Here is a 72,089-nt window from a genome sequence, read left to right on the forward strand (position 1 = left end):
AAAGGTCAATGGAAATAGGATTTAATATCATGACACCTTAAAGGTCAAAGGTCAGATCTACACCTATAGAAAATAGAAGGAGGATAGTTGACCACAAACCACACCACACCCCAATATAATCGGTCTTAGCAAATTAAGTTTAAACTAATTTTAAGCTAAAATTCACATAAATGTGGAATCAGGATTTAAAAAAAATGATCGCACAGTCACATAGAATTTTTTTTTTAATTTGGTTGATATAGATATCACGCCTCTAATTATGGCTGTCGCGATATAAATTAATTATAATTCGTTCGATAATATAAAAATTGATAATAACAATAATGGTATTGCCAATATTATTTTGTCACGATCATTTTCGCGGCATGCACATGTGAATTAGTTTTTAAAACCATGCTTAGAGCTGTATTCTTTTGTTTTCCCCCTCTCTCTTTGATGAATAGAAAAAATTGAAAGACATTGATTTAAATTTAGACGTACGCAAGCAGTGACTGCATTTGTTTTACGACGTGTGTGGAAGAGAACACAAGACGATAGCAGAGCGATAACATACGCACTTAAGATAATGACAAGGATGTGAGGGAATGGAATAGATAGAGATAGAAAAAGTAACAGTAGAAAAGATGAAATACATTGATGAATAGTAGAGTGTAGCTATAGGTATAAGAAGCTAGTATATGTAATAGGGTATAGAGATAGAGTGAACATGAAAATAGAACATGGCAGGGCCATGTTGAATTGGGAATTGCAAAAATATTTGAAAAGAAAGATGTCTATGCTGCTGCAACCACACGTAAACATCCACCACGTTCATCACTCTTTTGAGAGAGACAGCCTTAGACTCTCTGCAAACCTGTGAATTTGGGTTACAGTTTTCCTATTGTCTGTTACTCTCACACGTGTGTCACTCAACATGTATAGAATCAATCAATTATCATACTAAATCATAAATAAATAAAATATTAAAATACTACAATGAATGAATGAATGAATCATTATGGTAATTATAACATGTATATGTGTAACTATATAATGACAGCAACAGCTTAAATAATTACAAAACGGTTTAGAAAGGGAATACTTTTCTTAATAACTCCAAACAGTATAATGTCAAAAACTATATAATATACATCTGTAATTTAAATGTAGGTCATGATATATTTTCTTAGGACATAAACTGTTTAAAAAAGATTACATTAGATTATAAATATTTAATTTGAAAAATAACTAAGATTTAGTACATATTTACAATGTCTCACAATTTTTATATTCATATTGTCTATTTTCTGAATTAAAGAAATAAATTTGATAGCTAAAAATTTTATTTAAAAATAAATTATTTGAATTTAAATTATAAATAGTTTTTTGTATTATTTTTTAGTAAATTTAAAAATTATTATCATTTTTTTTAAAAAAAAATTCAAAGGCTAAAAGAATTTATCTATTTAGAAAATATGTGGATTCAAATATAACAAGTACAAGTTCAAGTAATTAATCATACGAGTAATACTTAACAAAACACCAAATTAGATTGATTTTATTAGAAGGGATTCTGTTTTTATCTCACAAATGCTTATGTTATAATTTGTTGTCAATATTAGAATCTTATTGATAAATATATTTTTTCTAGTTACTATAATGAGTAAACAAAATGACATAAAATATTATTCATTAAATATGAGTTAAAATTTATAATTTTTAAATTATTTAATACTAATGTTTCCAATATTTTTTTATTTATTTAAAAAATATTTATAAAAAATCACTAAGTTGATAATTCAACCCAACATCATTTCATTTATATTTTTTCATAATAATTTTTTTTATAATGTATTAATCTAAAACAAGTTTTTGATACTTAAAAATCAATAATTTTTTTAAAAAAAATAGTGATAATTTAATAAATATTATTTACATTTATTATAATTTTTTTTTACTAATTTTTTTAAATCAATACAAAATAGGTTATTTTTGTTTATAATAATGATAGGAAAGTGTAGATCATTAATAACTTTTCATGAATATCAAACTAATTTTTTAATTTCCTTAAAACAAAATATATAATATTTAATTTACTAAACCTAGAGGTAAATTTCAACATACTTATTCTTAACTGATAAAAAAAATGTTAAAATTGATATGAATAAGACAAAATTATTCTCATTATGATAACATAAAAATAATATAATATATTCCTATAGATGTCATGGGGTCAGTTGATATGGTTCAGCAATTAAAATTTCACTCTCTGCTGCCCCTGGTACCCCTACCCCTCTAAATAGTACTAATGGTAAATAAGGGTTGAATATAGGACAGTGATGAAAGAGTGAAAAAACCTTGTGGAGTTTTCTTGTTTCTGTTTAAAGTCTTGAAAAAAATAAAGCACCTTTGCTGTCCAGGTCTCTTTACCCTTCCCTTTTCCTCTTCATCTTACACTGTCTGTCAAACTTTGCTTTCTCATGTTACATATCAATTATATAGTCTCAACAAAAAAGATTTATTAATATTCTTTTGTTACATAGCTTTTGTCTTGTCAGAATAATAGATAGTGAAATGAAGTCATGGCTACTACTACTATGATCTCTTCACAAGATAACCAGAATGCCCTTATTTACCCTTCTTCTATGCAAATGGTTTATGCTGACCTTGGATCTCTCTCTCTTGCCTCAAACAAAGAGACTTATGGTTGCAGGAGTTTTATGATGGATGATGATATGGAAGGAAAAGGCTCTTATTGTAGTGAGGAGACAAACCCTAATGAGAATAATGGAAGTGGGAAAGAGGAAGATAATGGACAGTCTAGTAAATGTGCTAGAGGACATTGGAGACCTGCTGAGGATTCTAAGCTTAAAGAACTTGTTGCTCTTTATGGTCCTCAGAACTGGAATCTCATTGCTGAAAAGTTAGAAGGAAGATCAGGTATTCAAATGAAAAAAAATCATGATGTGATGTGACTTTCAAACATAGTCACAATCTTTTGTTTCTTTATATATATCATGAAGAATTATATATTTTAGGTTGCATGCTCATAGATGTATGTGTTAATAGCTTTATTTTGTAAAGATTGCTTAAAAACTTTTGTGATTTTGGTCGTATAGATGTTGTAACACTGATTGCGGTTGTTACAGCATAAATTAATCACAATTTATTCTTTATCATAAAAACAGGGAATAACGGTATCAGATATCTGCATTTTTTGATATGGTTTTGTCTTGGTCGTTTTTGCGGTAACAGACCGTTTTATAAAAGTTGTGATATAGGTTAAAATAAAGTGTGTTTTGTGTTATGAACATATGTTTTTTTGGTTGTGTTTGAAGGCAAGAGTTGTAGGCTAAGATGGTTCAACCAACTGGATCCAAGAATAAACAGAAGAGCATTCAATGAAGAAGAGGAAGAAAGACTAATGCAAGCGCATCGAATTTACGGAAACAAATGGGCCATGATAGCGAGACTATTTCCAGGAAGAACAGATAATGCTGTAAAGAATCACTGGCATGTTATAATGGCAAGAAAGTACAGGGAACAATCCAGTGCATACAGGAGAAGAAGATTAATGAACCAAACTAGTGTTTACAGGAGAATGGATCAAAATCCAAGCTTTGTCTGCAGGGACACCACAACAACAATGGAGACAGAACCATCACCACCTTATTTCCTCAATGGAGCCCCACTTGGGAATAATGTGTCCATTTTTCCTTATGCTGCTTCTTTCCAACATGGTGTTCATGGTGGTGGGGTTGAGTATGGTTTTAATGGTTTGCCTCACATGAGTGGTGAGAGAGAAGCTTTGCAAGGACCCCTACATGTTGGTTTCTATGCTCAACAAGCTCCTTTTGATTTCTTCTCTGGTGTGTGTCCTTTCTCTCTTGCATTATATCCCTCTCTTTTTCATTTTGTAGTTGACAAAGTTTAACAACCTAGACAAAACCACCAACATGGTAGTTCTTATGAATTACTTTATGAAATCGTAATTGTGTCCGCAACATAACAGTTTTAAAGGTATTTGCAACCACATTTGTGGCCGCCGCTTGCTAATTTTTCTTCAATAGAAAGATTTGCAGTGTAACCGCGACCGCAACTACGATTTAAAACTATGTCCATAGCTTAATATATTCAATTAGGTTGCAAGCATCCAAGAATTAAAAGTCTCTTTTGAGTTTGCATTTTACATATGCTACAACAAAGTTACTAAAATATATCTTCTTTTTATTTAACTTTTGGTCCATGGTTTCAAATTGTGATCCCTAAGCAGATTCTTTAACTTTAAGCATTTTTTATGATAGAGAAGTAAGAAAGAGATGAAAAAAATGAGAAAAACAAGATGAGATAGATTGCATTTTTAAAGAGAAATATCAAGAAAGTCAAAGTGCAGTTTCCGCATTAAAGTTAGAGGATCTCTTCCGTTACACTATAATCTTTTATATTGTAGCAAATGCGACGTATACATGAAGTGGTAGAGACCCCAAAAATCGGATATACCGCCCTAAAGTTAGAGGATCCTCTTTTGTGGTTACACCGTAATCTTTTATATTGTAGCAAATGCGACATATACATGATGTGGTAGAGACCTCAAAAATCGGATATACAGCGATTTTAAATCATATTTTGGTATATAAATTGCTTGATGTAAATGTGACCTTTCATTCTATGTCACACTCATGATATAATATAAGCATGTTTATTTGTAGTTTAACATGTTTATTTGGATTGGATTTAAAGGTAATAGAAGCAATGAAATGGTGGAAGAATCAATGAATCAGATAAGATATTGGGAAGGGACAAATGAAGAACATCAACAGCAAATATCAAGTTTCCACCATCATTATCCTCAACAACACCAATATCTGATGTCAATGCAGCAACAACAACAACACCAACAACAAAACAATCACAATTTCAACAGTTTGTCAAATTCCTTAGCATCATCAACACCTCACAACAACAGAGAAAACAGTGGAAAAGTTGTGATTGATGACACACATGAAGCTGTTGAAACTCCTCAATTTTTTGACTTCCTTGGAGTAGGTGCTACATGATCTTGAAATGAGTCCAAAAAAAGTTGCAGAATTTTCCACGGAAGTTGCTGAATATAGGTGTGGTCCAACATAAATGACAAGTCATTCAGAGGCAAATAGAAAGGATAGTTGCTTTAGTTTGGTGACTGTGTAAGTCCATTGCGTCATTTCTGTTGCTAATGATGTCACCCTTTTTGTTACCCACATGGGGACCCTTTTCAAAAATTAATAATCAGAGTTTTTTAATGTTCTTTTCATACTTATTTTTCATGGCTTATTAAACCTTTCTCAAACATTCTGTGATCTTATATGTTTGTTGAGAATATGAAGATACTCATCAAAATAGTTGAAATGGAAAGATATGACTTAACCAATCTCATTTTAGTTTGAAAGAATATTCTTTTAAATTACTAGTACAATATTTGTAATCACAATATTATTGTTGAATTAAACACACTATTGTTTTTTAATTATGAGTTATTTAATACTATTACTAAAATATTAATATATTTTATTAATTTCTTTATGTTATTGATGAATGATAATTTCTTAAAGTTAAATATAGTTTTTCTTGTAAATATAAAAATAATTATACTCTTTAAACCGTATAGTATAATTTAAAACTGAAAGAATAAAATGTTTTGATCATTTTACACTGATTAAAAAAATGTAATCATCTTTTTATATAAAAAATTTATGAAATTATTCTTTATTAAGGAGATGATATTTTTTAAATGAAATAAAAGAGAGTAATAAGTGGTAAGTATTACTCCTAATATATTTTTTTGAAAACAACTTATAATGTGAGAAAAAGGATATATGGGAAGTATTAATATATTTTTTTAATTTGCTATTATTATTTTTAGTTACCCATTAATACTACTCAATATATACTTCGATTATTTTTAGAGTCAAGAGATGTTGCCAAACTTGAAAGCAAAAAAAAGACATTAAAGAATACTCACTTTTTATAAATATATTCATCTTTTCTATAGGCACCAGCAAATTTCAAACTCAAAATCTTTAGATCTAATACTTGTCTTTTTATTACCCTACCAAACCCTTGAGTTAAAGCCAAAAATTTGCTAAACGTTTCAAAGCAAATGAAATATTCTTTCCATGAAATAATATATACTAAATACATAATTGTGCCAATTTTTAATGTTGTTTTTGGGTATGCTACAAAGCATGATATTTTGCTTGTAGGGTTTCTTTCTTAACCATTTGGGGTATGGTGATGAAAAAAGTGACAATGGATAATTTAGGTAAAAAATGAAGGAAAAGAAAGAGGCAAGAAGGGGGGAATGGAACTGTTGAGAAATCACTTTCTCATGGGCCTGCAATGCAATAACTCATGCACAATTTCTGCAACTGACTCCATATGTGCATTCATAATGGGTAACTGTTCAATATCCCTCCATCATCACCAGAATCTTTGTGTGAATTCAGGCCAACCATGTGTACTAGCTATAGTAAGCTTGTTTCTTAGGCATGCTAAACTCTTCTACAATTTTTTCTTAGTATTACTCTTTCTATTTTTCTTAGTATAGAAAAATAAATTGGTCTGGATAATACATCTTTACTCCTTCATTTGCTATCACTTCATAAAATTAAGGGCAAATTGAATCAAAAGCAATTAAATGTCAGCCAATTATCTGAATTTGGTTACATTAGGATCATGGTTTAGAACAAAATAAGCTGAAAATCAATATTTTTTTATTATTATAAATGATGAAAGTTGCATTTCAACCAAAGTATGCTAATCATAACAAATACTTTCAATATTTTTTTATTATTATAAATGATGAAAGTTGCATTTCAACCAAAGTATGCTAATCATAACAAATACTTTTAAAATGATACGTGACATAAATTTTTGCTGCTCCAAAATATATGTTTCTAATGCAAACTGTTCACTCTTTTTCCGTCATCTTTCCTTCTCCCTCAACATCTCTATGTTCTCTCTCTTCATTCTACGATCAAAGTTTCCTTCATCTGTTGTTCAATTGAAACAATTTTGTTCTCTCTCTTCATTCCACCATCTAAGCTTCCTTTATCCTTTGTTCAACCTAAAACTGTTTGAGCTGATTTTTGAGTTCTACATGGCGAGATCGTTTAAGTTGGTGAAGGACATCAATGCTGTAACACCCTTCTAAATCACACGGAAATTATAACATAAATCAGAGTAATATATCATGCATATAACTTCAAGGGTGTCACACATAAATTCAAATACCACAAACACATGTCATTCTCAATAACACTAGATATAATTCATGCTTTCTAAAACCCTCAACATATGCACTTTCGCACCAGAATCACCTTTATTAAGACAAACACATTATTGTCTCATAAAAAAATCACTTTATTTAAAAAAGTGAGCATAAAAGCCAATCACCACATAATCTTATTAAAATAACATAATCGGGGAGAATACAAAGTATCTCTCAAAAACATGAATCAAAGCGTTCCCTAGTGTTACATGACCAGAGCACGACTCAAAAATCCAAAATGCTAAAATAATTAAAGGTAGCTTCTCAAGCTCCAAGCAAACTAGAAGCAACTCTAATCTTCAGTACCTAAGCGATGCCGTTATAAAACATCATTCTAACAGAAGGGTAAAAATTCACAAAGTGATATTTACCTTAAGTTCTTGTTCTTAACACTCACTAAAATATTACAAAGTTGTGAGGTTGAAGATGAAGTTCTTCTTTGATTTTCAGTTTGACAGTGTTTCGGTATTTTCACGTGAGAGAGTTGTTGCTGCTTCTGAATCAGAACTTCTATATATAGGCATTGAGAGGAAATGACCGTTGGGAGCATTTAATGCTTTGCGTGAATAGTACAACGATGCATTTAATGTTTCACACTTTTGTCAACTACCTCGACCCATGCTTTTGCTGCTTTTACTGACTTTGCCTTTTGTAGCTTCTAATGTTCCTTTTGTCAGTCAGAGATTTGACGTTATAGCCTTTTGTACTCGTACTTTCTTCTGGACTCAGAATGTGTAGAATAGACGTTTGAATTTCAGAGTTTTCAGCTTTGGTGCAGATGCAACTTCTGTCTTCAGACTTGAAGTGCTTTGAGCGCAATACCATTAGAGCTTCTGAGCTTTGCTTCTGACTGCCATCTTCTGATGCTTTCCAGTTCATGTTCTGATTCTGCAGGACCATCTTCTGATGTCTTGCCAGGCCATGTTCTGATGAAGCCATCCAGAACTTCTGGGTCAGTGCTTCTGAACGCTGATTTGTGCATACTCTTTTATACTTTTCCGGAAATGGAAAACGTGAATAATTAGAGTACCACATTCTCTTATACAAAATTCATACATAATGTTATCATCAAAACTAATAATATTGATCAGAACATTTCTTGTTCTAACAAATCGGACACAATTCAATTACTTCGCCGATTATCTAATTCATTCGGTTAAATTCACTACTTACTATCATACCATAGTTCCTAAGTTAATTACTAAATTCCAAAGTATGATTACGGTAAAATTCTCAAGATACCGTCATTTACCGACCAACCAAATAATTAATCTATGTTCAAGTCTATTCCACTTAAATAGGCTTATTGAACATTTATTCAACTATTAATTTAATCGACTGATTAATATCACAATTTCGACAAAATAACACCACCACGTTAATGTACTAATTGAAATTAGCTACCACGTCAATTTTCATCAAATTCCGGGCAACTAATTATACCGCTTAATTCGGCTATTTCGATCAAACGAGACTGTTTATTAGTTCTATACTTACTATTGTTATTATTCCACTTACCCTTTTGTCCCAATTATATATATTAATTTCATAAAAGTCACTTCCATTATATATATATATATATATATATATATATATATATATATATAGATATATTCATTAATTAAGTATGGAAGCAAGAACAGAGCATGATAAATAAAAAGATACAAATAACATCACACAGTGTACACGCCGACCGTCAATTCGCAACTCACCACATGTCGTCCGTCAATTTGGAGCGACACCCTGTCCTTTATTCTCTAAATTTCCGTCATGATGTATTGGCACTCGTCATGGTTCTAAGCTACCTACCGTCAATTTTACGTTTCTTATATATCCTAATACTCACGTTTAACATAACAGCAACAAACGGCAACAACAACAACAAATACAAAATTTCAAGTTTTTGGAACAATTTAACACAACAACCACAAAAACCTAAATCCCTAATTTCCAGCAACAATTACCACAAGCAAATGCAATAAATCTACACACCCAATTTCCCCACATACAATTGTTCATGAGTCCCATTATAGGAAGAGAACCACACCCTTACCTTATTCAATGTGAAGTCTCCGATTGCACTTCCGATTTGACACCATGGATGGAAATCTTCAACCTTATTCCTCTTCTCCAAGACTTGCCTCTTTCTCTTCAAATGATAACACTCCTCTTCTCATCTCTAAAACCCTAATTATCATTTTCCAATGGAGCTTAGTCTTCACACTATTTGGCCTTGGCTTTAGAGAGACAAAGTTTTAGAGAATTCTATTTCCTTCAAAATGAGACTTGGTTGGGAAATTTCTAATGAACCATGTGAAAGTTATGATCAGTCAAAGTTCAATTGACTTTTGCTTAGAAACCCTAATTTTGAAACTTGGACCTTTGAAGATTTCTAAGCTTTCCTTGATGAATCATGATCAACTCTTGATCAAATGATGAATATAACTTCAAAATGTTGATGTTGACCAAAAATCAAAAGTTTTGACTGTGATTTGACCATAGTTGACTTTTAGGTTAAACTAGTCGACTGTTGATCATTTAAGCTTTTGTCTGAGTAATCTAGTGAATCAGGGCTTGAAACTTGGTATGGGGATCCTTTGAGACATATGAGAAGCCATGCAGTCCATTTGAGGCAACAAAACCTGATTTTACCTAGAGAAAGACAAAACCCTAGTTGGGTGCTTGTTGCTTAGGAGAGAGGTAAGTGCACTCCATTCTTGCATAGTCTTGAGCATTTGAGACTCAGGTGAGTCAAAATATTTTGAAATATGATGGGCAAATTTTAGGGTATGACACCCACGACACGCTACTCTCGAAGCATCCTCCCTGACTTGGTTCAATCTCACTCTTGCTGGCTAACGGTTAGCTAAATTAAATGAGTGTTGGCATTGTTTCACACACTTAACGTACACAATGGTGCAAAAAAGTTAACAAAACCTAGGTCGAATGAACTAACTACTATAATGACAAATTTAATTCCATATACTGCTTTCAAGATTACCGACTGACCCCACAAACCAACACGAGATTTTTCAGCATGCTTTGTCCTCACTCACACGCTTTCTATTTCTATGTTATTTCTAATATTAACTATATATAATTAAATAATAATTTTAATTAAATTTTAATCGACCAATAAGATACTAAACCTCCATTCTAAACTATGTTTAATATTATTGGCCTCTATCCAAAATTTACCAATTAAATTAATTAATTTAAATTCACTTCCAAAACTCTATTAAAATTAAAAATTAAAAATTGGGGTGTTACAACTGTCCCCCACCTAAAGAACTTTCTCCCTTGAAAATTATCTGAAGAAATCATCTCTAGATAATTCTCTCTCATCTGACTCTCTAACTCCCACGACACACTACTCGCAACAGATCCTCCCCCACTTGATTCAATCTCACTCCTGTTGGCTAACGGTTAGGGAAATGAGTGTCGATAGAGTTTCACACACCTGTCGTATGCAAGGGTAAAAACAAGTTAACAAAAGCTAGGCCGAATGAACTGACCTGCTCTGATACCAACTATAACTTCCTAGACTACTTTCAGGATTATCGACTAAATCCACAAACTAACACCAATCTTTTCAGCATGCTTTGTCCCTACTCACACGCTTTCTATTTCGCTGCTATTTCTAATATTAAATAAATATAATTTAATAATAATTCTAATCAAACTTTAATCCAACATTAAGCTACTAAACCTCCCTTTTACACTACATTTAATATTATAGATCTCTACCCACAATTCACAAACTAAATTAATTAATTTAAAAACACTCCCAAAACTCTATGAAAATTAAATATTAAAAGTTAGAGTGTTACACGATTTATTCCATCGTGGCTCACATCCATGACCAATCTATGCTCAAATTTTAGGAGATATGTTAAATATACTTGGCATGAGTTAGAGGTAGAGATTCCTAATCGGCTTAAGCTCACACTGAGCCTAACCGGTCAAAACACTATAGATATGAGTCCATATCTGAGCATATTTGTCGGTGTCTTCTCATGGTGGTTAAAGGTTGAGATGAGCGATCCATCAAATCAATATTGCAGACCTTGATTCCATGAAATCTGAATTTCTTCACTAGAGATGCTTTCAGATTACAAATCTAAAAATCATATTTGACCTCGTGGAAATTTTAGAAATCGGAAGTCAATTCTCACAGACAGCGCTACTGTTCCGTGGGGTAGCAAAAAATGGAGAAAATATCATAAATTGTGGTGAAGCAAAGTTCCTAAGAAATTTGGTGATGCGACACCCTGGATCTAAGGTTGCCATCTTGATGCCTCTAGAATTTGAGAGGTTGATCTTGAACTGGAGTTAGTAATCTTTGTTACGGTGGACCAAAGATGGGGTGCCTGCATGATTAACACTCCAATGTCCAAGTCAGTTTAGTGTTCAAGATAATTATAATGAAAGTGGAAATAAGAAATTGTGTACCTAAAAAATATGAAACTATATTTATTAATATTATGAGAATAAAATTATTTTAGGAAATTATAAATATTGTTCTATTTTTTTAACATTTTTATCACATTAAAGAATGTTTATATTTTTTGTTATGAAAAGAAAGTTATTTATTGAGTTTTGTTTGATTAATTTTTTTGAAAATACTCTTGTCTCTTTATAATGTCAATGGCCACCTCTACAAGACAATAGTTTTGCAATAAAAACAATAAATTAATTGACGACGTTAATTACCCCCTCCAATTTTTTTTTATAAATAAGTATAGAATTCATATGTGAAATCAACAAAATAAAAAACAAAAAAAAATGGGTTTTACTGATAAGCAAGAGGCTTTAGTTAATAGTTCATGGGAGTCATTCAAACAAAATCTTTCGGGCAATAGTATTTTGTTCTACACTATGTAAGTTTAATATTTTTTTTTTTGTGTTTTTAACTTGTGTTTACTCTTTTTATCAATTGTCAAAATATGGTGCTATTTAACAAGAAAGTATGTTTGGTTATTTTGATAAAAGTATACTCGAGAAAGCACCTGCAGCTAAGGGCTTGTTCTCTTTTCTTAAAGACACAACTGGAGTAGAGGATAGTCCTAAACTTCAAGCCCATGCTGAACAAGTATTTGGATTGGTAAGTGTAATATAACATTAATTTTTATTAATACCAAATTCAAGTACTATTTATTCTAATAATTTCATTAAAATGGAATTATTTACCTTAAAATATTAATTATTTTGATTTATAGGTGCGTGACTCAGCTGCTCAACTCCGAGCAAAAGGAGAAGTAGTCTTAGGAAATGCTACATTAGGTGTTATTCATGTTCAAAAGGGAGTTACTGATCCTCATTTTGTGGTATGCTTATATAATAAAATATTTTAATTGATTCATTTTTATATAACAAACTATTTCTAATTCAATAATATGACAATAAATAAACACTTTTTATTCCATACATATTTTATTTAATGATATAAATATTTGAAAGAAATAGTTACAGAAAATCATATTAGAATTAATTTTTAGATATAAAACTTTCACAATAAAATAAAATTGATGGATGTAACAATAAAATTCTTGAAAGAGCTAAAGATTATTTATCACCACTCCATTTAATTTTTTACATTTATAAGATAATCTTTGGTATTCTTTAATTAATAGTAATTTTTTCTTCATAAATTTTATTTTATTTTTAAAAAAATCAAATGCTTAAACCAAAATTTATACATTGATGTCTTGTAGGTGGTTAAAGAAGCTTTGTTAGAAACAATAAAGAAAGCATCTGGAAATAATTGGAGTGAAGAATTGAGCACGGCTTGGGAAGTAGCTTATGATGGATTAGCAACTGCAATTAAGAAGGCAATGAATTAAATACGGAAAATATAATAATTATAAATAAATTTAATGAATAAAATATGTATTACTAAAATATGTTTAACAAATTCCTATAATAATAAATGTTGTTTAAAATATTGTTTATTGTGATTAATTTTTGGATAAAATAATTTCTAACAAAATACAAGTTTTTTTAAAAGGGATAAACTTAGTCAAAGAGAATTTATTTTTTAATTTTCAAAAATAAGATAAATGAACAAAACAAACAAGTAGACTAGAAAAGTAATAGAAATAAGATGATTATAGTTACTTGTTTAGAATGAATGAAAATATATCAAAAATAAAATTAGAATATATGTGAAATGAGATCAACACCCCTAACTAACAAATAAATAGGATATAGAGAATACGAACAAACTTTGGAGGCTCAGAAATTTGGTGAAGAAGAGGAATAAATTAGAGTAGCCATAACCATTTCTTCCCCCAAATCAGGTTTTAAAGCAATCTGACGTTCACAGTCATGACACCAAATTTTGCTTGCAATTGGAAAATTTTATAGGATTCACGTGCTTCTTTAGGTTTATCATTTCCATTTTTATTATTTAGATATGAGTAACCTAGGTGGTCATCATTTTGTATGTTCCTTGCTCAATATAAGATAAATCCTACTTGTAGGATAATGTAAAATTTCATGAAATAGTAATCTTTTAAATATGAATGAATGCCTTGTGCTTTTTCATATATTTAATTATGGGATTGATCACCTTAGAGTTACATAAAATTTTGTTAGATTGTAGTAGTATTTAAAAAATAGACTTCAATAACTAATATGTTGAAGTAAATAGTAGACATGCATTGCTTACTTAATCACTTAAGACATAAAGGATTATGACATTATGGGTAAACATAACGGATTATGCATGAAGTGTATTAGTATTATTGTAAAGCTTAGACATAAGATTCATAGTTACTTACTATACTTTTCACATTGTTGACAAATACCATAAATTTTAGTTTCGGCCTTACCTGATATGACATCACACGTAATTTAAATGAAATCATGAAATAAATCAGTGTCCAACATATTCTCATACTATGTTTAAATTCTTGTTATTACTCTTTAATTTTCTATAACTCCTAGATGACAGACACTTTTAATTGTTACCTTAACCCATGCATTATTCTATTAATATAATATGATTCATCAAGTCGTTTAATCACAATCATTATGGGGTCAATAATTTTCGTATCACTTATTACTGGTTTGACTAAGGGCCTCTTTAGTAAAAATAGCATTTGGTTGATAAGCTAGCTGATAGCTTATAGCTTATAGTTGATGGCTGATGACTGATAGCTTATAGATTATGGTTGATGGTTAAGAATGATAGCTGATAAGCTAATTGAAGTGTTTGGTAAAATTAGCAGTTCAAGTAACTTATAAATGTAAAATGACATAAAAGATATTTAATACAAAATTATTTTATTTTAAATTAAAATTAATTATAAAGGATAAAAGTGGATTTTTACTAAAATAATAAGGACATAAAAGGAAGAAAAAATGATAAGCTATAAGCTAAAACGCTATTTGAAATAGCGTCTGGAAAATAAGCTATAAACTCGAGATGAAAAGACTGTTATCAAACAGGTCTAAATTGTCATATGAGCTTATAAGCTATAAGCTCAAAATTGTGTCTTACCAAACAGAGCCTATGTATATTTTTACACTTCATTTGAATCAACTAGTTTTTGGTGTTGTTGTTGGGGATTGTGTCATTAAATTTTAAATTTTCATATGATCTAGAGAAATAACTCATTTGATCATTTAATATATTTATATTTTCTACTAAAACGACAAGCACTATGAGTATCCCTGTATTGGAAGTTTGAATTCCCCATAATATAGAGCAGACCTTGACCGATAAAGGATATTCATAATCTAGAGGAGATTGCATCAAGCTCATCAATTGGTTAGAGTATTTTTTTTTGAACTAGAGATAGTTAAACAAGAGTAATTTTTTTGGATCAAGAAGTTGAATAGGAAAAGGTCAACATATCACTGGTGTTGACAATGACCAAGCATTAAACATCAGAAATTACATAATCTTTATTCCTAATGCCTAAAATGTATGTATCATTAGACCAGAGATTACCAACGTGTGGTTTGAATTCAAGCCTATCATGTTCTGAATGTTCCAAGCCATTGGATAATACTCGGGTTTTTGCGATAGATGATCCTTATATGCATTTGAAGAACTTTCTTGAAGTTATGAGCATTTTCAAAATCGTTGAGATAGCTGATGACACCTTCTTACTCATATTAATTCCTTTCTCTATAAGGGATCGTGAAAATAGTTGGATAAATTTCTTGGAGCCAAACTCCATAGCCAAGGGGAGTTATTTGGGTGAGAAGTTCTTAGCCTAGTATTTCCTTTTGGTCAAAAATTCCAAAATGAGGAACAAGATTACTTCATTTCGACAAGGGGAGGGAGAATATGTATTTGATGCTTGGAAAATATTTAAGGAGTTGTTAAGGTAATGTCCCCATCATGGTAATCCAATTTTTTTCAATTGGAAACTGTTCTACACCAGCCACATTCCTAATATTTGCCAAGTGAATAAATATCAAGACATTAATAGAAAAAGGTATGATTTAATCTATAACTCACTCTATCGCTTTTTCATTCAAAAACTGCCTTGGGTGTTGGAGTGATAACCTTGTAGATCCACCCTATGCAACTGTATCTTTAGCACACTTTGTCCTCACTCACATGCTTTCTATTTCTCTACTATTTCTAATATTAACTATTAATTAAATAATAGTTCTAATTATATTTTTATCCACCAATATGCTACTAAACCTCCATATGTTTAATATTATAGGTCTCTATCCACAACTCACCAACTAAATTAATTAATTTAAAAACCCTTCCAAAACTCTATTAAAATTAAATATTAAAAATTAAGGTGTTACAACTCTCCCCCACTTAAAGAATTTTCGCCATCGAAATTTACTTGAAGAAAGCATCTCTAGATAAGACTCTCTCATCTAACTCTCTATGTCCCAGGACATGCCACTCTCGATGTATCCTCCCCAATTTGGTTCAATCTCACTCCTACTGGCTAACGGTTAGCTAAATGAGTGTTGACATTGTTTCACACACCTGACGTACACAAGGGTGCAAACAAGTTAACAAAATCTGGATCGAATGAACTAACTACTCTAATAACAATTATAATGCCTCATACTGCTTTCAGGATTACCGACTGACCCCACAAACCAACCCGAAGTTTTTCAGCATGCTTTATCCTCACTCACATGCTTTCTATTTCTATGTTATTTCTAATATTAACTATATATAATTAAATAATAATTTTAATTAAATTTTAATCGACCACTAAGCTACTAAACCTCCCTTCTAAACTATGTTTAATATAATAGGTCTCTATCCAAAATTCACCAATTAAATTAATTAATTTAAAATCACTTCCAAAACTCTATTAAAATTAAAAATTAAAAATTGGGGTGTTACAACTGTCCCCCACCTAAAGAACTTTCTCCCTTGAAAATTATCTGAAGAAATCATCTCTAGATAAGATCTCTCATCTGAATCTCTAACTCCCGCGACACACTACTCGCAACGGATCCTCCCCCACATGATTCAATCTCACTCCTGTTGGCTAACGGTTAGGGAAATGAGTGTCGATAGAGTTTCACACACCTGTCGTGCACAATGGTACAAACAAGTTAACAAAACCTAGGCCGAATGAACTGACCTGCTCTGATACCAACTATAACTTCCTAGACTGCTTTTAGGATAATCGACTAACTCCATAAACTAACACAGTTCTTTCCAGCATGCTTTGTCCTTACTCACACACTTTATATTTCTCTGTTATTTCTGATATTAAATAAATATAATTAAATAATAATTATAATCAAGCTTTAATCCAACATTAAGCTACTAAACCTCCCTTTTACACTACATTTAATATTATAGATCTCTACCCATAATTCAAAAACTAAATTAATTAATTTAAAAACACTCCCAACACTCTATGAAAATTAAATATTAAAAATTAGAGTGTTACACGATTTATTCCATCGTGGCTCACATCCATGACCAGTCTATGCTCAAATTTGAGGAGATATGTTAAATATACTCGGCATAAGTTGGAGGTAGAGAATCCTAGTCAGCTTAAGCTCACACTGAGCCTAACCGGTCAAAACGCTATAGATATGAGTCCATATCTGAGCATATTTGTCGGTGTCTTCTCATGGTGGTTAAAGGTCGAGATGAGTGATCTATCAGATCAAGATTACAGATCTTGATTCCATGAAATCTCAATTTCTTCACCAGAGATGCTTTCAGATTCCAAATCTAAAAATCATATTTAACCTCGTAGAAATTTTAGGAATCGGAAGTCAATTCTCGCAGACGGCGCTACTGTTCTGTGGGGCAACAAAAATGGAGAAAATATAAAAAATTGTGGTGAAGCAAAGTTCCGAAGAAATTTAGTGATGCGACACCCTGGATCTAAGGCTGCCATTTTGATGCCTCTAGAATTTGAGAGGTTGATCTTGAACTGGAGTTAGTAATCTTTGTTACGGTGGACAAAAGATGGGGTGCCTGCATGATTAATACTCCAATGCCCAAGTCAGTTTAGTGTTCAAGATAATTATAATGAAAATGGAGATAAGAAATTGTGTACCTGAAAAATATGAAACAATATTTATTAATATTATGAGAATAAAATTATTTTAGGAAATTATAAATATGGTTCTATTTTTTAACATTTTTATCACATTAAAGAATGTTTATATTTTTTGTTCGGAAAAAAAAGTTATTTAATAAGCTTTGTTTGATTAATTTTTTTGAAAATACTCTTGTCTCTTTATAATGTCAATGGCCACCTCTACAAGACAATAGTTTTGCAATAAAAACAATAAATTAATTGACTACGTCAATTACTCCCTCCAATTTTTTTTTGTATAAATAAGTATAGAATTCGTATGTGCAATCAACAAAATAAAAAACAAAAAAAAAATATGGGTTTTACTGATAAGCAAGAGGCTTTAGTTAATAGTTCATGGGAGTCATTCAAACAAAATCTTTCTGGCAATAGTATTTTGTTCTACACTATGTAAGTTTAATATCTTTTTTTGTGTGTTTTTAACTTGTGTTTTCTCTTTTTATCGATTATCAAAATATGGTGCTATTTAACAAGAAAGTATGTTTGGTTATTTTGATAAAAGTATACTCGAGAAAGCACCTGCAGCTAAGGGCTTGTTCTCTTTTCTAAAAGACACAGCTGGAGTAGAGGATAGTCCTAAACTTCAAGCCCATGCTGAACAAGTATTTGGTTTGGTAAGTGTAATATAACATTAGTTTTTATAAATACCGAATTCTAGTACTATTTATCTTAATAATTTCATTAAAATGGACATTATTTACCTTAAAATATTAATTATTTTGACTTATAGGTGCGTGACTCAGCTGCTCAACTCCGAGCAAAAGGAGAAGTAGTCTTAGGAAATGCTACATTAGGTGCTATTCATGTTCAAAAGGGAGTTACTGATCCTCATTTTGTGGTAGGCTTATATAATAAAATATTTTAATTGATTCATTTTTATATAACTAACTATTTATAATTCAATAATATGACAATAAATAAACACTTTTTATTCCATACATATTTTATTTAATAATTTAAGTACTTGAAAGAAATATTTACAGAAAATCATATTATAATTAATTTTAAGATATAAAACTATCAAAATAAAATAAAATTGATGGATGTAACAATAAAATTCTTGAAACAGCTAAAGATTATTTATTACCTCTCCATTTAATTTTTTACATTTATAAGATAATCATTGGTATTCTTTATTAATAATAATTTTTTCTTCATAAATTTTATTTTATTTTTAAAAATATCAAATGTTTAAACAAAAATTTATACATTGATGTCCCGTAGGTGGTTAAAGAAGCTTTGCTGCAAACAATAAAGAAAGCATCTGGAAATAATTGGAGTGAAGAATTGAGCACGGCTTGGGAAGTAGCTTATGATGGATTAGCAACTGCAATTAAGAAGGAAATGAATTAAATACGGAAAATATAATAATTATAAATAAATTTATTGAATAAAATATGTATTACTAAAATATGTTAAACAAATTCCTATAATAATAAATGTTGTTTAAAATATTGTTTGTTGTGATTAATTTTTGGATAAAATAATTTCTAACAAAATACAAGTTTTTTAAAAGGGATAAACTTAGTCAAAGAGAATTTATTTTTTAATTTGCAAAAATTAGATAAGTGAATAAAACAATCAAGGGTTAAAGGGCTTTACCCCCTGCCATATATACCAAGCACTAGATAAACAGGCGCTCGTGATACCACTTGTTAGACGATAGGGATGGTCTAGAGGGGGGTGAATAGACCACCTTTTTCCGACTTAAGAAAAATTTAGCTTTTGAAACGTGATTCCCCGAGATCAACTTTATCGTCTTTGAACGACCGAGTTATCGGGGACCGAATATGTGCAATAACCAAATCGGATGAAAATGATAAATTTGAATTACTTGTTTCAACGAAATTATCAATTAACTAGCATACACACTTAAGTAAATCTTACTCGCAATGAACCGTTTCACAAAAATTGACCAAAAATTGAAAGTGTAATTTTATTGAACACTTGGTGAGCGTTTTTCTCCAAACTTGAATTTTTGCTCTACTATGGATTTTTACCAAAAATGAATATAGAAAAGATAAAACTAAGAACGATAAAGAACACGAGATTTGTTAAGGCAGTTCCTCTATCGTCCTCGCAGGAGTACGTCTGCCCCTAATTTCAAATGAAATTAGGAAAGTTTTATTTGATTGCAAAATGTTTAACAAGGAAAGAGTTTACCAATCACCAACTACACACATGCAGTAAAATTGAATACAATTCTTTCCTACCCTTGATTCAAGTAGAACCAAGTCAATGTCAATGATCTTCACCGATCAAGACCCCGATTCTTCCTTTTTCAATCCTCCGGTTATAACAAATTTGATGAGCGAATCTACAATCCCTCAATTCCTTATGCTCAGCTGAATTGAACCCAAAGCAAAGCGATCGTCAAAAACCTTCAAATCAAACCCTTGATGTAGAAGGAAAAACCCTAAGGTTTTATACAAGAAACACCCTCAACAATCTTCACTCGAACAAGACAATTGTCTACCGTCGAACCTTATCAATGTACGTTCCTTACTCCGATCGAAAAAGATGATTATGTGTGATTTTCGATCAATAAGCGAAAGGTTGAAGTTGAGAAGACTCTTAAGTATATCTTTCACGTTTCTTGTTAATTTTGCTTGAGAATGATCAAAGAATATATATACCACCCCCTTTCCATTAGTCACTTAAACTCAGCAGAAAAACCAGTCATTTTAGCGATAGGTCGACCTGTCCATCTGTGTAGGTCGACCTGTTGCAATTCTGCACAAGCTTTTGGATCAAACATGACACATGCGTCGACCTGAAGGGTCGGCATGCGCATACCCGAGGTTTCCCCAAAATTCCATGCGTCGACCTGTAGGGTCGGCGTGCGCATACCCGAGGTTTCCTCAAAATGCCATGCGTCGACCTGAGCTAGCAATGCGTCGACGCATTCTGCTCCTACACAGCATTTTTCTTACGTCCACCAAATAGGTCGACCTATGGCATATGTGCGTCGACCTGTTGACTGAAATTTGCCAAAATCACTTTTCCTTAATGCATCCACTTGATTCCTTTGTTTCCACATCAATTGTGTCAAGTTCACAATGTTTTGACATCATGAAAATACATATTTGCCCTCACAGATAGCTTATAGATTATGGATGATGGTTAAGATTGATAGCTGATAAGCTAATTGAAGTGTTTGGTAAAGTTAGCAGTTCAAGTAACTTATAAATGTAAAATGACATAAAAGATATTTAATACAAAATTATTTTATTTTAAATTAAAATTAATTATAAAGGATAAAAGTGGATTTTTACTAAAATAATAAGGATATAAAAGGAAGAAAAAATGATAAGCTATAAGCTATAAGCTAAAACGCTATTTGAAATAGCGTCTGGAAAATAAGCTATAAACTCAAGATGAAAAGACTGTTATCAAACAGGTCTAAATTGTCATATGAGCTTATAAGCTATAAGCTATAAACTCAAAATTGTGTCTTACCAAACAGAGCCTATGTATATTTTTACACTTCATTTGAATCAACTAGTTTTTGGTGTTGTTGTTGGGGATTGTGTCATTAAATTTTAAATTTTCATATGATCTAGAGAAATAACTCATTTGATCATTTAATATATTTATATTTTCTACTAAAACGACAAGCACTATGAGTATCCCTGTATTGGAAGTTTGAATTCCCCATAATATAGAGCAGACCTTGACCGATAAAGGATATTCATAATCTAGAGGAGATTGCATCAAGCTCATCAATTGGTTAGAGTATTTTTTTTTGAACTAGAGATAGTTAAACAAGAGTAATTTTTTTGGATCAAGAAGTTGAATAGGAAAAGGTCAACATATCACTGGTGTTGACAATGACCAAGCATTAAACATCAAAAATTACATAATCTTTGATCCTAATGCCTAAAATGTATGTATCATTAGACCAGAGATTACCAACGTGTGGTTTGAATTCAAGCCTATCATGTTCTGAATGTTCCAAGCCATTGGATAATACTCGGGTTTTTGCGATAGATGATCCTTATATGCATTTGAAGAACTTTCTTGAAGTTATGAGCATTTTCAAAATCGTTGAGATAGCTGATGACACCTTCTTACTCATATTAATTCCTTTCTCTATAAGGGATCGTGAAAATAGTTGGATAAATTTCTTGGAGCGAAACTCCATAGCCAAGGGGAGTTATTTGGGTGAGAAGTTCTTAGCCTAGTATTTCCTTTTGGTCAAGAATTCCAAAATGAGGAACAAGATTACTTCATTTTGACAAGGGGATGGAGAATATGTATTTGATGCTTGGAAAATATTTAAGGAGTTGTTAAGGTAATGTCCCCATCATGGTAATCCAATTTTTTTCAATTGGAAACTGTTCTACACCAGCCACATTCCTAATATTTGCCAAGTGAATAAATATCAACACATTAATAGAAAAAGGTATGATTTAATCCATAATTCACTCTATCGCTTTTTCATTCAAAAACTACCTTGGGTGTTGAAGTGATAACCTTGTAGGTCCACCCTATGCAACTGTATCTGAGTAGCTCACACCAACGCACCAAAGATTTATACGAATAATTCTAGTTCCATAAGAGAACAGTGGCATTGATCATTACCTCTACCACCACTAATCATTATGTCTCAAGAATCCTCGTAGATGTAGAAGTTACTGTAATACAATTTACTTCATAACTTTTGTTAAACTTGGCTTAAGAAATGATATTTAAGGCCCTTGGAAGGCTAGAGCCTCCTGGCGGTCAATGATTCTTCTACTCATCTGTGTGGGTAAATGTACTTACCGATATCCTTGGAAGATGGAAATGTTAAGACAATGATGAATATTTTCTTCTTTGAGATTACATGCAAAAATGTATATAGAAGTAGTCTTGGTCAACCATTATTGGCTTCTTTAGGCGTTGTGGCCTCCACCTTCCACCTGAAGATAAGTACCACACTAATTCTATATGACTTATTATAGTCAAAGACAACCTTCGTATAACACGTTGAATATATGAGACAATATTGATGAATCTCCTGATATCATAAGTCTTTCCTAAACGAAGAGTCAAGTAAGAAGATGGAGCGTCAGAATTATTTGGCATTGACATTCTCGAAGACGAACCTCTGTAGGGAGAAGAGCTAGGCCCATCGATCGGGATCAAGAAAACTCCCTAAGGTCGGCTCCAAATTGAGAATTTTAAGTCGTCCAGCTGGACAAAAATATGATGAGGTCGGTAAGAATATGAGTGACTTTCCTGAAGAAGTAAATGAAGGATGAGTTAAATGTTTGAGATCTAAAGATGATCTCTTTGTTATCACTCCCCATAAGATGCTTGGAATAGATCCTAGTCTAACATGTCACCAACTGAACATTGACCCTAGAGCCTAGTACATGTCCCAAAGAAGAAGGCGGTAGTCTCTTGAGAAGTCAAGAGCAGTAGTGAAGATAGACCAAAGTTTTTTAGATGCTAATTAAATTTAAGAAGTTAAATATATTGGTCGCTATCTAATGTTATGCTAGTCATGAAACCCTAAGGAAAATGGAGAATGTTCATCGATTATACCAATATTAATAAAACATGTCCGAAAGACTCATATCCATTCCCAAGTTAGTGGACAACTGAGCTAGATACAAGCTTCTATCATTCATAGAAGCATACTCCGACTACAATCAGATACCAATATACGAGCAACATAGAGAGAAAGTTGTATTCATGATAGAATAAGCCAACTACCATTACAATGTGATACTCTTTGATTTATAAATTATAGGAGCAACATATCAAAGGATGATGAATAAAGTTTTCAAATAAGAGATAGGAGAAACACTATAATTGTAGATTATGTTATGATCATTAAGTCTAATGAAAAAGGGTTACACGAACAATTTCCAGACGAAATTTCCAGTAGACTCTTTTGAAAGTTCCGGTACAACCAACATTTCTGGTACCCCCTGCTAAATTTACGGAATACCGTAAATTTCGCCAATCACCACTTCTCATAAGCTTGACCTCGGTTCACAGACTTCTGAAACTTACCTCACCTGATAATGATAACAATACCTCAAGCATCTATGAATAGCCTTGATATTCCCACACGAGCATAAGCTTGGTTTCCTTTGAAACTCACCATTCTCCACACATACCAACCAGGGAATCATGAACTAACGAGGGTGTTCTCACTTCATATTTCATTTCCTTAATGATTCCATTTATTCTTGTTATAAAACTTATGCTAATTACTTCTCATAATAAACAACACAACTCACATAATTTAGATGCTATTGCTGTTTGATTTAATTAAACATGGCATACAACCAATAAAAAATTAAATCCCAAGTCAAGAAGAGTCATTTTCCCCTTGAGACGTGAAGCAGGGCAGAAAGAATGACAAAGTGGTTGTCATGAAGCTGACGGTTGTCAACTAGCCCATCACCTCAAATGACAGTCTTCTTTTCTACCTGAGCAATGAGAGTGGATGTTATGGATTCAAACGTCCATCACCTAACCCATTATGGAAGAAATGACCAGGAATCTAATCAAGTGAGATGACATGCATCCCATCATGGGAGTTGACGCCTGTTATATGGGCATGAAGATTTGACTATTGTGGGAGATAACGCCTATTATCCTGCCCTGAATTTCTTTTTCCTACATAATATCAACAAAACAACCCTATTTCATGTTTATAACACGCCTTAGATTCAGCAAAATATACATGTATCAATCTAAAGACATAAATAACAATCAGTTCACATATAAGCATATTTAAACATACACATTTATTCAAGCATTCACACAAAACACACATTTTCAAGGAATTTAAATCTCTACCCCAAGCATGCAAGAATCCTAGCTATGGCTACCCAGTCTATCCAAGGAGCCCACCTTAAATTGATAAAATCTGAATTGAGATGAATTGAGAATGGTGATAAGATTAAATTAATGTTGTCCCCACCCCTAGCTTTCTCTATTTCAAGAAGTTGGGCTTTCTTCACAAGCAAGGAGGTTATATTAACAAAGATTGAGCTTCCCTCTTCTTCTTATCTCCATGCCTTCTTCTTTTCCCCATTTCCTTTCACAAATTATGATTTCTTCTATCAAGGTGAAAGAAAATGAGAAAAAAATGAGGATTTCTCTTCAATTTTGGGCTTAAATAGCTTCCATGTGAAAATGTCCATTTTCCCCTTGCTAATAAATCACATCCACTAATCATACCATGGCTTTAATCATGCTACTAATCTCACTTCTCAAATGCTAAATTACTCATTAAGAACTAGAAACATGATTTAATAATTGAGGGTGTTACTCATTAAAAAAATTAGTCGTCGAATTTTATGAACTTAGATGAGCAATTGAGGATAGCTTCCTCGCATCTTTAACTTTGGCTCCAAAGTGGCTTTGCTCAGATGTGATTCTTCCCACATAAATTTCACAAGGGGTGTCTCTTTATACCTCAGCATCTTGATCACGTAATCCATGACACAACTAGGTTGAGGTCGAAAAGAATGACTAGTTGTAACTCCAACTGTATTAAGGAGGATAGGTTGATAAGAATTCGGAACAAATTTCTTGAGTTGAGATACGTGGAACACGTTATGAAGCCTAGATAGTAAAGGTGGAAAAACTAACTATTAAGCCACTTCACATACCCGACTTATGATATGGTACATACCAATGTATCCCATACTCAACTTCCTTGTTTTTGAACTGTCCCTTTAGTCCAATCTTTGAGGTAACCTTCAAGAATACATGATCTCCCTCTTCAAACTTCAAAGGCCTCCTACTTTGATCGCCATAACTTTTCTGACGATCTTGAGCCTTCTTAATTTATTTTAGATCATCCTTATCTTCTCAGTGGTCCTTGGATTATCTTTGGTCTAAGATCCTCTTAGTCCCCAAATTTCACCCAGCACAAAGGCGTTCTACATTTCCTTCCATACAATACCTCGTATGGTGCCATCCCGATGTTCAAATGGTAACTATTGTTATAGACAAAATTGATCAAGGGTAAGTGGTCCTTCCAATTCCCTCCACTTTCTAAAATACTTTACTGCAACATATCCTCAATGGTTTCTCCACCTGGCCATCTTATTGAGGATGATTTGAGGTACTGAGTTTTAATTTAGTCCCCATTTCATGCTAAACAGCCCTCCAAAACATAGAAGTAAACCTTGGGTCTCGGTCGGACACAATACTAGTTGGTATACCATGAATCAAACTATCTCCATAATGAACAACCTTGATAGGTGGATGACCTCATATCTAGTCTTGATGGATAAGAAATGGGCTGACTTGGTTAATCTATCCATAATCACCCAAATTAAATCATGCCTGCGAAGCGTACAAGGTAATCCCACAATAAAATACATCGAGAGACTTTCCCACTTCCATTTGGGTATTTCCAATGGTTGCAACATACCATTTGATCTTTGATGTTCAATCTTCACCTATTGGTGTCGCATCTCGAATTTTCATCCGAAGGCGCGAAAGGGTATGTAGAAAGAAGAGTCACCATCAATGCTATTCATTCCACATGAGGGAAATGAAACACTGAGTAAACATGAGAAAGGGAAAGAACATGGTCATCGAAACCGAGAGAAAAAGGTAAGGAAGTTGGTTACACGAGGGGAAAGGATTAGCACCCCCTCACGTCCGTCGTACTCGATGAGATCCGCTTAAGTTTGTTCTAATCTAATGGTGTAAAACTATGAGTCTAAAGCTTAATGCTAAAGGGAATGCATGTAAAAGAAAACAAATGAAAATACGGGGAAAAGAAGGAACTTTTTTACAAAATTGTGCTTGTTTAGGCCCCGCAACCTAATGCCTACGTATCCCTTTCAAGGAATCAGAGCGTCATAGTTCGGCTCAAAAGTTTTTGTTTGTTTTGTGTTTTTTAATGAACAACGCTAATTTCGCATTCTACTGCTGCTCGAGCTTTGGAGACTCACGCAATCGTCATAGAAAGGAATTAACATGTTCTTACTTAACAAGGCAAAGCTAAAAAGAAAAAGAAAAGTGAATTGGTTGGTGTTTTTTGTTGTAGATATTGATTAGTGGATCCCACTGGAAGGACACTCATCAACTCTCTACTTTATTAAAGTTTAAGACTTGAACCACACAAAAGACTATGGATGAAAGAAACCCGAGGTAGGGACTACACCCACTCACCCTTTTTCATCACTTAAGGCTCGTGGAAGTATTGTTCTAGTCAACCTTTATTAGGTGTTTTATATGTTTTATTGCGTATTTTCTATGGGAAGAGTTTTGTGACTTGAATCACACCAAAGACTATGAATGAAGGAAGAATGAAGTAGGGACTACACCCGCCCACTCTTTTTCCATTGATTAAGGCTCGTGTTAGTGTGATTCTAATCGTTATTTATTAGATATTTTGAAAGTTGAAAAAGAAAAAGAAAGAGGATGCAAAATACTAATCAAAAGGGAAACTCAATCCTATTTGTTGTCATGCTTGTGGACCTAAAGTTGGGATAAGAGGGAAATCTACCTAATATTAACATGCATGGATAAACATCCTAATGTCTATATGATTCATCTTGAACAAGAATGAATCACAATCCTAAAGGAACATGACATCAACACAAGAAAGAAGTGAGCCCTTCAAAAATAAGAGATAAACATCTCACGCAACAAAAATAATTACTTAAACAAGTAAAGAAAACAAGTGAAAGAAGTGAAATAATCATTTAATCAATTAATTAAAAATTGATTAAATTAATTAATCAAGTTAAGAAAAATCAATTAGTAACACTAATCAATTTTAATTAACAAGAATCCATTAATTAAAGCAATATTTAATTAATTGACTAAAAGCTCAAAGTGTGTGCAAACAAAATCAAGTAAAAGAATTAAAATTCTAACTATATTTTTGGTATTTTTTATAGAAAAATACATCTAATTCTAAAACATGTTATTTGTGAATTTTTTTATTTACCAAACAAAAAACAATTAAGTTGGACCAAAATATAGCAAAAAGGGAGGATCCAAGAGATATGGGCGCTGGGCCCAAATTGGCTTAGGACCAAGTCAAAATTAATGTCCAGCCAGGGTAGGTGCAGCGCTGGGTTTGGTGTGGATGAGTAAAATGAGTGGGCTTAAGTACATGCAGCATCTGGCCCAAAATTGAATTTAAATCTGCAAAGAAGGGGGTGCTGTAATGGATCAGAGTTGAGGTACATATCAAGGAAACGAGGATTTAACATGCCACCCCTAAAATTATACATGGCACCCCCCCCCATTTTTTTTCCAGAAATACCCCTAATGAAACACAAACAATTTTCGAATGAAATTTTTGATAGACTGTTTTGAAAGTTTCGGTACAACCAAAATTTCTAGTACCCCATGCTAAATTTACGGAATACTGTGGTGTCGTTTTCTTTACCTCTCCGTTTCACTTGGGAGGACGGCACGCTAGACCCTTCACGCGAAATTTGGAAGGAGAATGCACCCGGGGCGGGATGAATTTTGTTTCAGTTCTTCCTACGATATCACACGAACTTTTTAATTATCCTACGAGTAGGAAAGGGGAAAAAGATCTCAAATAAACCCTAGGAGTTTGCTAAGTGTGGGGATTCACCTAGACTAGAAATTCTAGAGTCCGAGGGGTCGGTTATACATAGGGAAAAGTTTAAGCACCCTACATATCCGTAGTACTCTACGGGAACCTTCTCTGTGTCAATGTGTTTGTGTTTGTTGCTTATTATTGGGAAAGTTTTTCCTTTGTGTTAGGAGAAGGAATTTTGAATTGATTTAAAAAGAAGACAGAATTACTGACTATTTTTGGTATTTTATTAGCTCGCTGAGATTCCTTGTGAACCTCATGCCTACATATCCCTAGTGGAAGTCAGAGCTTTTTGTAGTTCAGGGAACTAATTAGGGAAATTAATGATTTTTGGTGCCTTGCTTGAAGCTCAAGGTTGATGCTTGAATTTAATCTCTGTTTACAGTAAAGAGACATGAAATCATCTCTACAAAGAGGTATTTCTACTATTCCACCACAAACATTTTTAAAGTGACAGAAAAGCTAAAATTGTTTCATTAAGAGAGGGAGCCTACTTGGTTGATCAAGTATGACAGCCACGTGCCTCTTGAATGAAAGGTTCTCAACCAAATTAGGGAAAGTTGTACAAGTCTGGGATGTAGCCAGAGCATGCCTTTCATGAGTCCTAAATGGGAGAATGTTTGAAATGATTGTTTGTTTGAAATGATTGTTTGTTTGAAATGATTGTTTGTTTGTGGTGAGATAGGAGAAATACCTACCGATGAAGATGAGCTATGTCTATCTATTGTTTGAAAGATTTGACTTTTAGCTGGCTTGAATGAGGCCCAAGCTTGAGGCTTTTGATTGATTCATTGACCCCGAGAGATAACTCTACTGGGGATGGATTAAACTAAGGAGTTTTGTGTTCTGTACAAAGCCCAGAATTGAGGCTGACTCTAGCTGGAGAGCATTTATTTGATGGATTTTATTTGGTGTTCTGTATAAAGCCCATAATTGTGGCTGACTCTTAACTGGGGAATATGTCTTTTACTGACTGAGATTGATGAGATTATCTTTTTAAAGAATGAATGGAGGCTGACCCTTTCCAGGGGTTTTACTCTGCTGGAGAGTTTGTCTTTTGAAAGTTCAACTTTTTGGAGGCTAACCCTTTCCAGGGATTTTGACTCAGCTGGTGAAATTATCTATTAAAAGACTGATTTTTTGGAAGCTAACCCTTTCTAGGGATTTATGAATGATAGCAGAAAGATTATCTAATTGAGACTTCTTGTTTAAAGCCCAAGATTAAGGCTGACTCTGATTGAGGATAAACAAATATGGATCCTAGACTCTGCTAAGGAAGATTAATGATGATAAGGGTGACAGAGACTGTCCATGTCTCTCATTCCAAAAGGTGTAATCAATGTGAGATTGAGACAATCTTAGCTTGTTTAAAGTCTGGTTTGAAGAATGGAAGAAACTCACCAGGATAGGCTAAAAGGTAACTAAAGACATGTTCCTATGTTTATAAGAAACCTGATGGGTCCTTGTATACAAGCTCAAGAGGAAGCTGGAAATGCTTTTAAGAAGCATGTGGGTCCTTGTACAAAGCCCAAAAGGAGGCTAATCGAGGGTCCTTGTTATAACACAAGAGGAAGCTATGTATTTTTTGAACTTATTTTGGCTTTAAGCAAATGGGTAAGAGGTTTCACCGGGAATAATTCCTCTTGGGTGGATGTATCCTAGTTTGGGTTCTAAGGCTTTTTCAAGATGTTTCACCGGGAATAATTCATCTTGAAGGTTTGAACTAAAAGATCTCTAATTAGGAAAGAGCCTTCACCGGGAAGACAATCTCAATCCTAGGCCATAGTTCTAAACAATACATAAACAGTTTATATTTGACAGTAATTTAAATAAAGACTGTAAATTGAAAGCTTGTAAAGCCTAACCTGGATGGAGTGGAGGCCTTTGAAGAAGTATATACAAAGCCTCACCAACAATTTTATTGATAACAGTTGAATATTTATTATAAACAGTTAAGGGTTTTTGAAAACAGAAGAAGTGAAGATGGACATAGGTCACATAGGTATCTGAAGAGTTTCACCGGGAATAATGCCCTTCAAATACCAGAAGAATGTTTTTGAAAACAGCGAGAAGATTTTGTAATTACAGTTTTTTGAAAACAAACTAAGAAAAGAAAAAGGTGTTGGGACTTACACACTATTAGAGGCTCATTGAAAATGATTTACTGTTTATGAGAAAAACAGTTGAAGGATGATTGAAATGATACAAGGTTTTGTTGTCGGAAAACCTGGATCGCCCGTTTGATCGGGGATTGAAAACAGTTTTGAAAATTGACAGATGTCAACTTAATTAGGGTAAAGACAAAGTCTATACCTAATTAAGACCTAAATGATTAAGGTTTTACCACAAAAATATTTACAAGAGGTTATGTTTGAAAACCAAGTGAGATTTATATTTTTTAAAGTATTAAAACATACTTAAAAATATGTGATTTTAAACCTAATTAAAACATACTAAAATAATATATTTTTTATGATTTTTTGGTATATCCTTAAAATAGATATATTAAATGAGAAGTGTGTGAAAAATGAAGTGAAAATGATTTAATTTGATAGGTGAATTAATTATGTGAAGTAGTGAAGAAAATAAAGAGAAATAGTGATAAAAATAATAGGTTTGTCTCCACCATGGCTTGAACCCACGCCCTTATGGTCACATGTTCAAAATAATACCACTGGGCCAAGCCCCAGTTGGTGACTATAACATGCGCGCATTTGGTTTTGTTTCAAAATGAGTTAGAAATGTTGAAAAAATAAAAGAATCAAAAAGTCTGGTGCGAGGGGGATTCGAACCCCAGACTTGAGGCATGAGGAGACTAAGAGTGCATGTGAGGCCACTAGGGCAAACGATGAATTCATTTATTAAACGGATTCAACTAAATATATTTTAAACTTAAACCCTGATATTCAAAAGAATGGCGCCATCACCATCTTCGTCTTCAACCTCAAGCTCTCCAAATTTGAATTTCTGAACTTGCTCGTTTCTCAACCAAACGTGATGGTGTAAACATGAATTTTGTTCCAAATTCCCTCACGAATCTAGATATGTAACTAATATCTATTTATATTAACTACAACTATCTAATTTCTCAGAAAACACGAAGAACATATGAACCCTAAATTTAAAATTAAATGATGAGCAAGATGAATAAATGAATGATGATAGAGGGTTTTCAATCCTCTGATGATGCTGAACAAACTGGTATCGAGATATATAAGAAAGAGTACTTGAATAAGTGGGTTAGATTTTGAAAAAATACCTCTGAAAGTGGAGGTCGTGAGAATGATGGAGAGCACCTGGGCTTGTATGAATGATCCTAAAAGCTTCCTTGGGACTCAATGATGCTAACTGAATACTTATTGCACCTTGAATGCTTCAGTATTGTTCTACCCGACCCCTTCTATTTGAGCGCCAAGTGAGAATGGAAAGTAGTGATTCTGCACTTACAGATGGGCTGCGACCATCTGAATAGCTTCACTGCATCCTAAGGAACATGTTTGGATGCTTGGACTTGCTTGACACCTCTTGAATTATGCTACAGACCTCCAACTGCTCGAGCTTCAAAATGAAAGTGGCTATGGTGTTCCTCCACTTACAGAAGTGATCCAGGTGCTTGGATCACCTCTAATGAACCTCCTTGAGATGTTAGAATGCTTACTTCTTAAAGAAGAGCTCTGGTTTGAAGAAATCGATTCTTCTTGCCAAAGAACTTTGAAAAACCATAAGCATGAGAGAGAGAAGGAGAAAGCAAGGAATTGAGTTGCTTTGGTGTGATTAATATGAAGGATGACACTCGTATTTATATGCAAAGAGTTCTGTACAGATTGAGGGAGTGAGCTTGCTTAATGAGAGAGTTTTGGTTTCTTGGCCATGAAGAAATTCAAAGAATCTCCAAAATACAATGATGACCAAACCGAGTTAGCTCCCTATCCATTGATTCTATCTGATCTTGGGGAACATTTCTGATATGTAGAGGCTTTCTATTGGGTTAGGAGAAGATTCCAATTGATGAATCATTACTTACCATAAATTCTCAAAAGTAATGATTACATAATCACATGTTCTTTCTTTTGGGAATCTTCTTCAATTCTTATGCCATGGTGAAAATGAATGCATGGTATGTTTGCAGATGTGTTATGGGTCGTGTAGCATCCATTAGTGAGGTCATATGCACAAAATTGCAAAGTTTCAAATTGTACATGACCTATAATTTTACATCATGAGGCCAACTTTGAACAAGCATAACTCCTAGCTCAAAATGAATTTGGAGGAGGTTGACCACAATATTGAAAGCCCTTAATATGTACTTCAATTCATTAGTTTGGGGTTTTTCCAAAATCATTTGGGAAATTTGTGTAAAACAGGCCCAAAGTTTGAAGAAAACTAGGTCAAAATACTTAGAAATTTTTCTAAGTTTTTATGACCTAAAACTTCAAAATTCCCAAATCTCTTAAATGATTGATTTCTTGAAAAAAAGTTGCATTGTAAGATGTTGTTTTATTTTGCATGATCTACAACTTTCATGTTGGAAGTTTTTTGAGTTGTGTAGGTGAAATTTTGAGTTCCCATAATGCCCTCAAAAACCCTAATTCCTGACTTTTTGATCCATGATGAATTTTCTTGAATTTCTTTGGTCAAATGACTATAATAATCATATATTGATGATATTGATCTTTAAAAGTCATGGTTTGACTAAAAATCCCAAAAGTCAAAGGTAATCTTGTACAGTTGACTTTTTCCAAATGAAGTGAAATTTTGGATTTTTGTGATGAATCAAGCTCTCCTCCTTAAATGAGTGATGTGGATGGATTATATTGAGGTGATAGAAGTTCTTGAGCCATGTTTTGAGTTTTGGATCCATGTCCTGATTAAAAGTTAACTATCTTGGTGAATTAAAACCCTAAATCGGGGGTCTTGAGTAAACCTGAGCCCTGATGACTAGTGTCTAATCAATCATAGGTGAATAAAAATGAAGCTTTTGAGTCCTATGATTGTATTAGAGACTAATCCTTCTATTGATTGATCCTTTGCCTGAGCTCTTTTGTCCTTGAACACCCTCGATTAAGTGCCAGATGAGTAAATGACTGCTCTGAGTATTTGTTTTAATCTGATGAAAAGTCTGGAGGTGTGACATCTCAGGGGGGTCAAAATTAGGGTATGAAAAATACCGTAAATTTCAAATTTACGGTATTCCATAAATTTCAGTTATACTGAAATTTCTAGTAGTATCATTTTTAGGGTTTTTCTTTTAAATGGTCTAGATTTTTCCAATACTTTTGAAGGGCTACAATTGTACCGATAAATTATGTGGCCTATGATGCTCCACCATCTCAATAAATAGGGCCATGTGGTATTGAGAAATACATCTACCTAAAATGTCTATCCCAGAATTCCTGATTGGTGTGAAAGTGTATTTAAATAGAAGCAACCCTGCAGTGGAATTCAAAATTCCAGATGACACCACATCTCTTGCAAGGTTGAAAGAAATGATGAACGAATTGTTTTTTGATTCAGATAACAGAAGGGTGACAAAGATTGAGTATCGGGAGGACTGGGTTGATATAAATGGAAGGGTGAAATACAACCTAATCGAGTTGAATAATGATGAAGATGTGAAGGCCATGTGGAAATCATTTCGCCGTAGGATAACGAAAGGTCCGATCGAGTTGGATGCGCAAATATGAAGATCCATTGACGATATAATGAAGATGCTAAAACGTCCTGAATCTCCCGGTAGTGCTTAGTTTTTTATGTTCATTTTATGTTTTTCATCGAACTGAACCATGTAAACGCAACAAAATTATGCAATAAATAATATGTCTGGTTTTAAAAAATATACATATATACATATAAGTAAATAAAAAATCTACATAGGCCCTCCACGGGCTACATCAGTCAACCTAGCTAAACCAGTATAGATCTCACCATCTAGGTTTACCAAACCCGTGAGGTTATCTAAATGAACTACAATATACTGTAGTCGGCTGTCCTGATCCCTTGCAGGTGGTGGTGGTGGCTCAGCATAAACCCTAGCACATGAAGGCCCAGGAATGTGAGATACAGCGGTCGGAGGTATGATCCTAGGGTGTGATACACTAAGATACCACTCCAAGTGTTTATCCTCGCACTGAGAAGCATGTTGAACAACAGCTGATCTCTCCATGATCTCAAGTGCAGAGTTGATGATGTGGCTTTGAAACCATCTGTCGACACCGCCAGCTAGATCCACAGGAACAGGGTGAGGGATAGTCTAAATAAAGCCTTACTATCATAGACACCTCACTCCTACAATAGGAAAAATTAAAATGTTATACATAAAGTAAAATATTAATCATTACATAGTTACAAATATATATATATATACCTCCCCCAGCCATATCCGGTGAGCTATATGGTCAGCATATCCCGTGAGCACTGACACGTCTTTAGGTCCTCTAGAAAACCCTCCATCAGTGTGCATTGATGGCTTAGTAGACGCCCTGGCAGTGGTGTTTGTATCGGTTGGAGACACCTCGCCCACAACCTCAGTAACAACAACCTCCCCAGGCTGAGGCTCCACAACCTGCTCGGGTGTAGGCTCCACTGTCTGCTCAACTACCAGCTCAACAACTTACGCAAGTGTCGGCTCTACCACAAGCTCCTCAACAGCACGCTTGATCAATGTACTGCATGTCTCTAACGACGTGGTGGGCCGAACTGCGTTGCTTGCTCTGCCAACCGTTTTCGATGAGAACCGGTTGGAGGATGGCGTCCAGCTCTAAGCTCTGACGCTTGTACCTCCTCAGTTCTAACACTAGCCTCTTCTGCTCTATCAATTGCCCAGCCGACAACTATATTGTCTCTACATCTGGTCCTCACTAAAACAAATTAAAAAAGGGAAAATATTAGAAAATTTACAAAATACCTGAAATTTTGAAATTTCCGAAATTTTTCAAAAAAATTATAACTACCGTAAATTTCCAAATTCCCGGTATATAATTTTCTAAAATTCCCAAAATTTTAAAATTTCCGGTGGCGATGTACCGGAAATTTTGAAATTTCCTGTATGAATATACCGGAAATTTTGTAAGAAAACCGAAAATCTTACTGTTAGTCATCAAATTTCCGGTATCGCCTGTGAATTTGAAAAATGTGGTATGTCACATAAATTTGGAAATGTTTTAGAAATTTTACATGTTGGACATTTTAATCTTTTCATTGTGTTTGAGGGGTAGCATGTTTAATTGGGGGGTGGCATGTTACCAAGGAAACGGATCGAGTTTCCATTCTTTGGCCCAACATCCCAAAAGCAAATAAACCCTAAAATTACTTAAAGATTTGGGGAAATTCTTAGGTGGACACATACCCAAGAAATTGTTTTACACACAACCAATCACAAAATTTTAATTAATTAAAAAATAAATACTGAATTTTCTCTTTTCTTCAGAATCTCAACTACCCCATAAATCCAATGAAAATTAAATTAAAAAATTACTCTATTCTTATTGGTTGTTCCTAAGAATATGGATTTAGGGTCGTGTCCATGCAAGAATATCTCAAAGTGTTTACTTCCCCACTCTTTTCTATTTCCTTCCTCGACCGATTTTTTACGCACAAAAATAAACTTCTCTGTTCTTCCTCGCAAATTCTATTCACACAATACAAACTCTTTCCAATTTCTTAACAACAAAACCTTTGCTTCTTCAATTTGCTTCCTCACACGACCTCTCATCTTTCTCGTTCAACCGAATCCAGAAAATAACCACAACTTCTTCTGTAAACCAATTCCCAACTTCTCTCATCTCTCACCTCTGTTTCTTTCTATACTTCTCTCAACTTAACTTTCAACACTAATTCTCATACAAAAACCAAATAATATCATATTCTACACTAAAAAATTTAAATCCCAAAAGCATTGGAATATTCAGAATAAAAGATAAAACCTAACAACGCATTCATATCAACAAATTTGGAAAAGAAACATGAATAAATATAAACCGTATTACCGAGAGAAAAGATTTTCGTAGTGAAGAATTTATTGTTGATTTGCTCGGTTCAATTTCGCTCGAAGCTGCCAGTATGACGAAGGTGTTGCATAGATGATGATAATGCTCTAAATTGTTGCTAATAATCTGCATATTACGTGTTCGGAAAATTGTTGCAAGGCGCAGTCTGTCAAGCAGCGATTCAATTTTTGTAGGTATTGAGATGTGCGAAGAGTTGGCTAACATTGTTGCACATTGCAGATGAAGGTCACTACGATTCAGTTTGCAGAATCGTTGTGCTACGTGACTTGATGAAGCTGACTGAGTTTGTGGGATTTGTTGATGATGTTAATTATTGCGATCTGTGCAGGTCGGTCCAAATCGAGGATGTTGAATCGTTGTTATAGATCAGACGCGATGGAGGAGATATGATGAATATTGTGGATCGGTGTTGTTGAGTTGAGATCCGGTAATGCTCGGAGCCAGTCTGAGATTTCCATTCTGATGTCGGCAAGAAAATCAGAGGTGAGTAATAAGTCTGCTTCTATTTCTTCCAATTCTTCTGCAAGAAAATCTTTGATTCTGGAAATCTGAAATATAAGGTGGTATTGCTTCTTGAATTTTTAGGAAACTTGAATGAAGATTGGGGGAAGATTCCTTCAATTCTCGTTCATTCCTTGGTAGAGAGTCTTAGAAAACAATAGTTGGGCTTACATCTTGATGATTCGGGGCAGATTTCTCATCAATCGGACTGACAACCCGTGAGATGTTTGGTTCATTTCTCTTCTTCTCTTTGTATTTCTCTATTTGTTGGGTTGTGTTTGTAAGCTTACTGTGAACCTATTTATATTTGTTGACCATGGTGTTGTATAATATATGCTTTACAAATTATTATTGTTGTCTTCCTTCATCTTTTTGTATTTATATTTTGATTTGTGTTGTTACAGACATATACCTCACAAATCTTGATTAAGGATAGATTTAGAGTTAATATTCACCGTGGGTATCAAAGCTTAATGCCTCCATTTTTTTTAGTTGCACGAGACATCGCTGATGAGAGTATTATGGTTGTTCTCGCAACTTTGTGTTAGGCATAACCTTTATGGTGGCCCATCTCGTAGGTGTTCCATAAATAGATACTGATGTGAAAAACATGTGATGATAATGACGAGTATTGTATGTTGAGTGCAAATGATCGATTGGTTTAATTTTGTGACGTGTAGATTAAATTCATGCTAGACAGTTATCTCTTCTCTAAAGAATGCATTTATTTTCTTGTTCATAGTTTTACCTTTCATACCTTATAAACCCATTTTAACCCATACCTTCTCTAAGCATGCTTTGCAGATTTGTGTGAGTGTTGTTTTAGTTCACTTGGCCTTCCTTTTTACCACTTCCACCAATGTTGTTTAGTTGTAGTACAGGTAGTGAGGTGAAATTGACTAAACAAATTTAAATCGGACCATCTTTGAAATTCTTAATCTTCACTTTTGAATTTGTTTCTCAACTTTAACCCAATCTTTTAGTATGTTTATAATTGTTGTTTAATGTGTTTTTCTTTGTTGTGGTTGTCCAAAAGCTTGTTTGAGTAACTTGAGGAAATTTGGGGTGATTTTCCAAGTTTAATAGTTTCAATTTACGGATGTATGGTAATGAAATTGTTTGACGTTAGTACTTTGCAAGGAGACTTTTCTTTTGTACAAAATTCCATGTCATTCATTCTTTTTCCATACTTGTTTAGTTTTGAATTACTTTAGAACAAAACCCATTTTGCGAGGAGGTTCCATTGTTTACTATATGCAGGAGACCAACATTCATGTTAACTCAGTTTTATTAAGTTTAATTGTATATTTGTATTGATGTGTATGAAAGCATGAAAAATATCAAGGCAATTTTTGAATTTGAGCGTAAATACCCAACCAAAAATCATTTTCTCTATGAGTGTGCGAGCATTTGTTAGCCCGTTTGAGCCTTAATGTCGGGATCCATATTGGTGTAGAAAATGTTGAACTTGTAAATAACTTATTAGTTCTTCATTGATTTTTTTATGGATTCTGAATTTGTTCTTGAAACACTTGACCCTTCAACCATATAACTTGTGGTTTTATTTTGTTTTCCTTACCTTCGAAAGCTGGGAGCATTCACATTACATGTTTGATTGTATTCAATTTGGGGAGAACATTTTTTGGTTGCTCATGTGTTGGCTACTTTGTGGTTGAAAAGAAATAAGTGGTTGGAAAAAGAAAAGAAAAAATTGTGAAAAAGGAAAAGAAAGGGAAAAAGAAAGAGAAAGAAAAAGTGTGTGAATAAAATCAAGGTTGTGGCAAATGAGAAAAATGAGAGGGTGAATAAAACTTTTTTGATTGCTTGAATATGTGTGATTTTATTTCTCTCATAGGTTTAGGCGATTTCATTTCATAAGCTTTAGAAATGACCCTTCTTTGTTACCCAAGTTCAATTATAACCCTTGAAAGTACTTGTGATTCTTACTTTCATACTGTTCAATATGAGTTTTTTTCTTGATGAATGCATAATTTAACTTGTTGTTAACTTGATTGTTGGGTGAGAGTTAAGCACCTCGTGTTCTTTGTTGTTCAGTTACTGATGAATTGTGTGCTAGGTGTGATTCATTTTTGAACTATGTATCGTTTCATAATTTTTGACATGTGTTTTGTATTTAGGAGTTGTTTCGTTTTCAGGTTGTCGTTGTAGTATAGTGATAAGCATTATTTTGTTTGTACATTGCTGATTCTTGAACCATACATTTGTTTTTGTTTATCTAAACTTGTTGATGCTTGATTTCTTTGTTGTTGCTTTTGTTCCTTTAAGATTGTTTAACTTTGTTTGAGGACAAACAATGTTTTAAGTTAGGGAGACACTACGCCATAATTGACTTTAGCCAGCGCTACATAGCCAGTGCTTTTTTTCCAAAGCGCTGCTATAAGTTCGTAAAAAGAAAATTAAATAAAAAACTTGAGAAAAAACGCTGTTAAAGGCTTATTTTAGACAGCGCTTCACAAAAGCCCTGCTATAGACCATTTAGAAAGCTCTGCGATACATTTTTTGAAAAAGAATTTAAAACTAAATATTAAAACGCTGCTATAGGCCGTTTAGAAAGCGCTGCGATACAATTTTTTAAAAAGAATTTAAAAACCCTAAAGGAGAAAGCGCTGCATAAGTTCTAATTTCTGAAAACCTGAAAAACTATTTTTTTCAGAAACGCTAAACTCTAAACATTTTTCCTATCAAACTCCTTCATCTCTCTCAATCGCTCGTACTCCCTCCGTTCACAGCCACGACCAGGACGTAGTCCCTCCGTTCACGGCCGCTCGTACTCCCTCTATTCATAGCCACAACCACGACGTTCTCCCTCCGTTTTCACAACCGCTCATACTCCCTCCGTTCACAGCCACGATCACGACGTTCTCCCTCCATTTTCATAGCCGCTCGTACTCCCTCCCTTTATAGCCGCACAAACTCCCTCCGACTCCGTTCATTTTATTCGGCCGCTCCGTTGACACGCCCTCTGCCGCCGTTCGTTTCTTCTCAACGTTTGGCCGTCGTTTCGGTAAGTCTCGACCTCCTTTATATGCTATACATTCCTGCTGTAATTACTCTGTAGGCTTTGTTGTAGTTGGGAGACAATAGGCTGAACATAAAATGAAAATCGTGCGAATTTGGGATAGTGGGATGGGAGTATTCTCATGTATGTTGTTATGCTGCAAATACTCATTGGTTGATAAAATGTAGCAGATATTTGAAATGAAAGAGAAGATAATATTGTAGCTATTCAAGTTTGAATGGTTAGATTCACGTTGAATAGAAATTAGATAAATGGAAAAATATAAGTGAGTTCTCACATATATGATATATTATATTCAACGCCTTAATGTTTAGAGTGAAGATGTCTTGTTCTACTAGTCTCTTGGTGGACTTAATCATTAGCTATGGTTGTTTGATGAGCGAACGCGAGTAGATGCAAATATAACGAATCCTTGAATTTAGCTTTGGATTATATGAAGTGTATTTGTCTACTGGTTTGCACTTGCTTATGGTATAATTGGTCTGATATAGTTTTGTGCTTCTGTGTTCTGTTTTAATAATTCAACTTTTTTATAAAAAGTGTCTTAACTTTATTTGAATCTGCTCTATTCAATTATGTTTATGCATGGACACATGTCATTGATTACACGTTTATGTGAAATAATTTATTTCAAGCTGCATAATTCAATTATGTTTATACATGACTCATGTCATTGCTTACAAGGTTCTGTGAAATCCTCGCCCTTCATTCTCTTTCCATGAATGCCGAAAACGTAATTGGGAATGCTATGATGTTGCAAAGTTGTTATGCAAAACTGTTTTTACAAAAACACAGTTTCTTACTTTATAGTATATGTTTTAAGAACTTGGAAATCAAAATACAATCAAACCAAACAAGGTCTATATTCAACTTATTTTGATTCTTCATGTCACATTTCCATTTCCCTCATGATTTTTAGAATTCTACTACCTAACTGTTTGAATCACCCTCTGATTTGTTGAAAACCATGATCACAAGTCACAAATGATATTTTTCTACTTCACATCAAATTGAGTGCTTCTGTTAATGCAAATGATTTCCAAAAGTACTTTTCATCTATTAATAACTAACTAAAATTTTGCTGTGTTTAATTAAGTCAATGTATTGACATCCCATTAACATTTTTTTCTATAAAATTGCCATCCACTTGTTTGAGTTGTTTCTAAATTATACTACTAAGTTAAAGCTTTATTTATGATGGATCGTGTACTATAAATTATGTGACACTTCTTGTCATAAGCATGAGAGTATGCCAGATGAGGATTATGATTGAAAAGCTTTCTTTGACACAAGGTCGATTACAATGATTAATTGTGTTGTAACAAGTGTTTGTTTACGGTCAAGAAAAAATATAATTCTCTGCAATTTGTGAATCTTTAAGCCTTTCTAAACATTCATCTTTGATTTGATTTTGTGTCTATCAATCTCAAAGAGTCGTATTAGACTTGCCATCATTCTGTTTGTCTTAAGTTTGGCTGCATTTTATATCATTATTTCACATTAACTATTTGTGTGTTCTTGATACATATTGCAAAAGCCACTCTATGAAAAATTTATAGAAATACACACCATTATTTATTACTATTATTGGTAATGAACTAATGATTTAACATGTTTCAAATTTGTATTGGTGTAGTAAGTCGAAGGCCATCACCGATTCGAAGAACATCAAAGCAGCATCATTCGTTGTCGGCACCAATAACCCCTCTTATTTCTTTGGTAAGTCAAGTTCAAATTCAACATTAGTGACTCGTTTATTTATGTTCTTTTGAAATAGTTGCGTGAATAATTATAGTGTTTTTGTTTACCTTAATTAGTAGTAATTCCATGGATAAAAAATGGATGACTGCCGATCGATTGTCAAAAGAGTACGAGAATGGGGTATTGGAATTCGTTAAGTTTGCTGTTGAACACGTCGAAGACTCCAGTCGAATGAAATGTCCTTGTTTGGGTTGTTGTTATGGGGGTCGAGTTGACGCAGATGGATTGAAATCGCATTTACTGACGCGTGGGATTGATCGAAGTTATAAGTGTTGGATATATCATGGTGAGAAAATTAACGAGAATGTTGAACTGGGGGAGAAAAGTAATACGACGAACTATGCTCCAGACGACAATGACACGGATGTATACGATTGTGATCGAGTCGAAGAGATTGCAGAAGCACTTGAAGAAGATCTTAAGGATTGTCCCAAAATGTTTGAGAGGTTGGTAAGTGATGCAGAGAAACCGTTGTATAAAGGTTGCACTAAATTCACAAGACTGTCTGCAGTATTAAATTTGTACAACTTAAAGGCGGGCAATGGATGGTCGGATAAAAGTTTCATAGAGTTATTAGTCCTTATGTGAGATATGCTTCCGGAGGATAATGTTCTTCCTAATCGAACATATGAGGCCAAACAAATGTTGTGCTCTATTGGAATGAGCTATGAAAAGATACATGCTTGTCCCAACGATTGCGTTTTGTTTCGAAACGAATATGAATCGTTAAATGAGTGCCCTAAATGTGGGAAATCTCGATATAAGAAAAAATTGTCTCCAGCAAAATTCTTATGGTATTTTACTATAATTCCGAGATTTAGGCGCATATTACGGAGTGAAACCGATGCAAGACACTTGACTTGGCATGAAGATGAAAGAATTATTGATGGAAAGTATCGACATCCGGCAGATTCACTACAGTGGTCGAAAATTGATGATGAGTATCCTGATTTTGGAGAAGAAGCAAGAAACCTTCGCTTGGCATTATCTACTGATGGAATGAACCCACATGGTCTTCAAAGTATCTCACATACCACATGGCCTGTGATTCTTATGATTTATAACCTACCTCCATGGCTATGTATGAAGCGTAAGTACATGATGTTATCTATGTTAATTTATGGGCCTAAACAACCAGGGAATGACATAGACGTATACTTGACACCTTTGATCGAAGATTTAAAGATTTTGTGGGAGAACGGTGTGGAGGTTTATGATGGATATAGGAAAGAAACTTTCAATTTGAGGGCGATATTATTTGGCACAATTAATGATTTTCCAGCATACGGGAATCTATCTGGGTACAACATTAAAAGTCAAAAAGCGTGTCCTGTTTGTGAAGATGGAACTGATACGACGCGATTGGACCTTTGTCAGAAGAATGTGTTTCTCGGTCATCGTAGATTCTTACATTCTAAACATCACTACCGTGGGTGGAGAAAAGCATTCAATGGAGACATCGAATAGCATAGAGCTCCACCTGCATTTCCAGACGACCAAATTTTTGCAAAGGTGAAAGATGTGTGTACTCAGTTTGGCAAGCCTTTTGCACATAAGGTTGTCAAAGGTGGGTGGAAGAAGAGGTCGATTTTTTTTGAATTGCCATATTGGAAGTCTTTGTATGTGAGACATTTTCTCGATGTTATGCATATTGAAAAAAATGTATTCGAAAGTGTTATTGGTACGTTACTCAATATAAAAGGAAAGTCTAAGGATGGCCTTAAAGCAAGGGAGGACATGTTAAAGATGGGAATAAGAACTGAATTAGGACCAGTGAAGAAAGGAAGAGGAACATATCTACCACCTGCTGCTTTTACTCTATCTAGAAGGGAGAAAAAAATATTGTGCAAGTTTCTAAGTGAAGTTAAAGTTCCAAGAGGATACTCTTCAGATATTAGAAGACTTGTTTCTATGAAAGACCTCAAGTTGAAGAGTTTAAATACACGTGATTGTCATGTTATAATGGAGCATTTTCTACCAATAGGTATACGTTCTATTTTTCCAGAAAAAGTAAGAAGCGCCATAACTAAATTGTGTTTTTTCTTTAGGTCAATTTGTAGTAAGGTGATCGATCCCGAGGTCTTACCAACACTGCAAAAAGAAATAGTTATTACCTTGTGTGAGCTTGAGATGTATTTTCCTCCCTCTTTTTTTGACATAATGGTACATCTAGTTGTTCATATTGTGAAAGAGACACAGTTGTATGGACCAGCTTATATGAGATGGATGTACCCTGCTGAACGTTATATGAAAATATTAAAAGGGTACGTGAAAAACCAAAGTCGCCCAGAGGGTTGTATTGTTAAACGATACATTGTTAAAGTAGCGGTTGAGTTTTGTACTGAATATTTGTCCAATGTTCAATTCGTTAGGCTCCCCAAAACTCATATTTTTGAAAAAAAGGAAGGTAAAAAATTAATTAAAAATAAAATTGTGACAGTATCAAGGGATGAACGGGAGCAAGTGCATTTGTATGTTTTGCACAATGACAGTGAGGTTGAGCCATATGTTGAAATGCACAAGGTCGTACTCCGAAGGTTAAATCAGAACAGAAATGAAAATTGGATAGTACGAGAGCACAATCAATGTTTTATACAATGGTTTAAGGATCGTATTTATTCAGAGCCCTCTTTAGATCCCGCTTCAATAACAGAAAGGTTGAGATTTTGGCACATGGTCCAAGTTTGCATGTGTTTTCTCATAGAGTTGATAAGTGTCAAATTGTGGTGTTTTTTAGTGTGAATAATTGGCACTTATTGGCTTGACTCTTTGGTTTTTCTTGCAATAAACCTCAACTTGTTTGTAAATATGTTTATATTATGTATAACCGTATTTTTGTATAAATATCATTCGATTGATTGTTTTTTATCTCATTTTTGTAGGTATTCAAGCAATGATATTTAGTAACTGTAATATATAGCATTGAAAAATATTTCCAAAGCTTCAAAGCATGCGTAAATCGGAGTTACGACTCAAAATTTATGGCGAAAACAAGGGCTGAATATTTCTCGAGGCAGCAGGTATCGCACTAATAGGGCTTAGAGCAGGCTAAGTCGGTCACTGCGGATTTAGAACTTGCATAAATAGGTTTTAATAAGATTTTTAGGGTATGGTTTGGGTATTTTTAAGCCCCAACTCCATCTCCTTCATTCTTTGGTAGAGAGTCTTAGAAAACAACATTAGGGCTTACCTTTTGATGATCTGGGGCGGTTTCTTATCAATCGGAGCTGACAACCTGTGAGATGTTTGGTTCATTTCTCTTCTTTTCTATGTATTTCTCTATTTGTTGGGTTATGTTTGTAAGCTTACTCTGAACTTGTTTATATTTGTTGACCATGGTGTTGTATAATATATGCTTTACAAATCATTATTGTTGTCTTCCTTGATCTTTTTGTATTTATATTTGGATTTGTGTTGTTATAGACATATACCTCACAAATATTGATTGAGGATGGATACCTATTAGTTTCTAGATTCTAGAGATAGATTTAGAGCTAATGTTTACAGTGGGTATCAACTCTTAATGCCTCCGTGTTTTTTTAGTTGCACCAGACATCGCCGATGAGAGTAATACGGTTGTTCTCGCAACTTTGCGTTAGACATAACCTTTATGGTGGCGCATCTCATAAGTGTTTCAGAAACAGACACTGATGTGAGAGATATGTGATGATAATGACGAGCATTGTATGTTGAGTGCAAATGATTGATTGGTTTAAGTTTGTGACGAGTAGATTAAATTCATGCAAGACAATTATCTCTTCTCTAAAGAATGCATTTATTTTCTTGTTCATAATTTCACCTTTCATACCTTATAAATCCATTTTAACACAAGCTCAACAATGCATAAACTGTTGAACGATAAAACAAAAATATTTACTTTTGTATGCTGCTTTACCGCTTGAACAGCTACTCACCTTGGTTGTCAAGTCAGAAGGCCTGCCATGGGCATCAACCTCTTTTTCTCAAATCGGCTAGCCTTTTTGTCTCCTTCTGCCATTTCTCTGTATCTTTATAGAATTTCTCTTCCTAATTTTGGGTCCTCTCCAAATCCTCCTGGAGCTTAGGCACCTTTTCTTGAAAGTAAGTATGCTCATAGACAACAACTTCACATTTACTCCTCCATTGCTCTTTCTCTTTTTAAAGGTTACCAAGGGCAAGTATTTATTCTCGGAGAGTCTTTATAGAAGCTTTGCACCAATTTTGAAATACCTTAGCAAAGGCTTAGGCACATGGTACAATTAGGAAGGAGCGATGTTCAGCCACTTAACTCCTCCTAAAACCCACTAAGGGAAAACTGAATTTTATGCAAGTAAAGAATCACCAATAAAAGCGAGAGATCATCTATCAAAATATTTGCAAACCCTTTTTCCAGCGTCAACGTGTGAGACTGACCAATTTGAAGAAGGGTCCACTTCTATTTGAACCTCCTCTAACTTCTCGAAAGAAAAAAAAAGTAATTTTTCCACCAATTCAAAATCCATCCACTGGTACAACCTAGAATCTACCAATGATATTAATTATGCATGTCCCTGTTTAGCTATTTCTTCCTGTCTTTCATGCAAAAGTTAACACCTTTCAGAAACTGCATGGTTACTCATAAAAACAAGATGATCTCTAAGTTTTATATCACTAAGATATCATCCACGTTCTTCCCTTAAAGTAATGGTAAATAAGAGATGATGTGGCTATTCTCAAGCCGCTATGGCTACATGTGGATCAATATAAGACTGGATGAAGAAGGCAAGGAAGGCAATCACTTAACTAAAATCCAAATTAGTGGAGTTCCCCTCTTCATCTTCGTCAAAAGTATTGAGAGGAGCGTTGACCTTCTCAACAGATCCCCCTCTAGGTCCAGAAAGATTACTCAACATAATAAAGTTGTGATTAAGGTCATTAACTTCTAAAGGTTCAACATTTGGGACATCACGATTTTCATAAATTGGTGATACTAGAGAACTGCTCCCCCCCCCAAATTAGCTTCATTTATATTCTCATATAAATTTATTAAGGTAGTCATGGTTAGTGCTAAAAAGATATATAAAAAATGCAAAGGGGAAAAGGCTAGAAATGGAATTTGAGTAAAATGTGAAGTTAAAAGACTACTAAAGGCAGGAGGAACCTGATAATGGGGGATGAACTAGGAACAATGGACCCAAACATGAAGTAAATATAGCAAGAATCGGGAATCACCAAAATTTTTATGAAGAATAAGAAGAAGAAAAAGAAGAAGAAGAAGAAGAAAGGGTTTGCAAAAAATACAAATCTCAGTTATGAGAGGGAACGAAAAATTGTTTTAAAGACCAAATCAACCTTTATATAATGGAACGGATGAAGCGAATCAACGCCACAAAATGAGGAAAAAAGTAGATGAAAAAGCAACTTTCCAAATAACACATCTAAATTGTAACGACATTTGAATGCACTCGGGCACTCTAGAGGAAAGTCTCACGCCCTAACCTATGACCTAAGGCCACGTGTGAGGAAACATGTGAAATGTCTCAATGATGAGTTTGGCATTTAATGAAGCTTTCTTCAGAACTTTTCCACTTCTGAACACTGGGTCAGAGTTAGACCTACTCGGCCTAGATCCTTGGAAGGGTTTCCATAAACCACTCCATAGTAAGCCTTATGGGAAGCTATTCTAGACTAGCCACAGGCCCAAAACAAGAAAGGCCCATTTTTTGCCCACTACATAAATATTAACATGTGAGTAGAAAAAATATGTGATTCAATCCATAATTCACTCTATCCATTTTCATTAAAAAACTAACTTGGGTGTTAGGGTTCTAACCTTGCAGATCCACACCGTGCAACTGCACAAGAGCAACTTGTACCACCACACCAAGGACCTGCACCAAAAATTTTGGTTCCAAAATAGAATAGAAAAGGGAATTTCTTTGTACACCCCATTTACTCCTCAGGGTCCTCTGGAAAAATTCCAGATTTACTCCTTGAATTTGGATATGCATATCCGAACGCACCACATTTTAATTTTTCAGGGGCATTTTTGGAGATGCATCTCCGAAACACCTTTTTGTTAAGATTAGGGATAAATCCATGTTTTTTTTAAGTTTTGGGGTTTTTGAAGATACATCATCGAATTAGGGTTCATACACTAAACCCACGACAGCAACCCCACATTCTCTTTTGTTCTCAAACTCAATTACTCAAACACGCAAAACCCCCAAAATCTCTACTTTTAAAACTCATATCAACTAATGTCTACTCATTTCCACTAATTGCAACTCATTTCAACTCCTTATTTCAACATATTTCAACAACTCTCAAAGCTCCAAATTTAAGTAAAATTCTCAAAATCCCTTGTTCTACTTTGCATGTCTATAATAACTTGTTTAGAATCATTTAAAGTTAATAGGTGGAAGTATAACTTGTAAAATGTGGTTGTTTGGTGTAAAAATTGCATTTTTTGGTGATTTAGATTGAAGCTTCCAAACTGGCAGTCGTAGGTGTTTTCGGAAGTGCATATCCAAAAACACCTCTTAGGAGTTTCGGATATGAACTTCCAAAATTATGCCTGAGTTGTTTTTTTTTTGTTTTTTCAAACTTGTTCTTGTTCCTTTATTTGAGTACTCATTATTTTTTCTAGAAAAATGGTTGAGATCCCGAATAAAATGAGACTCGGAAGGCCAAGCTAAACTACTTCCGCTCGGCATGAGAGAGTTGAGTAGTCTACGAGGGTTCAAGGATATGTCCTCATCTAGGGATAGTAAGGAGGAAACCGAGAAGGTTCATGTTACATAATCTGTGCAGGTTAACCCGGCGTATCCAGGAGGGTCTTTTGACACATCCCTCTTGATCTATTACTCTGATCATGTCGCTTGACATGTTTCCACTAGACATGTATATTTTTTATTACAATTTTTCATTTAAATGATATACAAACAAATATGTTAAAATTGATATTAATATTTATCTTTACAAGAACATATGCATCTAAAATATGTGAACCACGCGCGAAAAATATTTGATTTGTATCATCCTGATGCAGATTGGTTTAGGGAAGCCATTTTTGGCTCTAGACTTGCTAGATTTTGTTGTTCCGGTAATAGCACTATCAACCACGGCATGCAAGGGGAATTCGTCGAGAGATGGCACAAGGAGACGTCATCTTTCCATTTTCCTGTTGGGGAGATGACGATCACACTTGATGACGTCGCTTTCCTGCTACATCTTCCTATCAAATGGAGTTTACTTAACCACTCCCATATCACTCGTGATGTTGCCACTGAATGGATTGTTGACTATTTAGGAGCTCAGCCGAAAAAGGCATATGAGAAGTGTTCCTCGATTAATGGGGCTCATGCCAAGTTCTCATTCCTGAAGGACCTTTATCACAACCACCTTGTTATGGCAACTGATTCCAAGACCGAGGGTGGTAAATTATTTGCTCAGTATCACCGTTTGTGTGCTTTAAGGTGTTACTTCATGTTCTTGGTTGGCACGTCCCTTTTTGTGGACCAAAGTGCTAACTACGTGGATGTAACATACCCTTGGTACTTCATTGATTTGGATAAAGTGAGGGAGTCGAACTGGGTGGCCGGCTGTTTGGTATACCTATACAAAAGCTAAATGAAGTCTCTAACTAGAGGACCAGGTAGCTGACAGGCTTTGGTACACTGATGACGGTACCTTTCATTCCAAGTATTAAATTTAATTTACTATTAATAATTTGTTCTTACATGACTCTTATTCATTTTTTCTGGGATGAATCATTTCTCACTTCCATCAAATTCATGGTTTTGATCTTGATTCACAATATAGAGAGGAGATGCCGAGGGCTGCCATGTATATCCCCCATAGAGGGGGAATCATGTTGTGATGCCGTTCCGGGTGTATTGTAATGGACTATTCATGATGACATCCTATGGACGTCGTTCGAGAATCACAGGGAGATTGTCTCATTCGACTCCATTTCATTGTACTCCGGGTGGCTGGTATGTGGGACTGACACTATGGTCAAGTATCTGTCGGAGCAATGCATGCGGCAGTTTGGCTATGTGCAGACCATTCCCAGATCTCCATTTCAGGCTGCTACTGACTCCATTGTCCACCGTAATCTCGATGACATCTTTGAAGAATGGGGGCATCATATGGTGTCAGAGGAGTATCAGATGATGTAGGCATCCAACTAATACATGACATGGTTCTACACAGTGTCACTAGATGCTCCTGGACGTCGACCTATGCCAGCTCATGAGGAGATCTTGGAGAACTAGCAGACCTAGGATGACCATGTCACTGATCTCTTGCCGATCTATCAGCGAAAACAGTTGATTGGACATGAGGCTTTGGACTTAGGTATCATTGAGAGGGGCAAATCTGAGGCGGTGGCCATCATAAAGAGGATGGTAATAAGGGAGGCAGCGAGTGTGGTGGAATACAGGAGACAGAGGAGGGGCTAGGGGGTCAGGTTAGACATACGCGGTAGGCTATGCCTTTTTTTTATTCGAGAACAATTTATGAATAATTTATGTATTTTTTTTTCAGAACAATATATTGTGTTTATTATCTTTTTTATTTCTTATCATTTTCCGTTTGCGTTCTTATTATCATTTTAATATAATCATATATCGAAACTTTGATGATTTAAAAAATATATATCATTGTCCAGGGTTTCAAAGATACATATATGAAATACCTTTCTTACGTATTAAAGATGCTTTCGAAAATGCATCTCCGAAACAACCTCTTTTATAGTGCGTTGGGAGCTGAATCTCCGAATGACATTTTAGAATTTTCAGGAATTTTTTTGTCACCCCTATAAAATGTATAAAGAAATTCCCTTGGAAAAATTACTATTGGGCCTTGCTCAAGAAACAATGGTGTTTTACATAGCATCATTGAAATGCCTTCCTCCACTTCGAGTATTAAACAAGGATAATTGCAAGGTCATTTCTTTTAAAAGGAAGAAGGAGTGTGAAAGGAAAAGTAGATATGTTTGTCAAGGAGCTATGATTAATGAGCCTACTCAAGCTTCACTAAAGGTCACCCCAAACATTGAGTTAGAATCTTTTAATATTGTCACAAAATTTAGAAATATCAAGTCTTGAATCTCAAAAAAACGAAATAATTTGTAACATCACACATACATAGTTAAATAAAAGATTATAAATTTAATTTAAGATTAAACCATCATAATAAAATAAAATAAAAGAGTAGTGTTATATAGTAAGAATCATTTGAGCAAGAAAGACAAGAATGTATACTTGTCATTATTTTAGAGGATAATTTTAAATTAATTTTAAATTTAATTTCCTTTTTAATAGAAATCAATATCATAGAATAGTAGTAATAATGAATGGTAGTGATGAATGATTGAGATTTAATTCTTGTCTTTCTTGCTTTTATACTTTCTTACTAATAATCATTTTTCAAAATAAAATTAGTGGATGCATAAAAAAATTTATCAAAAGAACTATATATATTATCTTTTTTACGACTTCGTATTAATTTTTTTTACGAGTATCCGATGATCATTAGTATCCGTATTATTAACAATTGTTTTCCTTCTCCAATTTAATTTTCTTAAAGTATCCAATCCTTAACCCACTACTAGAAATACTCAAATTTCCTGCGGATTTACCTGCGGATTTTAGCTAAATTTCCGCAGGAAACACGTTACCTGCGGATTTTCCTGCGGTTTTATGTCCCCAGCTAAAACCTTCGTGGGTAATATTTTCGGCAGGAAGTTCGGCAGGTAATTCCGCAGCTAAATCCGCAGGAAAAAATGCGCAGGTAATTCCGCAGGTAATATATTTTTAAAATAAAAAAAATTATCTATATTAGTATTTGCTTCCCCTAGCAGTATTACAGGGAGGGGTGTACCATGTGGTGTTAGACTGCATGCAGGTCATTAACAATTATCTATTACTGCATAAACTAATTGCGTAACATCATTGCCACATTATCTCGACACCCACTGCCTTAGGCACCCTACCAACACCAGATCCCTTGCTGATAATATATTAAAATCCATCCCAAAGACTAGAAATTAGAAAAGGAACTCTAGGAAAAGAAAAGTCTTAAACTAAAATGAAAAGTGCCGGTAATAACGGTAGATCCTCACATTTCCAACAATCATCCAACATTCATTTCATATCTAACCCAACTCTGTCAAGCCACCATATGGCAGGAAAATGACTCAAGCACAAAAACTCACTAAGATACAAAAAATCCTACTAAGTAGAACCAAATATAGATAACACAACAGCCCCATAACAGTACCAAGTATAGATAACACAACAGCCTCATAACAGTACCAAATATGGCCAACCAAGTAAACACACGCCCATATCAGATTCATAACGAGGGTAAAAAAACCAGTAGAAATGTTACCCAAAAATTCAGCAACTGGGACAAACAGGACATACTTTTTTGATTGTTACTCTTTCATGATTACTAGATAAATTGTTCCACTCTTCCTCAAAGGTCACATTACCTATTACAAAACAAAATGCAAGTCAAATTCCATACACCATAACTATAAACTCATTACAAATTTCATAGTTTTTTAGTGTATAATTAATATTGTTTATATATAATTATTGAACTCTAATAATTTTTTGAATTTAAATTGGAAATGTTACTTTCAAACCATATCAAAAAGTGAGATTCCTACGTCTTAACTATCCCTCCATCAAAAAATTATTTATTAGTTATCCTTCTAGTTGAACAAATTTAGACAACGAATTGTTCATAAATATAATACATACCTTGCAATTCAAACTTAGAAGAATATTGACATAACGGTTTGAACTCTAGTTTGATATACAAGAAAATAACACGAACTGTTAGTTTGTCAATTCAAACTTCAAAAACAAAAGGGAAGGAAATACATACTTCTTCCTTTCCTGTTAGTGAATTGTCGAAGGGAAGGAAACAACTTCAAATTTTGCTAGCAGATAAATTCCTGTGCTAAAAATATTAGGACTCAAAGCATAAGTTTAGACATAATATTCGAAATTCATAAGTAAATAAGTGTTACAAAAGTGTGAGGCATACCTATTGATGAAAACCAATATCCTGAGTGAGTATAGTTGGAGGGATACAAAAACGCTACTACTGCAATAGCTAAAGGAAGCATTAACTGGAATATCAAGCAGAGCCGAATATCCCCGTAAACTCTGCAACCAACTAACTAACATATCCTGATTCAGCATAAAAGTTAGCTGCAACTTCAACACTTCAAAGCATATAACATTCAGGAGAGAATAAGCATGAGACTATTATTTAAAGGAGAAAAAAAGAGTACCAACCGTTCATAAACTACACTGGTTAACATCCAACCTAATACACTTGCAAATTGCTTAAAGTGCTTATTTATGAGTCTTTTAGTCCATTGTTGTCTTTTAGTTAATTGCTTATATTGATTGCTAAAATGCTAGTGAAACAACAAAAAAAGCATTCATTGTAAATAAGAAATAACAAAAATTGATTCAGAGAGTATTTAATTTTGTTCTTTACCTTCCGCATCGTATAATCTTCTCAATGCTGCAGGAGGCCATTGACAGGAGTGTTACCCATGAGAATGATTTCGTCAAAGTCGAACGCAAGTTTACATGTGAACAACTGAAACAAGGGCTCTCACTAAATGACAAAAGATAAAACAAGATGAGCAAATCTGGTCCTAAAACTTAACTATCAACTCTCTCACCTAATATTAACTCTCTCACTAGTAAATAAAGCAATGACCTTAACGTCGAGGAAGCAATGATTACGACTTATGCATGTAAGAACAAAACAAAAATACTGACCTTTATATTCAATGCATCTTTTCATTATTGGAGATGGTGAACACGACGAGTCGTCTTTGTAAAACTGCGAGTCAAGAACTGATACGGGACTCGGTTGTTGTAACTCAATATTTCCGCTATATTGTTCAGTAATTAACCTATGCACCGTAATTAAACTAATATCATTAATCTATTAATTAACATCCAATACCATTAATTAAATTAATAAAAAAATTAAATATCCAATTTAACAAACCTCTGTGTCGGTGTGTGAAGAGGCACTGAAACTACTGTCAGAAATAGTGAATTTACAAATTCTTAACAGCAGCTATAATAGAATGTTATATCCCCCTTCACTTTTACATATCCTGATGGCTTGTATCCTGATGTGTTATCCATTTCACTATCATGAAGTAGACCTTGTAGTTTGTTGTTTTCTAGATTCCTGCAGAATCAAAGACATTGTTTAACTAGTAGGAAAAGTAATAGGGAAAGAAATGATAGTGACAATACAAATGAAAATAAATCGCTTGTTGCTGGGAAAGTATTTGAGCACCTATGATTAGAAATAACTTCCATAACTGATATATTGATGTGAGAGCTCTGCAGCAGCTACACAAGCATCATCGGTATAACGGAGCTTGTGGTGAATCTCATAGCGCTCTCTTAGCCCTTTCAAAATTTGTATGGTTTCACTCACAAAGTGATCTTTCAGAATTTAAACCTTTCATACTGATGATTAAAATGAACTGTTGCGAATGTGTGCACATTTTTTGCAGATATAAGTATTCCAAAACTAATTATTGAACTTCAAACCATACAAAAACATTTGAATTAGTCGAATACCATTTTAGTTAGTGAGAATGCCTTGAGAAATAAGAACCGAAATTAAATAAATTATAAGAAATTCAAACAAACCCCTTGTGCTAGGGCCAGATTTGCATCAATATGGAGCTGAATGAAATCATCAAACTTGGTTCCTATCAAAACTGATATTACAGTCTTCAAAAATCAAGCATACATCACAACTGAAGAGCGTAGTCTCCTGACTAACGAAAGTGATCAATCTGCAAATACAGTAGCATGTCGCTTTAGGTTAATTAAATAGCCGAATTAATTAAAAACTAATCAACCAATAACCTAATGATATGTTACCTATCAACAACTAATCCCTGATAAATAACCTGCATTGCTGAAACTGGAAGGCAATTAACAAACATAAGATAACCATATCAACACATTTCATGAACCAAATTAATAGCAAATATCACTGTATCCAGTCTCTTGAAAATTGGAAGTGACAATCTAAAAGTTTCATATATAGAGATAGGATAAACAACAATAAAAGTTATGTTTCACGAATTTATATACCGAATATAATAAACTTTGGAAATGAGTTTCCACACAGATTATAATAAACTTTTGAAAATATTAGGTTTTATTTACCTCTTGTCATCTCATAACTGGATTATGTTAGGATCAAGTCTTCAATCATCTTTTCCTTCTGTCCTCTGTTTTGTCTAGATAACCTCATCACCATCAACATCGAATCTACTATTTATCAACTCTGAAACAAAGAACCCAGGGTTAAAATGGAGTGAAGTAGGGGAGAAGAATGAGTATTTACACTATAATCCGCGTGACAAAACGCGCTGAAACAACCCTAGAATTGAGATGAACGAATGGATGTGACACAGTCGATAACGATGATTCACGATGTTGCCGAAGCGCTTGACGGAGATGATTCACGAAGATGCAGGAGCATTCGAAGGAGAGGACTCGCAATGGAGAATAGACGGAGACGGAGGACTCACGAAGATGCAGAAGCATTCTGGTGGCTGGAAACCCCGGAGCGATTCACGACGGCGAGAGAGAGAAACAGAGGTTAAGATTGGAACACACGATTAGGTTTTCCTTTATCTATTCTCTATGTTAATATATTTTAATTTGTAATTTGTAACATCAATAATACTCCTACATCTCTCAAAACTTATTTTAACAAAAAATATTAACAAAAAATATTTAACATTATTTAATTCCAACAAAAAATAGTAAAAATGATTTATAATTTTAAAATCCTATATAAAAATTGATATTTTAACAAGATTTTAAATATAATTTCATATTCCACATTATTATTATAATAGGATTTCTAAAATTAAAACTTTATAATAATTAACCATTGAACAAAATATAATTTTATATAACACAAAATGTATATTTGATAAAAGATATTAAATTTAAAATTTAGAAATAATTTTAAAATATATTAAAAGAAAAATATATTAAAAGAGAAATTAAAAAATTATATATAATATTTGTTTCAGTAAATTATTCTTTTAGTGATTGATTATTTGGTCTAATATATGATAGATAGTAGGTTCAATTCCTACTCTAGAAATTTTATCAGATTTTTGTTTTCAATTTTTTTAAATATTTTTAATATTTGTTTCAGTGAAATATTTTCTAATGGTTTATAATTTGGTCCAATATAAGATAGACAGTAAGTTCGATTCCCACTTTAAAAATTTTATTAGATTTTTATTTTTTCTATACATTTTTTTAATTTTATTTTTCAAAATTATCATACCGTTTATTAAAATATGAATTGAAGAATTACATTAAAAAAATAACTTTATTAAATTTTTAAAAAAATTAAGAATTTACTATTATGTTTAAAAAAAAAATTATTACTATTATTTTTGGAAAAAAAACATTTTATTTTAAAAGAAATATTTTTTACAATATTTTTTATTCACAAAATAATAAAATATAATTCAAAAGAAAATCCGCAGGTAACTCCGCAGGAAAGTTTTCTGCGGAATTACCTGCGGATTAGATAATGTAGTTGGTTTTTAGTCAAAATAGAGTTTTCGCAGCAAATGTTCCTGCGGAATTACCTGCGGACTTCTTAAGGTAATTTGGTCTTTTATTCTAAAGAGGATTTCGGCAGCAAGATCCGCAGGTATTTCTGCGAATTTACCTGCAGATTTATTTTCCGCAGGAAAATTTAATTTATTTAATTTCTTCCTAGAAAAATCCGCAGGTATACCTGCGGAAATAATTCCGCAGGAAATTCCGCAGGTAAATCGTGTATTTCTAGTAGTGACCCAAATTTTATGCTTTTGCAGCCTTGTAGTGTTTAAAGAAACTTTACTATAAACAATAGAGAAAACATCAAGAGATAAATGGAGGGAAGAATTGAGCACTTCTGGGGAAATAGCTTAGGATAAAAGAAGCCAATGAGTTAAATTTGGGAAATATAACAATTATAAATAAATTTAACAAATAAAACATCAAACTATAATATATTAAATCAAAAGTGTTCATTCTCATATTTACACTTCAAATAACTTGTCAAATCATTAATAAGAACTTGTGTGGCATATATATATATATATATATATATATATATATATATATATATATATATATATATATATATATATATATATATATATATATATATATATATCAAACTATAATATATTAAATCAAAAGTGTTCATTCTCATATTTACACTTCAAATAACTTGTCAAATCATTAATAAGAACTTGTGTGGCATATATATATAACAAATAAATTACTTTTAAAATCTCTGATGTATTTTTGTCAAAATTTTATTATGATTATAATCACAAATAAATTTTATTCAAAACTAAAAATAAATACATATTTTTAACAACTTAAATTTATATATCTAAAAAAGAGGTATCAAAGAGACATTAGAATCTAAATATAAAAAGAATAGCACAAGTAATATCCTTTTTAGTTATTTAAATTTTTAAAATTAAGTTGTGTATGTCACTTGCAGCTTGACAAAGCATGAGCTAGCTGACGTGGAAGAATGATTGGTTGTAGCTCTACTATGTCCTAACTGAATAGTTTGTTAGTTACAATTACTTACTTGTATATAAAGCTTGTAACAGAATCGTAGCAAGCTAATGAATGCATAGCTTCTTCTTCTTTCTCTTTCTCTCTGCACTCTTCAAATTTTCTTCTTTCTCCATCAATGGAGTTTTTCAGCATTCATTCATGGATTTCATATGCTTAGATGGTATCAGAGCAGGTTCTTCCTGCTCTGCTCTCGTTGCACAAATACTACCGTGATTCAAGCTTTCTTGAGGAGTATTTTGTAGTATCTTTTTCTGTTTGTCAATTCTTTATTCGTAGTTGTGTTAGCGTGTTCGTTCAATGACGAGAAACAACAATAACAACAATCAGGATCAGCTTGATCCTTACTATATTCATCCATCGGAGAATCCGTCGACGGTATGTGTAACTGCAGCATTGAGTGGCGATAATTACCATGCTTGGTCGATGAAGATGAGGCGTGCACTTGCTATGAAGAATAAGTTCAGATTTGTTGATAGATCGATAGAGGTTCCTAATGAAGATGATCTGAACTATGTAGCATGGCAAAGGTGCAACAATCTTGTTCACACATGGATTATCAACTCTATAACGCCTTCGATTGCTCAAAGCGTGGTGTTCATTCATAATGCTGTAGACATGTGGAATGATCTTAAGGATCGATTTATAAGAGGAGACCGCATTCGTGTGGCACAGTTGTATCAAGAAATATCAAATATGAAGCAAGGTAACAAGAAAATTTCTGATTATTTTACTGAATTGAGGAGTTTATGGGAAGAACTTGATCAGTATAGACCTATGCCAAATTGTACATGCCGTATTGCATGTGGTTGTTTAGCAATGAGGAATAGTAGAAGTTTTAGGGCTGAAGATAGAATCATTCAGTTCTTGATAGGATTGAATGAGGAATATCATGGTGTTGTGTCACAAGTGTTGTTGATGGATCCCTTGCCACAAATCAACAAAGTTTTCACTTTGGTCATGGAGCATGAAAGGAAGATCTGTGGAATAAGTTTTTCTGCTGGTAATGTAATAGAGGAGGGATCTGGCATGGTTAATCCTGTTGAGGGATCAAAACAATTTGGTAGAGGTAGAGGTAATGGAAACTTTTCTTCATGAAGAGGGAGAGGAAATGTGAAGGTTTGTACCTTTTGTGGAAAGACATGGCATATCATTGATAATTGCTATAGGAAACATGGTTATCCACCTAGTTTTAGTAGAGTTAACTCGTCAGCATCCTATGAAAATTAAGTTGAAGTTGAGGATTCAGATGCAAAGGGAGGTGCTGCAACTTCCTCAAGTGAGAATGGTAGTATGACACTGACCAAGGAGCATTATGCCAACTTGATGGTACTCTTAGAGAAGAGTACAGGTTCTGTGAATCTCACTAAGGGAGGTAATTTCAAACCTTATGCTTATGTTGCTAGTTTCAATGCTCAAAGTAATGTTGATTGGATTTTGGACACAGGGGCAACTCATCATATAAGCCATTCTTTAGAATGCTTTATTAGATATGAGAAGATAATTCCTATGGTGGTTAATTTACCTAATGGAAATTCCATAGCATCTTCTATATGTGGTAGTGTGCAATTGTCTAGTGAACTAATTATTGATGATGTCCTATACCTGCCTCAGTTTGAAGTGAATCTTATATCTGTCTCAAAGTTATGTAAGGAGCAAGAGTGTGTTTTAAAATTTGAAACTGATAAGTGTGTTATACAGGCAAGGAAGGACTTGAGGAAGATTGGTTCAGCTAGAGCAATTGATGGATTGTACCATTTGGAAGCTGCTACTTACAAGGCCTGTAGAGATAAAAAGGCAGGATTTGTTTCTAGTATTTTTACTTGTAACAATAAAGCTAATGAGTTAGCTCCTTCCATCTTATGGCATCTAAGACTAGGGCATTTAGCATATGATAGGATGGAAAGGATGAGCAAAATGTATAGCTTCATTCCTAAGAGTGTACACACAGCTTGTGATGTGTGCCAACAGTCAAGACAAAAATGTTTGCCTTTTCCTATTAGCAATAATAATGCTCATAATGTGTTTGATCTAATTCATCTTGATGTGTGGGGCCCTTTCAGTACTATTTATGTCCATGGTTTTAAATATTTCTTGACTATACTTGATTATCATAGTAGACATGTTTGGGTTGTTATGTTAAAATCCAAATGTCAAAGAGTACAAGAATTTGTGGCCATGGTAGAAACTCAATTTGAAAAGAAAATTAAAATGGTGAGAAGTGATAATGGAACTGAATTACACATGCCAGTTTATTATGCTTCAAAAGGAATCATTCACCAAAGGAGTTGTGTGTACACACCACAATAAAATGGAAGAGTGGAAAGAAGACACCAACATATATTGAACATAAGTAGAGCACTAATGTTTCAATCTAAATTGCCTAAGAAATTCTGGTCCTATGCGGTTCTTCATGCTGTTTTTCTCATGAACAGGATCCCTACAAAGTTGTTGAAGAACAAGTCATCATATGAAGTTCTCTATGGAAAGTTACCTGAATTGAGTGCTCTTAGAGTGTTTGGGTGTCTGTGTTATGGATCCACATTGCCTAACAACAGACATAAGTTTGATCCAAGAGCAAGGAAGTGTGCTTTCTTGGGATTCAAGCAAGGTATGAAAGGATTTGTTCTTCTAGATATCAGCATTTATGAGATTGTTGTATCTAGAAATGTTAAATTTTTTGACATGGAGTTTCCTTTCCATGATAAGTCAAGTCATATTGCTCCTACTTGCATCTATTCTGATCAGTCTAGAAATCTCTCTAATTTTTCTATAACTGAAGATGTGTTAGATGCTTCTTCAAATGGAACAATGTTTTCTCTTGATCATAATGTTCAGTCTGCCTCTACTGAACAAAATGACTCTATTGTGCCATATCCTCTCAATGAGCAAACTTCTTATGATGATATTGAAGTTACCAATACTAATTCTATTGCAAGTTGTTCGCCTGATTCTACTAATCAGGATTTATCTCTCAATTCCACTATCTCGATTCCTTCCTCAAATGAACACAGAAGGTCCAGTCGCATTTCTAAACCTTTTTCTCATTTGAAGGACTATGTTTGTAACTCCATTATTTCATTTACTAGCCAATATCCTATTTCTAACTATCTCTCATATGCTCAGTTGTCTCCCTCTCATCAAGCTTATGTCATGGCTTTATCTTCTGAAAATGAACCACCTAACTACAAGGCAGCTAGCAAGGATCCTCGATGGGTTCAGGCCATGCTACTTGAGTTGAATGCTCTGAATCACAATCAGACATGGGATCTAGTGGATCTCCCTCCTAATGCCTATCCCATTGGAAGCAAATGGGTGTTTAAGATCAAAAGACATGTTGATGGATCTGTTGATAGATTTAAAGCAAGACTTGTGGCATAAGGTTTCACACAAACAAAAGGGCTTGACTACTTTGAAACCTTTTCCCATGTATAAAAAATGTCCACCATTCGTGTGCTTTTGGCTCTTGCAGCTATTCATGGCTGGCATCTCCACCAGTTAGATGTGAACAATGCATTTATGCATGGTGATTTACACGAGGTTGTCTATATGAAGCTACCACAAGGTGTTCTTTCCTCTAAAGTAGGTTAGGTGTGTAAACTTAAAAAATCACTGTACGACTTGAATCAAGCTAGTCGGCAATGGTTTGAAAAGTTAACTACTTTTCTGCAGAGTCAAGGTTTCGTTCATGCCCATGCTGATCACACTCTATTCACTAAGACTGATTCATCCTCATTCACAATCATTCTTGTGTATGTTGATGACATTATCTTAGCTGAGAAATCTCTCTCTATGATTAATACTCTGAAGAAAGCCTTGGATAACACCTTTCAAATCAAAGACCTAGGGCAGTTGAAGTTCTTCTTAGGTCTTGAGGTTGCTCGATCATCCAAAGGAAATATTGCCTTGAGTTGTTACATGATGCTGGTTTGGCTGGTTGCAAACCAGTTTCTACTCCTTTGGATGCTTCTTCTCGTCTTCACCAAGATGATGGATCTGCTTTCTCTGATGTCACTTCCTATAGAAGATTAGTGGGAAGACTTCTCTATCTTACTACTACATGACCGGATATTGCATTTGCTACTCAACAATTGAGCCAATTTATGAGTGCACCTACTGAATCTCACTGTAAGGCTGCTTTAAGAGTTCTTCGCTACCTTAAGAAATCTCTGGCTCGTGGTATTTTCCTCTCTCAGGCTTCAGATTTGCAGCTTTCTGGATTTAGTGATGCTGACTAGGGCGGTTGTGTTGACATGCGACGCTCTATCTCTGGGTATTGCTTCTTCATTGGGCAATTACTCGTGTCTTGGAAAGCTAAGAAGCAGCTCACTGTCAGTTGCTCTTCAGCTGAGGCGGAGTATCGTGCCCTAGCGTCTGCTACACGTGAGCTTCAATGGTTGTGTTTCTTATTGCATGACTTGCATCAACACCCTTCACGACTACCTGTTGTCGCACCCTAAATTTTGACCTAAGTTTTTGTTCATCTGATTCATTTGCATTAGCGTCGATCAATTCAATTGCACTATTCACATTGCATTTTAAATTTCAAATCAATATGAAAATCACGATCCATTCCTCATCATTTCAATTAATAATTTTTGCATCCTAGTCATCTTATATTTCATTTTCTTGCATGTTGAAGTCGTTTTTTTATCATTTGTTCTTTTCTTGTTGTCATGTACCTTTTAATAAATTAGTTTGCTTTTCTAAAAAAAAATCTATTTAAATTAGTTTAATAATTAAATTTTTATTTAATTGTTTCATCATTTTAAATTAGAGGACCACATAATTCTTGCATAAATATGATTTGTTTCCATTTATTTATTTATTTATTATTGAGAACACCACAATGGGCCCATTACAAAAAAAAAAAACGATAAAAGATAAAAAAAAAAAAGAATTGTTGTTGTTGTTTCTTCAAGAGCAGAAACGGACGGACCACTATCACCAGCCTTGCAAGACAACAAAAATTCTGCTCAAAGCCTGCATATTGCTGCTCTGCTCCACCAACCTGCTGCCTCCATTATAGTCCAAAACCTGCATATAGGATACCAATATTTGCACAGAAATAGCCACACAAACCTGCACAACAAAATCATAGAAACAGATTGCCACAATTGTTCAAATACTACACCAAATTTCCCCCCAAATTTCATCCAAACCCTAATCTTATATTCTATATAAACAGACATTCAGCAACATAGAAGAGGGGAGAAAAACGAAAAGAGAAACCTCTGTTAAACTTTTCTTTCAACTACACACCAAACGTCAAAACTCCCTTTCACACACCTTCGCTTAACCTCATTCAAATCCATCATCACAACTCACAAACCATACTCCCTCATAAACCCTCATCAGATAAACCCTTCAATTTAGAACACACAACCTAATTTGACTCTCTTCAATCACTCATCCACAACACTAACTCACCATAACCTCAAACCTTCCATTCATACATAAAACCGCTAACCTACACTCATCTGTACGAACAACACAATAACACAACATTTCGCAGGAGACAACTTCAACGCATACGACAAACATAACAACACACACCGCGGATCCAGAAACAAAGAAGAAGAAGAAGAAGAATCAGAGAGCAAAGGAAAAGAAGCAAGCAAGGCAAGTACCTGGATTTCCGTTTCGTTCCATCAGGTTGTTTAAACTTCTGCATTTAAATTCTTCCATGTAACATGTAATCACCGAATCTTAATGAGAATTGGGGATTTAGGGTTTTGTGGGGATAAGGGTATTAATATTGTTTGTCATGTTTGATGTTGTTGTTTGGACCGTGAGAGAGAGCATCGAGAGTCATGAGAGATGCGAAATCGGTGAGTTTGTTTGGTACAATTTGTTTTTTTCCAAATGAAAGAAATCGAGAGAGCGGAGAGATAGCACCGAGAGGGAGCGATTGAGAGAGGTGGATAGGTTTCTTAGAGATTTTGGCCATCTGGGCCGAATCTTCATGACTCGGTTTGGTCTAAATCTCCTCATGCGATGCTTCATATGTAAATGGACCATGGAGGTTTTGGCCCATCTGAATTCATTTTCTTTTTAAAAAAAAACAAAACAACTTTGGGCTTAATCTCACAAGGGTCCTACGCCCCTCCTCAAATTCACACCCCCATCTCAATTTAATATAAGTTTTAGTTTAGCTTTTTCTTTAATATAAATTCAAAACCTCAAAATAATAATTTTCATTCAAATAAACTTTCTCGATCCAACATCGAGCTCACTCAAATAATTTTCAATAAATTTCGGTCAACACCGAGTGTTTTTTCAAACTTCATTGGTCACAATCAAAAATCTCAAAAAAATGTTTTAATAATCGAGTCGAGTTTTGTCAATAATGGATGAAAAGAAGGGTTTGTACGTACTTGTACAATTTGTTCTAAAGCATTTAGGCGATGGCCGTTAAGCCTTTGTTTGAATGCTTAGATTCCATTAAGGACTCATTCAAACTCGATTTGCCTCTTTCTTTTATTAAACACTAAAAACAATTTCAACTCATCAAATCGTTCTTTTCTTCGCCCAAGTGCGAATCCCTTTCCTCGCCCAAGTGCGAATCTTTTCATAACAAACTTTGGTCAATACCAAGTTCCTTTTTTCAATCAAAATTTGCTTTTTTTACAATCAAATTGAGTTGAGTCCTAATGGATGAAATTAGAAGGGTTTGTACATACTTGTACAAGTTGTTCTAAAACATTTAGGCGATGGCCGTTAAGCCTTTGTTTGAATGTTTGTATCTCATTAAGGACTTCTCAAAATTTTCATCATTTCAATCTCTTTCACCACCCAAGAGGGGTTTGTACGTACCTGTACAAGTTGCTCTTTCAAGCATTTAGGCGATGGCCGTTAAGCCTTTGTTTGAATGCTTGTATCCCATTAAAAAACTTCATCAAGCTCAATTTAGCAAATGTTCTTTCAAGTATTTTAGGCGATGGTCGTTAAGCCATTGTTTGAATGCTTGAATTCCACTTTTTCATAAAACAATTTCAATTCAAACTCATCTCTTATTTGCCCAAGTGCAAATCTCGCCCAAGTGCGAACCACATTCAAAAAACTTGTTTTCCCGCCCAAGTGCGATTAGACCCGTAAAATCAATTAACAAATTCGTAGTTCTTAGAACTACAATCGCTCTGATTCTTCCATTGAAGATATGTAGGCATAAGACTCAAATGTCTTGGCGAGCACAATAATAAAAAACCCAAATCCCGTTTCTTTTCTGTCCATATAATAATTAGAATGCAAGTAGATAAATAGACTAACAATCGATCACAAGAATAACTAAATGGGTCCCATCGAGTACGATGGAGGTAAGGGGTGCTAATACCTTCCCCTTACTTAACCGACTCCCGAACCCAAATTTGGTTGCGAAGACCATCTTTATCCATTTCATTTCATTTGTAGGTTTTATCAATATTTTCCCATTCCCATTGGAATAAATAAAATTTGGTGGCGACTCTGTTCGATACAATTTCGTGGCGATGATTTTTTGACCCGCGACAGCTGGCGACTCTGCTGGGGACTTCCAAGAGAGTCAACCCTAATTTAGTTTTTCTTGTGATTTTGTTTTCATTTATTTACTTGCTTCTTTATTTCATTTATTATATCATTGTTTGATTTATCATCATTATGGTTGGAATCTTTCTATTATTGGCACTTTATGGACAAAGCTCTACACCCGAGCTCAAGAAACACATAAGATAAGATGGTGGTTTAGTATTAAACTTGCTTGACGTAGTGTCAAGTAGGAGATACTAATACCCCGCCTAGAGTAGGTCCTTTGAGAAGATGTCTTTGGTTGAGTAAGTTATTTACTCGAGCGATGATGTTTTCAATTCGGATCGTTAACTCTAGGGACCTTTTAGAAAGACCCTGAAACCATGACTTTTAGGAAATGGTGGTTTCGCACCCAACTTGCGTAACGTAACTATTACTGTGGGTAAGTGCGAAAACCACACTCAGAATAGACTTCGTTTGAAAACACAGTTGGGTGGTAAGTTATTTACTAGATGACTGAGTTTTCAAAAGAAGTTTGTAACTCTGAGAACCGCGTCTAGAACCTTGTCAAAAAAAAAACCTTAGAACTATCCTGTGGTGAGCCACTGTGTGCCAAATAATTTGAATTTTTCTGTATCCAATTGATTGAAAGTCCATTACTTGTGAATCATACATGATATGACATTGCATTCATTCTTGCATTAAAAACAAAAAAATCATCATGCATCTGCATTCATTTGCATCTCAATCCAGTACTCATACATCTATTCCTCCGACAGTTTAACAAGGCAAGCTGATTCCCCGACATCCTTATCAGACGCGTAGTGTCTCTCGAAAAAGAATGGCTGACCAAGAGCAACACAACATGGAAGTTAGGATGGAAATCGACGAGTTGAAGGGAAGCATCACCAAGCTCACTGAGATGATGCAAGTGCTAATAGCTAGGGATGCTGAACCCCAAAGAACTGTCATAGCTGAAGTCTCCGAAGCTGTTGAGGATCCCATTCCCGTTCAGAGGCCACCTTCTACCTGGCCAGAATTTGGTTTACCACCTGGTTATACTCCCCCATTCGCGAATACTTTGGGAGTAGGACTTTCTGCGCAACAAATTGCACCAATACCAGTCGCCGCTGAACAGTCACCGATTGTTCACACTACTGTTCAACCTACTTTCAACAATCCTCCTTTTGTCTATCATGTTGATGATTCCGAACGTGGTGATCAAGAACACAACCACGAGGTGGAGGAAGTGAAAGAAAAGTACAATGTCCTCGAGAAAAGGTTGAAAGCTGTTGAAGGAAATGACATTTTTGGATTTGACACCATGAACCTCTGTTTAGTTTCTGACTTGATTGTGCCTGCAAAGTTCAAAGTCCCTGAGTTCGAGAAATATAAGGGGCACACTTGTCCTAAAGATCATCTGACTATGTACTTTCGCAAGATGGCCGCCTATGCCAACAATGACAAATTGCTCGTCCACATCTTTCAAGATAGCTTAGCTGGAGCTTCTCTGAAATGGTACATGAGTTTGAAGAGGGATCATATCCAAACATGGAGAGATTTGGGTGAAGCTTTCCTGAAACAATACAAGTACAACATGGACTTAGCCCCTGATCGCAGACAACTTCAGACTATGACCATGAGAGATAGGGAAACTTTCAAAGTGTATGCCCAACGCTGGAGAGAGCTAGCTGCTCAAGTCGAACCTCCTCTTGCTGAAAAAGAGCTTACTAGTATGTTTATGGATACCTTGCAGCCAGTTTTCTATGAGAAAATGATTGGAAGTGTCTCTTCTAGCTTTGCTGACCTGGTCACTATTGGAGAAAGGGTCGAAGAAGGCTTGAAAAATGGCAAGATTGTCAATGCTGCTGAATCTTCCAATAACAACCAAACAAAGAGATTCCCTGGAAACTTCCATAGAAAGAAAGAAGGTGAAACTAATGCTGTTGTGACTAGTGGTGAAGGACCTCAAAATCCACAACCTTATCAAGTTCCAACTTATCCACAAGCACCATACATGCCTTACTATCAGTATCCACATGTTGCAGCTGCTCAACATCAACAACCATACATCCCAATGCCATCGCATCAACAACCATGGAACGCTTCTCATCAGAATGCTTCACAAAGTGCTCCTCAGAATGCTCAACAAAATCAGAATAGGCAGCAGAATCAGAATAGGCCTCAGAAAGATCCACCAAAGGAGCCTCGCCGCATCGACCCAATTCCAATGACTTACACTGAATTGTGGCCTGCGCTAATCCATCAGTCATTGATAGCTCCTAGGCCAACCAAAGCTCCAACGCCACCATTCTCCAAAGGATATAATCCTAATGCTAAGTGTGCTTTTCATAGCGGAGTAGTTGGTCATTCCATTGAAGACTGCTAGGTTCTGAAGGAGAAGGTTCAAGACCTAATCGAGAGCAAGATGCTCACCTTCCGAGATATTAATCCGAATGTGGTCACTAATCCCCTACCCCATTGAGTGTCGAATCAAAAGGGATGTTCCTAAAGCCAGATATCAGACGGGAAAGCTCATCCTTGCTGCTGATAGTTACTAGGCCTTTGTCTTTTTCATTTCTTAATTTTCCTTGTTTGTACTGTGTTTTGTCGCATTTGAATTCTGTAATCCTTAATCGTAATTTTAATGAAATGAGCATTGCATTTGTTTTGAATCAATCATAACGTGTTTCTCTTTCTTTATTTCCGTATCACTTACACAAATTCAAAAAATACAAAAATTGTGCTTTTCCATTTCATTTTCTTTATCAACTTTCTGTCTAAGCAAGATTTGAGGGAGTATGATGAAAAACGGATATCCAATTTGCATCAGTGTGCTTTCAAATAAGACTTTGTTGATGATGTACAGGCATTCTTTCAAATCCCCAAACACTGGAGGTATAAGGATGATAGTCCCTCGTTAACCCCTTCGATCCTTAGAAGTAGGTGTTTTCTTTCTGCACGAAATCAAAACCCTTAATCAAAACCTGGGGCAGGGTAGTTGTTCAGTTACAATGACTAATGCATCTGATTTCCAAGAGGATCATTTCATGGGAACCATTCCCGACCAAAGGTTCAACCGCATCCTCTCTTCGTACACAATGTCGAAGTAGTAGTGAACATCCAAAGCTTACAACGGTTGTTTCCCTTGGAACAGTAATAAGGCAGTCACAAATCTCAAATTCTCACATCATTGAACAAATGTCACACAAGTTGTTCAAACAAAAAAAAAAATCAAAGAAAAGCCCGCTAAGTCAAAACCTAAAAAGGAGACTTAGGCAAAAATAATAAGGATACAAAAGTCAAAAAAAAAAAAAGAGATCAAAAGATCATTGTCAAAAGCAAGAACAAACTTGTGTGACTGTCAAAGAAGAATAGGTGACTGCCACCTTAGAACTCATTGGTTCTCAAACATCGTCTGCAAATTCTCTTGGAAGTCGAATACTTGTAAGAGTTAACTGAACTTAGGACTGGAGTACATCACGAAGAATGGGTGGGTTAAAAATAAAATTTTTGAGCCTATATCCTTTGTTTCTTAAACCGTGAACCTGACCACGTTACAACCTTCAAAAGTCCTAATTGAAGCAAGGCTTCTTTTGAAAGCATAACTAAAGCAAGGTTGCGTTAACCTGACTCCTGAATATTTGCTAATCATTTGTTTTGATACCACAATATCACATCATCTTTCACAACTTGAATTTCAAACTTCCATTGCATCCTCATTGGGATCTATTCATCGTATACCGCAGTTTCATTTCAATAAATGATTTGTTTTTAAAACTTGCATGCACGTCGCATTAAAATTACCATTTTGAATAGAATAGTTTCATTTGTAAATAAGCACTTTCCATCAAGGAAGTTCCAACAATGGAAATCATTCAAAGAGCCTAAAGTGGCATCAGCAAAGTCACATAACTTCAAAAGTCCATCATTCAGGGGCATTTCATTTCAAAGTTCCCAAGGACTGGGGCATGTCATCTCAGGATCACCAGTTTGAATCCAAAACTTTGTTGAAGCAAATTTCTCCAGAGACTCAGCATTCCGGGGAAATCAAGGCCAAGACCTTTCCTTCAAACAGTCCAAGCAGACTATGCCATATCAAGTAGTCCTCAAACTCAGAATTGGTGTCGGGAATTATGCTTGCACAAACTCTTACCAAGGGATTCTTTCCACCTCACAAAAACCATTACCCTTCACTGGGGCATCCCTTCAAATATTCCAAACCATAAATTTCATTCATAGCATGCATTCATAAATCATGCATATCAATTCATGGGGAAACCTCCCACAACATTAAACCAAAAATTCAATCTTGCTCGGTCTTTTCCATTGAAAACCAAGCATGGTCCACCATGGATACCCAAAAAAAAATGCATTGGCCATTGGCACACATCCAGTAAATTCATTACTTGCATTGAGCAACCATCATGCATCATTACATGTGCATCAATTTGCACAAAAGAAAAAACAAAAATATCTCATACATAAGCACAAATCATGCATAAGAGATCATTACCTTCTTGTTAATTTGAGCCAACCCATTGGTTGAAATTCAATCGTTAATTCTCTTGTCATTTTAATCAACTCATTGGTTGAGAATAATCTTTCTCTCGTTGTCAGCCCATTGGTTGAAATTTATCATTTACTTCCTCAACTCATTGGTTGAAATTTCAGTCTTATTTCCCAATTAACATAAGTCAACTCATTGGTTGAAATCAATTTCTTCATACCCTCATCAGCTCATTGGTTGATGGCAGCTTCATTTCTGTTCTGATCGTACTCAACTCATTGGTTATGGACGACGTGTCAGCTTTCATCAGCTCAATTGTTGATGTCAGTTATGTCTTTCTTCAAATCATTGGTTGATAACGAATTGTTTGTTTACCTTCATCAGCTCAATTGTTGATGTCAGTTATGTCTTTCTTCAACTCATTGGTTGATAACGAATTGTTTGTTTACCTTCATCAGCTCAATTGTTGATGTCAGTTATGTCTTTCTTCAACTCATTGGTTGATAATGAATTGTTGTTTACCTTCATTAACTCGTTGGTTGATGTTGGCGTTTCCTGTTTTAAATCGTACTCAACTCATTGGATGTGGACGACGTGTCGACTTTCATCAGCTCATTGGTTGATGTCAGTTATGTCTTTTAAAAGTCAACTCATTGGTTGATATCGAATTGTTCTTTACCTACATTAACTCATTGGTTGATGTTGGCGTTCATATGTTTTAAATCGTACTCAACTCATTGGTTCTGGACGATGTGTCAACTTTCATTAACTTAGTGGTTGATGTCAATTATGTCTTTTTTTTTTTTCAACTCATTGGTTGATAACAAATTGTTGTTTACTTTCATCAGCTTAGTGGTTGTTGTTAGTTTTGTCTTTTTTTTCTTCAACTCATTGGTTGATAACGAATTGTTGTCTACTTTCATCAGCTTAGTGGTTGATGTTAGTTTTGTGTTTTAATCAACTCATTGGTTGATAACGAATTGTTGTTTACTTACATTAACTTAGTGGTTAATGTTAGTTATGTCTTTCATCAGCTCATTGGTTGATAACGAATTGTTGTTTACCTACATTACCTCATTGGTTGATGTTGGTTGTTTCCTTGTTTTGAAGTCAACTCATTGGTTGATACCGAATTGTCGTTTACCTTCATTAACTCATTAGTTGATGTTGGCATCTATCTGTTTTGATCGCACTCAACTCATTGGTTGTGAACGATTCTTTTTGGCACCATTGCCTTTCCCCAACAAGTATTCTCATTGGAACTCCTTAACCAATCATTTCAATCCCCACAAAGATCACTCTCCATTTCATCCCCAACAATAATTCATGCATTCATAAGCATTCATGACATTTCATCGCATCAAGGGCCAAAATTCAGGTCACTTAGTATTTAATTACCTTTCGCCTTTGATATCCCGAAGATCAAAGTCGTTCGAGCTATCTAGCTAAAGATAATTAAATAGGGGCATCTGTCGCACCCTAAATTTTGACCTAAGTTTTTGTTCATCTGATTCATTTGCATTAGCGTCGATCAATTCAATTGCACTATTCACATTGCATTTTAAATTTCAAATCAATATGAAAATCACGATCCATTCCTCATCATTTCAATTAATAATTTTTGCATCCTAGTCATCTTATATTTCATTTTCTTGCATGTTGAAGTCGTTTTTTTATCATTTGTTCTTTCCTTGTTGTCATGTACCTTTTAATAAATTAGTTTGCTTTTCTAAAAAAAATCTATTTAAATTAGTTTAATAATTAAATTTTTATTTAATTGTTTCATCATTTTAAATTAGAGGACCACATAATTCTTGCATAAATATGATTTGTTTCCATTTATTTATTTATTAATTATTGAGAACACCACAATGGGCCCATTACAAAAAAAAAAACGATAAAAGATAAAAAAAAAAGAATTGTTGTTGTTGTTTCTTCAAGAGCAGAAACGGACGGACCACTATCACCAGCCTTGCAAGACAACAAAAATTCTGCTCAAAGCCTGCATATTGCTGCTCTGCTCCACCAACCTGCTGCATCCATTATAGTCCAAAACCTGCATATAGGATACCAATATTTGCACAGAAATAGCCACACAAACCTGCACAACAAAATCATAGAAACAGATTGCCACAATTGTTCAAATACTACACCAAATTTCCCCCCAAATTTCATCCAAACCCTAATCTTATATTCTATATAAACAGACATTCAGCAACATAGAAGAGGGGAGAAAAACGAAAAGAGAAACCTCTGTTAAACTTTTCTTTCAACTACACACCAAACGTCAAAACTCCCTTTCACACACCTTCGCTTAACCTCATTCAAATCCATCATCACAACTCACAAACCATACTCCCTCATAAACCCTCATCAGATAAACCCTTCAATTTAGAACACACAACCTAATCTGACTCTCTTCAATCACTCATCCACAACACTAACTCACCATAACCTCAAACCTTCCATTCATACATAAAACCGCTAACCTACACTCATCTGTACGAACAACACAATAACACAACATTTCGCAGGAGACAACTTCAACGCATACGACAAACATAACAACACACACCGCGGATCCAGAAACAAAGAAGAAGAAGAAGGAGAATCAGAGAGCAAAGGAAAAGAAGCAAGCAAGGCAAGTACCTGGATTTCCGTTTCGTTCCATCAGGTTGTTTAAACTTCTGCATTTAAATTCTTCCATGTAACATGTAATCACCGA

General features: G+C 34.3%; 5 protein-coding genes, 1 long non-coding RNA gene and 2 other non-coding genes across 20 annotated transcripts; 5 read left to right on the forward strand and 3 right to left on the reverse strand.

Annotated features, from left to right (window-relative positions):
• Positions 1-2,355: 2,355 nt before the first annotated feature.
• On the forward strand, positions 2,356-5,272 carry LOC131646466 (transcription factor MYB54-like). The gene is made up of 3 exons (XM_058916493.1): positions 2,356-2,919; positions 3,318-3,848; positions 4,720-5,272. The coding sequence occupies exons 1-3, from the start codon at positions 2,562-2,564 to the stop codon at positions 5,034-5,036; spliced, it is 1,206 nt and encodes a 401-aa protein (XP_058772476.1). The 5' UTR covers positions 2,356-2,561; the 3' UTR covers positions 5,037-5,272.
• A 6,737-nt stretch (positions 5,273-12,009) lies between these two features.
• LOC131646467 (leghemoglobin Lb5-10-like) lies at positions 12,010-13,232 on the forward strand. The gene is made up of 4 exons (XM_058916494.1): positions 12,010-12,168; positions 12,281-12,392; positions 12,508-12,615; positions 13,003-13,232. Exons 1-4 carry the CDS (start codon positions 12,074-12,076, stop codon positions 13,129-13,131), a joined length of 444 nt encoding a protein of 147 aa, XP_058772477.1. The 5' UTR covers positions 12,010-12,073; the 3' UTR covers positions 13,132-13,232.
• Positions 13,233-15,541: 2,309 nt separating this feature from the next.
• LOC131654420 (small nucleolar RNA R71) lies at positions 15,542-15,648 on the reverse strand. Its single transcript, XR_009299459.1, has one exon. It is a non-coding gene; the product is annotated as a small nucleolar RNA R71 (small nucleolar RNA).
• A 2,430-nt stretch (positions 15,649-18,078) lies between these two features.
• Positions 18,079-19,301, forward strand: LOC131646469 (leghemoglobin Lb5-10-like). Its single transcript, XM_058916495.1, has 4 exons — positions 18,079-18,237; positions 18,350-18,461; positions 18,578-18,685; positions 19,072-19,301. Exons 1-4 carry the CDS (start codon positions 18,107-18,109, stop codon positions 19,198-19,200), a joined length of 480 nt encoding a protein of 159 aa, XP_058772478.1. The 5' UTR covers positions 18,079-18,106; the 3' UTR covers positions 19,201-19,301.
• Positions 19,302-22,055: 2,754 nt separating this feature from the next.
• On the reverse strand, positions 22,056-22,162 carry LOC131654398 (small nucleolar RNA R71). Its single transcript, XR_009299439.1, has one exon. It is a non-coding gene; the product is annotated as a small nucleolar RNA R71 (small nucleolar RNA).
• Positions 22,163-48,652: 26,490 nt separating this feature from the next.
• On the forward strand, positions 48,653-49,845 carry LOC131649617 (protein MAIN-LIKE 1-like). The gene is made up of 2 exons (XM_058919367.1): positions 48,653-49,273; positions 49,714-49,845. Exons 1-2 carry the CDS (start codon positions 48,653-48,655, stop codon positions 49,843-49,845), a joined length of 753 nt encoding a protein of 250 aa, XP_058775350.1.
• A 1,664-nt stretch (positions 49,846-51,509) lies between these two features.
• On the reverse strand, positions 51,510-55,403 carry LOC131651658 (uncharacterized). Of its 13 annotated transcripts, none has more exons than XR_009298462.1 (6): positions 54,904-55,403; positions 54,613-54,655; positions 54,014-54,524; positions 53,714-53,902; positions 53,479-53,615; positions 51,510-53,311 (listed from the first exon to the last, which is right to left on the reverse strand). It is a non-coding gene; the product is annotated as an uncharacterized LOC131651658 (long non-coding RNA). The 13 variants fall into 13 exon arrangements; XR_009298465.1 differs by having other exon boundaries at positions 51,510-52,163; positions 52,438-52,482; positions 52,565-53,311; positions 54,014-55,403; XR_009298470.1 differs by having other exon boundaries at positions 54,014-55,024; positions 55,120-55,403.
• Positions 55,404-65,695: 10,292 nt separating this feature from the next.
• On the forward strand, positions 65,696-67,243 carry LOC131649618 (uncharacterized). The gene has a single exon (XM_058919369.1). The coding sequence runs from the start codon at positions 65,696-65,698 to the stop codon at positions 67,241-67,243; it is 1,548 nt and encodes a 515-aa protein (XP_058775352.1).
• The last annotated feature ends 4,846 nt before the right edge of the window (positions 67,244-72,089 follow it).

This window comes from Vicia villosa, linkage group LG2 (genome assembly GCF_029867415.1).
Source record: "Vicia villosa cultivar HV-30 ecotype Madison, WI linkage group LG2, Vvil1.0, whole genome shotgun sequence".
Taxonomy (NCBI): Eukaryota; Viridiplantae; Streptophyta; class Magnoliopsida; order Fabales; family Fabaceae; genus Vicia; species Vicia villosa.

Coding starts and splice junctions, on each gene's coding strand:
- LOC131646466 (XM_058916493.1), top strand. CDS start 2,562: ATGGCTACTACTACTATGATCTCTTCACAAGATAACCAGAATGCCCTT. Junction 2,920..3,317: donor AAAGTTAGAAGGAAGATCAG/GTATTCAAATGA, acceptor TTGTGTTTGAAG/GCAAGAGTTGTAGGCTAAGA. Junction 3,849..4,719: donor TCCTTTTGATTTCTTCTCTG/GTGTGTGTCCTT, acceptor TTGGATTTAAAG/GTAATAGAAGCAATGAAATG.
- LOC131646467 (XM_058916494.1), top strand. CDS start 12,074: ATGGGTTTTACTGATAAGCAAGAGGCTTTAGTTAATAGTTCATGGGAG. Junction 12,169..12,280: donor AGTATTTTGTTCTACACTAT/GTAAGTTTAATA, acceptor TTTTGATAAAAG/TATACTCGAGAAAGCACCTG. Junction 12,393..12,507: donor CTGAACAAGTATTTGGATTG/GTAAGTGTAATA, acceptor TTTGATTTATAG/GTGCGTGACTCAGCTGCTCA.
- LOC131646469 (XM_058916495.1), top strand. CDS start 18,107: ATGTGCAATCAACAAAATAAAAAACAAAAAAAAAATATGGGTTTTACT. Junction 18,238..18,349: donor AGTATTTTGTTCTACACTAT/GTAAGTTTAATA, acceptor TTTTGATAAAAG/TATACTCGAGAAAGCACCTG. Junction 18,686..19,071: donor TTACTGATCCTCATTTTGTG/GTAGGCTTATAT, acceptor GATGTCCCGTAG/GTGGTTAAAGAAGCTTTGCT.
- LOC131649617 (XM_058919367.1), top strand. CDS start 48,653: ATGCATCTAAAATATGTGAACCACGCGCGAAAAATATTTGATTTGTAT. Junction 49,274..49,713: donor ACTGGGTGGCCGGCTGTTTG/GTATACCTATAC, acceptor TGCATGCGGCAG/TTTGGCTATGTGCAGACCAT.
- LOC131649618 (XM_058919369.1), top strand. CDS start 65,696: ATGGCTGACCAAGAGCAACACAACATGGAAGTTAGGATGGAAATCGAC.